General features: G+C 43.8%; 2 protein-coding genes across 2 annotated transcripts; both read left to right on the top strand.

The window, feature by feature from the left end:
- Positions 1–4447: 4447 nt before the first annotated feature.
- Znf449 (zinc finger protein 449) lies at positions 4448–26751 on the top strand. The gene is given in 6 exon segments (XM_028862384.2): positions 4448–4513; positions 6118–6563; positions 8262–8466; positions 23521–23634; positions 23797–23964; positions 23967–26751. Coding segments are annotated over 5 exon segments (1554 nt in total). The 5' UTR covers positions 4448–4513; positions 6118–6209; the 3' UTR covers positions 24680–26751.
- A 9939-nt stretch (positions 26752–36690) lies between these two features.
- Positions 36691–39858, top strand: Smim10l2a (small integral membrane protein 10 like 2A). The gene is made up of 2 exons (XM_028862385.2): positions 36691–37377; positions 38201–39858. Exon 1 carries the CDS (start codon positions 36800–36802, stop codon positions 37034–37036), a length of 237 nt encoding a protein of 78 aa, XP_028718218.1. The 5' UTR covers positions 36691–36799; the 3' UTR covers positions 37037–37377; positions 38201–39858.
- Positions 39859–72089: the final 32231 nt, after the last annotated feature.

A 72089-nucleotide genomic window follows, 5' to 3' on the forward strand; every position in this document is an offset into this window, starting at 1 on the left:
GGTTTTTTTCAATGTCATGGCCATGCATGGAATTATACATATGTGACTACAAGTGGAGGCTTTGGGGAGAGGGTCCCCATCAGCATTTATCTTTCCCCTTGGTTCTACCTTCTTCCAATAGAGTCAAGTCTATTCCTGACCACCAGAGAAGCTAACTGGAGTACCATGGGTACTGTTGTACCCAGAATCCCCTAAAGATCAACAAGAGACCTAATCTGATGCAAAAGCCAAGAGTCTTTGTATTGTTATGAGTTAACTTGAGATCCTCTGTCTGTCTGACGCAGCAGCAGAGCAGGAGAGACCCCGAGTAGCAATGGGGCAGGGTTTTTAAAGCAAGGGGGCTTAGGGTCTACAGACTTATAGGAACAGACTCAGGATTGGTTTATGTGAGTGGCAGTCATGTTAGTAACTTTTAATTGGCTAAGGCTAGTTGTCGGGGAGGTACAGTTATCCATTCGGGGGCAGGCCTGAACAAGTCCCAGGCTTTGTCCTTGAGCTGCTGTGGAGGCTGGCTGGCCTAGCATATAGTCACTGTGAGGGCTGACTCAGTGGCCCAAGCTTTCACAGTGACCCCATGCACGTAGCTCTAAGTTGGTGAGGGGTCCCAGACAGTAAACATCTGGCTGAACCTTGAGCAGTCAGAGTACGTGTAGAAAGGGAGCTACTGCAAGGACTCTGTCTTTTGATCATGGCCCTCCCAGAAACTGCTTGCTCAGTCTCAGGAAACTGAAATTGAGGCCTGATCTCTGAGAGAAGACTGAGCAGCCTGTTATGGTATCTGCTTGGTCCTTTCAGGTAGATTGACCTCAAAGCCTCACTGTAAATGATTTTTTTCAAGTTCATAATTTATTCTTCTTGGCCAACCCTGACTTTAGTAACTGATAGTTTAAGCATTAACTGTGCCAGCAGAGTGATCAAAATGTACACTTTGCCACCCATCCAAACAACCCCAGAAGATTTTGAGTATTTCATCACTTTAGTTTTACCTGTCAAGAAAGTGAGGCTCAGAGAAATGGTGCCTTGTGCTAACATCACGCAGATAGTTGGCAATAGGCAAAATTTGAAAGCACCTTTGATCTAAGGACATAGCTGATATTTTTATTGAAGTAACTCTGCCTTCCTATGGAAGCCAAAAGCAATACCACACTTATTTACTAGACTTGGGGTTTGGGGAGGAATGTTCCAGACTAAGCTAGAAAGCATCACAGTCTTCTTAGAGTAAGCCAGAAAATCTGAATTGACAATGGATGAGTGGATTTAAAAAAGTGATATATACATACAGGGATATTTTAGTCAACCATTAAGAATGAAATTAGCCAGGCAGTGGTGGCGCACGCCTTTAATCCCAGCACTCGGGAGGCAGAGCCAGGCAGATCTCTGTGAGTTCGAGGCCAGCCTGGGCTACCAAGTGAGTCCCAGAAAAGGCGCAAAGCTACAAAGAGAAACCCTGTCTTGAAAAACCAAAAAAAAAAAAAAAAGAATGAAATTAACTAGATGTTATGGTGCACACTTGTAATTCTACAATGTGGGAGGTCAAGACAAGAAGATCTTCTAAAAAGCAAAAGAAACAAAAAGATAGAAAATGGAATTCAGACATTTTCAGGAAAATTGATAGAACTGGAGATCATAACAAGTAAAATAAGCTATTCTCATATATGGTATCTAAGGAAAAAGAAAAAGAACATGAATGTAAAAGGGAGATTATTAGGGATGGGAGTGACTATGACCACAGTATATGACATGCATACATGAAAATGTCATAAGACAATCTTTACTTTGTACAGTTAGTATATGTTAATTAAAAATAGTAGATGGAACCTGTGGCCATGTTGGTATTCAAGGACCTCACTGCCATGGGGGCCATGCCAATCCAAGTGGCCTGTGCAGCCACATGGGGCTGGGCCCAGGCTGCTGCCGTGGACCATGTCTGGGTCCCTAGCCTAACAGCAGCCAGGGTCTGGGCTGATGTTCATGGCTTGTATTTATTACCACAGAGGTCATAGGAACCATGCATGTTGAAATCCAAGGGCAATGCTGAACCAGCCCTGTCCCTCACTGGTCCCGGGATAGCTGGCCTTGCCCCTCGCTGGACATTGCAGCAGGAGAGCTGGCACTGCCTCCCCCTACCCCTGTGGGAGAGATGGCCCCACCCCTACCACAGGTTTGGGAGAGCTGGCCACATCCAAGATGGCATGGGCCTAGGAGAGCTGGCTCTTTCCCTTGCCCCACAGGGTGGTCCCAGTGGCAAAAACCAACCAGCTCAGCTACCATCCAGATCCACATCCTGGGCCTTGGATTGCCCCACCCTACTAGCTGCCCCATCTATGGCCTGCTGTCGTTCCAACAGGGACTGGTCTTGCAGAATGATAATCGCAGGTTCTCCATGACTCAGGGCAACAACAGGCTATCAGAGAGGAGTTTCGGTGAGAGTCCAGTGATGATAGTGTACCAGAGGCCTTGAACCAGACCAATGTCTCATTGCAATGATCACTGGAGGGTGGGGCTGATTGGACCAAAGGGGTCTACTGTGTGACACACCCCAGCTCCCGATGCCACTAGGATGCATGAAGAGGTGCTGGAAAGATGGAGGAGCAAGGCGGGTTTTTTTGTTGTTTATTTTGTTGTATTTTGAATTAATTTGGGAGGGCATACTGCAGAGGTAAGGGGCAGATATGGAGGGACTGGGAGGCGAGCGGGATTGGGGTGCATGAAGTTAAATTTCCAAAGAATATGTTTAAAATGAAAAAAAAAAAGGAAATGGATAATGTGATATAAATACACTGTATATAAGGGTATGAAATTTTCAAAGAATATTTTTTTAAAAGAAAGAAAAGGGCTGGGAATGTAGCTCAGTGGTAGAGTGCTTACTTAGAATGCATGAGGTCCTAGGTTCAATTCCCAGCACCAATTCCCAGAAGAAACAAAAACCCAAACAAACAAAAAACATGAGTGCAGAAGCGAGACAACAAAGAGAACTGTCTCAGGCCTTGGGGTCAACTACGAAGCAGAGAAATCTTCCCTCTTAACCTATTCACCAAGCCTTCCAAGAGCTCTCTAAACAAACCACACATTAAAAAAAAGTTGTAACTTCTTCACAGCTCTTTGAGTGCAGCACCTGCGCTTTGGCGTGAATTTCCTAGAACAGGATGATCAGGAACTAACTGCTCTGGCATCAATGTCCCCAAGCCCTGCTCCTTGGTGCACATCTTAGGCTCAATTAACCCACGTAAGTGCTCCAGGAAATGCCTAAGGGTTTTTTGGAAAAAATAAAAATAAAAAGCCTCTTGGAAACAATTCTCAAAAGCATAGGCAGGCAGCCTCTAGGGGTGTATATTGGGTCCAGCAGGGACAGGTTGTGCCTCCACGCACAATTGCAGTTTTGCTATCACCCTTTCCATCTGGCTCTCAGACCAAAAGAATCATCAGGCTCCCATACCGCCTTGATCGAGATCAGCTACCCTTGCTGTCAAGAGAGTAATTAATGGTGGCTTCGCAGGACTCTGGAGTCAGGGGCTCCAGCCCTCAGCTAATGAGAACAACTGTGGCTTGGGTGGAGCTGTCTTCAGTGCTTGCCAACAACCCCACTCCTCACGTGTCTGTCGCGCTTCCCCACAGATCCTCAAGGAGGCACAAGAACAGGAAGCTTTTGCCTCGCTATTTTGGGCCCACTCAGGTCTAGATACAGATTCTCAGGCAGAAAAAAACGCCCTAGCACTGAAAATCTGGCATCCGCAGACCAATAGCCCCAGCTCGGTCCCAATAGAAGGACGGTTTTCCAGTTAACACCATTGTATCTAGTGGCCATTGGGCCAACCCTGAAAAAGTTTGTTTCCAGGGGTGGGAACAGCAGGGGACCAATTGGAGGATTTGAAGTAGTGCCAGTGGGCTAATCCTAAAACTCCAGAGACCACTGGTGGCTGTTGAAGGTGGAGAGGAATCGGAGGGTTTCGCTAGATGGAAGCTCCAAGTCTTCAAAAGAAAAAACTAAGAAGCATGCGCAAGGCCACTGTGACACACAGACAAGACAGATCAGAATCAGCATCCCAGAAAATCTTATTAAAATGCGAATCCTTAAGCTACAAGCTCTTTAGCTCTCCAGGGCTTCAGGGTGTCCAGAAATCTGAATTTTAAAAATGCTTTCCCAAGAACCTCCCCCTTGAGGCTTGAGACTCTGAGCGGGTCAAGGCTGTTTTAAACAAAGTTGCTCCCCCACCTGCACTGATTACTTTAAAGCTGTTGGGAAGATGTCCTTACTTAACTCAAGACTCGGGGCTCGTCCCACCCACTCCCCTAGGACCAAGAAGCTATAAGACCGGAAATAGGCGCTCTTCCAAAGCAGCTTGAAGCTAGGTGGAAGACTGGGAGAGTCCCAGCCATTCCCACGTCAGCATCTTTGTGGGCTATAAGAGCGGGCAGCGTGGAGCCTGCCGGGAGATGTAGTACTCAACGCTGCTCCGCGCCTGCGCCCTGAGCAGTTGCCGGTGAGCTTGGGAGAGCCGTGGGCGCAGAGGCGGTGAGTCCCGGAGCGGCCAGAGGGCGTGGCTGTCCCTGGGGCGCGGGCGCGGGTAGCGGGGCTCTTTTCGCAGGCTGGGGCCACACAAACTGGCAAATTTCGTATGTGCCCTGGGCGCCAGGTCCCAGGAGCAACGAGGAACGGCGGGCCCCTATTCGTTCAGGGACCCCGCCGCCGCTCCCTACGACCCGGCCAGGCCTTGCTGGGAGTCCTCCAGGACTGGGAGTGCCCATCTGGGTGGTCGGACATCGTCATCTAGAAGCTTGGGGGGACCCCATCCCTAACACTGGCATCGGATTTTAAAACCAGCTTTTAGATTTTGGGGGGACATGTCATGCTTGCTGTTTCCCTAAGTGCCCTCTTTTCTTACATCGCTTTATGGGTAGGCCTGTGAGCGTGGATTCACTGAGGGGAGGTTTGAGAGGGAAAAAAAAAACACTGTTTCTTAATGAAGTTTTCACTAGGTAGGGCCCAGGAAAGAAAACCTAGAGGGTCACTTCCCTGGTAGACGTGGTGGAAGGTTTTGGGTCAGCCAGGGGAAGGCTGGCCAGCTGTGAGGCTGGAGAAGATTAGCAGAGGGTCCACAGCCAAAAGACTGCAGATCCTTGGATGTTCTCCAGCAACGGTTACATGCTTGGGCTCAGGAAACTAGAAGCTTCCTAGGAAGGAGTCTTGACCAGCAATAAATTTCACATGAATCCTTACCTTGTGCCAGGCACGCTGCTATTCACGTTCTGTGCCATTTGGTCCTTGAAGGATATTTTTATGAAGTTGATGCTATCACCATGTCCATGTTGCAGACAGGGACATTTGGGTGCGAGATTTACACAGCAAATTATGCCTAAATCCTGGCACAGAAGTATAGGTTACTGTCACGGTAACGGGTGATACAAAGTCAGTTTGGTTCAGTTGACTGAATGGGAAGAGAATCAGGACTATTTTTTCTTGAATCTCTTTAAAAATCTTAAATAACACAGGTATATGCGGAACTGCGACAGCAAAGGCAGAGAGAGTGGAGATCCGTAGTATATCTGCATATGCAGATCCTGAGCCCTGATGAGGCATGTATATGACCAACCCCATGACCTCACAGACTGCAGTAAAAATATCTTGACACTTTTAGTTATTTTGGAAATGTTGCATTATCCCTCCTATGTTTCTTTTGAAATATCCATATAGGGAAAAAAAAGACTTGATAGTAGACTAGGGATAGGATTAAAAGCCAGCAGATCAGTGGGAGCTTATAAAAAGGCAGAGTTACCTTTGTCACTATAAGATATTAGAGAGGTGCTTTGACTAATGCTATTTACTGAGCACCTTAAATTTACCTGGCATAGCTGAGAAAGTAAGTTGAATTTTCTATTTCTAGAGGATATGTGGGTGAGCTCTTTGTAAATGTTTGAAATGTATGTACAGTTGATTGTGTCTATAAATGTTGTTCTGGGAAGTGAGTCCCCAGCTTTTATCTGAGTCGCAAAACCGCCTGAAAGACTGTGAAGTGCTCTTTTAAGCCTTTGTGGGAGAAAGCAAAGCTAAGTACAGACAGTGAGTATACCATCTTGTAACCATTGCTTTTTCTCCTTTTCATCTTTTCCTGTCTTCAGCTGTAGGTGGCTCCCCCAGATTATTACAGAGAGGAAAAACCTGCAATCTGAGACGTAGACCCCAGATAAACTGTAACATTCTAGAAGAGGTGATGGCTGTGGCCCTGGGTTGTGCAATCCAGGCCTCCTTGAATCAGGGCTCTGTGCTGCAGGAGTATGACACTGACTGTGAAGTCTTCCGACAACGTTTCAGGCAGTTCCAGTACACAGAAGCAGCTGGGCCTCATGAAGCCTTCAACAAACTCTGGGAGCTTTGCTGTCAGTGGCTGAAGCCAAAGATGCGTTCTAAGGAACAAATCCTGGAACTGCTTGTGCTAGAGCAATTCCTAACTATTCTGCCCACAGAAATAGAGACCTGGGTGCGGGAACACTGCCCAGACAATAGAGAAAGAGTTGTGTCACTCATTGAAGACTTACAGAGAGAGCTTGAGATACCAGAACCACAGGTGAGAAACAAAATGTGGAGTCTCTGTTCTTAAGGAAACAAAAAGAGTTACCCAGGCCATCGGGTCTGTATCCATCATTTTGACTCTGATTCCACAGCCCCAAGACTTCTCTCGAGACTTTGCAGTGTTCTCTTCGGCTGGAATCAGCATATGTGTGTGAGGTTCTCCACTGGATCTCTTTAGGACACACATATGGGAATGCCCCAGTTACTATTATTAAATGAAATTTGCAGACAGCCTAGCTTAGCTAGAAACACCAATTACAGTTACCAATACTTTCCTCTATGGCTTGCTAGCCAGCTCCTGCCATGGTATGATTGATTGTGACTTCTAAGTGTCTGGCGGTTTTTACTTTGTTAATGAATTTCTTTTCAAACCAGAAGGAGGAGAGGATAGGGTAAATGTGTGCCACACATTCTAAACTGTTTACTGTTTGTTTCTTTCCAGAATGATCTGGCTGACACTGAGTCAAGTAGAGTATAGAGAATGCAAAGAGAGGCAACCTAGCTTAGTGTCAACTACTAGGTATTTCTCCAGTGTATGTGTTCTTCAGTGCATGGGAAGACATCAGGAAGTGGTCCTATGCCAGCGCCTCTGCTTTCAATTACTGTGATGGGACAGTCAGGAATCTGACCAAGGTTCCAGCGCTCTGAGTAGTGTTGTCCCTGGTGATGGGATTTTACAAAGGGGCCAAAAAATTTCTCCGTAAAGGGCAATAAATGCTGTGGTTTTCTCTGGTTTGTGCAAAAGTGCTAAAAATAATACACAAAAGTTCTTTGGTTTCTACCTTATCAGTAGGATGTGGTTCTTGCTACGTTCTTTTCACCTACATGAAGGTTTGAAGAAGGAGTCCCAAGTTTGGGAGAGTGTAGGAAGAGCTCTGCCTTGTAAGTGATGTGCCCATATCTGGCCCATTGAATTCCAGTAGCAACTCCTACCCGCAAATTGCCTTGTGTTCAGAACCACCTCTCGTGACTTCCGTTCAGGGAAGGTGTAAGTGCACAGGGCAAGCTGAACACAGGGCACTCCTCTCAGAAGAAAATAGCAGGCGCTTCTACCTGACACTCGAAAGCTCTGGGGCTTGGGACTGGGGTTCCTAGAGCAGTTGGCTTCACTGCAAGTCGTGGCTTGCTTAGGAAGTCCCCGAGGTCCCAGCATCCCTAGGATAGCAGCGGGGAGTAGTTTCCCTTACTTTCCACAGCTTCCTGGTTTGCGTGAAAATAGAAGATTTCTTCTTTGGGAGGTCTGGGCATCCGTTGCACATGTTAGGAGTTGCAAACCACTCCTGGCACTTGATCACTCAAATGCACTTACAGTGTAGCTGGATCAGCTGTGAGTGTGAAATGCACACTCCCCACAGAGACTTTGTATGAAGAAAGGAGCAGGTGGAATAACTCACTAGTAATTATTTGTGTTGATTACTATTGAAATCCTGGTACTTTGTATATGTTGTAATAAGCACATCCTGGTTCAGTCAACTCTCCTGTTTTTGTTTGTTTAGTTGGTTGGTTGGTTGGTTGGTTGGTTGGTTGGTTGGTGTTTTTAATCCATTGCCTCCTGGAACTCCTGGAGACTTTAAAGCTACATGTGTGGCTCATGATACGGTTGGTGAGGAATGGCTGACTTAGAAAGAGGTAAAATGGCTTTACTTCCAGTGGAGTCTAGACTTTGGAGTGATGTTGTTGGCCTCTCTCTCAGATTGATATGGATGACATGCTCTTGGAAGAACTGGCACCAGTTGGAACAGTGCCCATGCCACCCAGCTTGCACCTGGAGGCACCTGCACTCCAAGTCATGGAACCTGTCCAGGAGCCCCCGGTGCCAGAGGCCTGGATCACACAAGCAGGGCCACAGGACCTAAACTACAGTGCTGATGCTGAATGCCAATCCTTTCTGGACCCGGGTAAGGCAAGGCTTTTATTTGAGTTCTGGGTTTCTGTTTGACAGCTAAAGAACTTGGAGGTTTCAGTTTGAGTTAGAAATAGGAATCCCCCAATAGCCCTGGACCACTGACATAAAGAAGTGGAGGGCTGAGAACAGGAGGAGGGAATCTCTTTCTAGGAACACCACCTTCCTAGGAACAATAGGGAGTGAGGCACATTGGCTAGAATGTCCTTGGGAGCTGGCTATAGTGATGGCCTTGCCCAAGGGGCTTTTCACCAAGAATGAATGCTATTTGGGAAAACCTCTTGTGGAAGTTCAGATCCTCTGGTGAGGACAGTTGTCCAACAAATTTTGAGCCTACAAGGTGAGATCCAAAGGGCCGGTTGCTTTTAGGGTCTAGAAAGCCCATTGGAGTAGAGTACTTTGCAACATTCTCTCTTCAGGTCTGTAAAAGAATGCAGTCATTCATAAGAGGCGAAAAAAAATGTCAATTTCTCCGGGCTGTGGTGGTGCATGCCTTTATTCCCAGCACTCAGGAGGCAGAGACAGGCAGATCTCGTGAGTTTGAGATCAGCCTGTTCTACAGAGTGAGTTCCAGGACAGTCAGGGCTACACAGGGAAACCCTGTCTCGAAAAACAAACTAAAAAAATGTCAATTTCATAAAATTCCAAACTAGGATAGTGTTTCTAGACCTCCTGCATGAGCCTAATCCAGAGAAGTGCTATACACACTAATGTTTGAAGCCCACCGGCTCTGGCATAACAGGGTGAGTCCTAAAGGAGCCAGGTCCAGTAGACAAAGGCAGCCGGGCCATGCAGCCTGCATGGCCTTGTGTTTCCCTTCCCTTTGGAGTTCTTTCACACCATTGTCCACGTTCTCTGCCCCATTTCTTCCCTTACTCCCATGAAAGATTTAGCTCAAGTGTGGCTGGAATCCTTGAACATGGACTAAACTGTGGATATCACTTGGACTAAACTATGATACTGAGACAACAAAAGAAAACAGCAAAGTGGAAATCAGTGAGAACAACCCAAGTTACAAAATAGAACTACCTGATGCATGAATAACTAGCAAAAGCTAAGGCGTGGAATTCCTTTTTACAGTTTCATATTAATTCAGCCAACATCAGGAGCACCTGTGAAGAGCCAGGCTAGACACTGGGGATTCATTGGTACACACAGCAGAAAAGCAGCCTTAGCCATCCTGGAGCTCCAAGTCTGGTGGTCCGTGGACACATTCCATGTATGATGTGATGGAAGCAATCCTAGAGGGCATAGGGTGATAATGAAGCACATAGGAGAGTCACCTTACCACCAGCTAAGCGGACTGACTCCGGGAGGAGGGGCTTAGGGGAAGCACCTATGGAAAGGAACCAGAATGGGCTTGCTGAGCAGGCAGTGCAGATGGAGATGGGGAGGAGGAGTACCAGTAGAAGAAGCACCGCCTGCAGAGGCTCTGGGGCAGAAAGAACATCTGCATTTGCACCGGGAGGGGCCGACAGAAGCAGACCAGCCAAGGTGGTAATCATGGAGAGGAAAAGGCAATTCCACAAATATTTAGTGTATGTGAAACATAGGGCTTGTCATTGACTGACTGGTTATTGGGTAATGAACAAGAAAGGTGAACGATGCCGCCTAGGTCTCTGGCCCACGACCTGGATAAATGGCAGTCTCACTCACTGGCATAGAGAACTCAGAGGAAAACTGGTTTTTCATAGGTCAAGATAAGCTTAAGGCATGACCACACCATGCCAGAATATTTTTAAATGATGGTAAGAAAGAAAAAAACAAAACACCCTAAAGTCCATAGTTAAACATACTGGTTGAAGCAGTACTATATAATATTATCATTTATATTATAGTGTTCATATTGCCTTCATTTCAGATTCTGTTAAGAAGTTTAAATTTAGCTGGGTGGTGGTGGCGGCGGCGGCGGCGGTGTACACCTTTAATCCCAGCACTCAGGAGGCAGAAGCAGGCAGATCCCTGAGTTCGAGGTCAGCCTGGTCTACAGAGTGAGTTCCAGGACAGCCAGAGCTACACAGAAAAACCCTGTCTCAAAAAAACCAAAATAAAGAAAACCCAGCAGTTTCCATTTTTTTTCATGTATGTTCACAATTAATTTTAGGACTTAGCCATCCTACTCAATTATAAATCTGTATATTCATTCTGTTTTTGCATGTGAATTCTTTCTTATCTCAATATTGCAGGTACATAATCATAGAGCAGTAGTATTAATCTTACTATTCATATTCATTTTCATACTTTCTAAAGCACATTGACATTCAGACATTCAGTGTATTTTTTTTTTTTTTTTTTTTTTTTTTTTTTTTGGTTTTTTGAGACAGGGTTTCTCTGCGTAGCTTTGCGCCTTTCCTGGAGCTCACTTGGTAGTCCAGGCTGGCCTCGAACTCACAGAGATCCGCCTGGCTCTGCCTCCCGAGTGCTGGGATTAAAGGCGTGCGCCACCACTGCCCAGCCATTCAGTGTATTTTTAAAAAGAGACATAATAATGAATCAAGTAAAAAGTAAAAATTGGAAGAAATTATCCTATTTAAAATGATGTAAAATGATGCAAAACTTATTGTCACATTATTTATTTAAAAGTTACTTAAAGTTTTATTTTTTTAAAAAATGAAAGCATTTCAATATTTTGCATGATATCATATTGGAGATTGAGTGAAAAATCATAAGATAATGGTTAATGGGGGGAAATGTAAAAGTCATACACGAAATCCATTGAGTTTATCTGAAAGTCTGGACCATATCCCCTGTCAGTAAAAACTGAAGTTTGGGAGGATATATGTAATATGTATATGCAGATTAGTCATTTAATTATAGTGATTTAACTACTACCACATTTTCTAATTGCAAAATTAAGAAAAGAACTTAAATGGAAACTGCAAATAGATCTAACAAAGACAAAAGCTTTAAGAATTCCCTCATTGCCGGGTGGCAGCAGCGGTGGCGCACGCCTTCACTCCCAGAACTTGAGAGGCAGAGGCAGGTGGATCGCTCTGAGTTCAAGGCCAGCCTGGTCTATAAATTGAGGTCTAGGACAGTCAGGACTGTTACACAGAGAAACCCTGTCTCAAGAAACCAAAAGATAAAGAGAAAAAAATCCCTTCATTTGGGGCTGGAGAGATGGCTGAGTGCTTAATCACTTACTGCTCTTGCAGAAAACCCAGGTTTGATTCCCAGCACCCACGTAGTGGCTCACACCTCTGTGAAACTCTAGTTCCATGGGATCCAGCACTCTCTTCTAGCCTCCACAGGTTCTTGCACACACGTGGTACACATTCATACACTCAGGTGTACACACATACACATAAACTAAATATTAAAAAAAAAATAAACAGTTCCCACCAGCACTCGGGAGGCAGAGCCAGGCGGATCTCTGTGAGTTCAAGGCCAGCCTGGTCTACAGAGTGAGCTCCAGGACAAGCACCAAAACTACACAATGAAACCCTCTCTCAAAAAACCAACAAAATGAAAAAACAGTTCCCTCACTTAACTTTATGCCTGACACCCTAGAACTTTGGGAGATTGTAGACTTTCTTCAATCAGAAAGAAAAAGGGTAAGGGGATGCTAGGCCTGAAAGCTTAAACTGTATTATATAAATTCGAACTTAGAAAATGTGGAGTCCAAATTTAGTGCCTCAGAACTAGAACACATGTGCCTAAGCTCTGGATTTTTCGACTCAGTTAATGAGATTTCACTTTGAGTACATGCAAGATGTCAAAGAACACACCCTTTTGGTGTGCTGAATGATAAGAGAGATGAACATTTAAAGTAAAATGTAAATACATGTCATCTGTAAACATCAGAAGATTCTTTTTTCTTTTGTTTTATTTTGTTTTGTTTTTTGAGACAGGGTTTCTCTGTGTAGCAGCTCTGGCTGTCCTGGAACTCACTCTGTAGACCAGGCTGGCCTCGAACTCACAGAGATTCACCTGCCTCTGACTCCCAAGTGTTGGGATTAAAGGCGTGCACACCACCGCCGCCACCACCACCCGGATTAATTTTTTTTTAAATATGTGTATTGAGTTTGTGTGTGAATATGTGCATGTGAGTGCAGGTTCTCATGGATGCCGAAGGAGGGTATTGTTTTCCCTGAAGCTGGAGTTACAGATGGTTGTAGACCCCTCAGGTGGGCGCTGGGAACTGAACCCAGGTCCTCTGCAAAAGCTGTGCATGCTCTTAACCGCTGAGCCATCTCTCTAGCCTGAGAAGATTTTTTAATTTGTATTTATTTATTTTTGTATGTGTGTATGTGTTCATGTACATTCATGTGTGAATATCAGAAGAGAATTTGCGGGAGTCAATTTTCTCCTACCATGTGAGCTCCTAGTGTCAAACTTAGATCTTCATACTTGTGGGAAACAGTCTTACCTGATGAGCCATCTCCCTAGCTGAGAAGGTTATTGTAACTTGAACTTCTTCAGAATTTCCTGTTATAGTAAATGCTAATATAAGTCATATCTAATGCCCAGTATAGTAATGACACCTCCAAGAACAGCCTTTGTGACATGATCTTTGCTAAGTGGAGCTTAGTAAAATGATTCACTGAACATTGGATGAGAATATTATTGAAGTACCTTTCTTAACCTCCAATTTTTTATCCCCTATATCACACTCCACTATATCATTTCTTTTGCACCATATTCCACAATTAGAAATCACCTCTGAAGTTCAGCAGCTTAAAGGAGAAAGTGAAAAGAGGGGGTGCTTTAAAACCACACACACACACACACACACACACACACACACACACACATTTCTATGAGCCAGGAATTTCCAGCAAGTTTACAGTGTTTTTTCTGGCTCAGTCTCTGCAAGCTAGCAGAACCCTCGCTTCCTTGCTAAGGGAAGGGGACTTCTCCATATGCATGTCCTCAGGACAGGCAGCAGGCTCTTCTCATAGCAGCTGATCGAAAAGAAAGCAATACATGTGCCACGACGTTGTTGGTAACCCAGTCACACACTATCACTTCTGCAATATTCTCATTAGAACAAAGTCACAGACCCAACCCACACTTAAAGGGGAAAGAGAAACTCTCGCTTGATGAAGGAAAGACTGTAAAATAATTCAAGGGCTTATTTTAAAACAGCCATTTACCCATTTTTTTCTTGCATCTAAAAATTGGATCCATTTTCAGCAATGATTTAATAGTGAGGGTGGGCACCATTTACTTGTGTGTAATTATCTAGATGTCACCATGTGCTCTCATGGAAAGCCTAAAAGTGAAAAGCCTGTTCGTTTTGCATTGAATGTCCTTGGAACTTTCCTATCAGTCCTTATGGACTGATATTGTTGGCCATCTATTCTTAAGAAAGGACCACATTTACATTGCGTTGATTATTGTTGTTTTTACTAAGTTTTAGAGTCAGTTGGCTCACTACGGAAGATTGTGTTAAGTCTGAAGACAGGTTGGAGAGTACTGCTATATTAATGATACTGCATTTTGTGATGCCTGAACCTGAAATGTGTTTCTATTTACTTGGACTTTCTCAGGTGTTTTCAACAGTGTTTTATAGTTTTCAAAGTATAAATTTTACACTGAGCTTATTAAATTTGTTCTTAAATTATTTTAGTCTTATTAATGTTATCATGAATGGAATTATCTTATTCAGTACATTTTGGATTGTCCTTTGAAAGTATATATTAAAATACTGTTGATTTTTGTGTATTGACCATGTAGCCTACAAACATACTTACCTTGTTTATCATGATAGACTCTTCAGGGTTTCATATATATATAATTATGTCACCTATGAACGGTAATAGTTATCTTTTGATTGTGTAGTTTCCCTTTAGAGCAGTATTAAATAGAGGTAGTGAAAGTGCACTCTTGTCTTATTCCATGTCTCAGGAGAATTTTATTTGCTCTTTCATCATTACTTTGATATTATCTGTGGGTCTTTCATAGATAGCATAGATCAAGTTGAGGAGATAATCTTTCCGTTCCTACTTTGAGTGGTTTTATTAATTTGAATAGCAATATTTTTGGATATATCTTATTAATAAATTGTTCTTTTACTCACTATAAAATGAGACCCTTTATAAATAGCAACTTTTGGTTTTAATATCTGAGTTGTCTAGCTGTCTTATGAATAATATTTATACAATATACCCTTTTCCATCTTGGAGGCAGAGGCAGGCGAATCTCTGTGAGTTAAAGGCCAGCCTAGTCTACAGAGAAAGTTCTAGGCCAGCCAGGTCTACATAGTGAGACCCTGTTTCAAAAAGCAAATGAAAACCAAACAAATAGGACCACAAAACTCTAGTCTGAACTTGACTTTCTTTCCATTGAACTGTTTAGTCCACTCAGATTTAGCCTGATTCGGATATAGTTAGAATTATATGTGCCATTTACTTCGTCTTCTATATGTCTCAGAACTCTTTTGCTCTTCTCTCCCACACTACTTTCTTTTCTGTTAAATGAGTATTTATAGTGTAGCATTTTACTTGCTTTAATGAATTTTCACAATTTCTAAGTTAATTCTTAAGTAGATGATTACAGTTTACAATTAATGCTCTAACTTATCATCAGTTCAGAGTTATATTGACAATGTCATTAAAATACAGAAACATTAGCCCTATATAGGTCTGTATTCTTCACTTCTGTATTATAATCATATTATTATATCAACCCTGGTAGAAGCCCCATAATACACTGCTATAATTATTACTACACATAGTTTTAAGGATTTTAAAAGAAACAAAAGGGATAAAGGAAAGCAAATACATTACAGCTTTTGTTTTTTAACATTATTTATCATTTATGGTTTTCTTCATTCCTTTAGGTAGATTTGAGCAGGCAACTCTAGTCATGTCTTAACCATGTACAGATTCTTCTCTCGCCTGCCTCATCTGTGCTGTTATTGACATATATATTGCCTTTCTACATGACATAGGACTTGTTTTCTTAAATGTTTTTGAGGCAAAAGAAGCAGACCTTTTGATTTATAATTATATGCTACTTTCATTTGTGCTATTTTTCATGTAGCTTCAAGTTATTATCTCAGAGTCGCTCACTTTCAGACCCAGGACTACACTTAGTATTTTCAATATTACATAACTGTTTTCAGGCAAGTCAGCTAGCAACGAATTCTGTTTTCTGTGCATTGATAGTTTGTCTACGTTTCTGTCTGTGTGAGGGTGTCAGATCCCCTGGAACTAGGATTACAGACAGTTGTAGGTGCTGGGAATTGAACCCGGGTCCTCTGGAAGAGCAGCCAGTGCTCTTAACCTCTGAGCCATCTATGAAGCTCGAACGTAGGATTCTTAGTTAACAGTTTCCATTTTTCTCTAACACTTTAACTCTGTCACCCCACTGCATTTCAGCCTCCCTGGCTCCTAATGAGAACTCAGTTTCATCTCAAACTAAATTGGTATCATTAAATCTCTAACTAATTTGGAGTTTTATGTCTTAGTAAATTGCTAGTAACTTTAAACTTTTATTACATTCATTTACTTATGTGTGTGTGTGTGTGTGTGTGTGTGTGTGTGTGTGTGTGTGTGTGTGTGTATAAATTCCTGGGTCTACCACATGTATTCCAGGAACTGAATTTAAGTCAGCAAGCTTGGCAGCAGGAGCCTTTGCCTGCTGAGCCCTTAGACTGGCCCCTCTACTAACTTGAATCTAATCAGATTGAATCTCTACCTAAATAGTTCACTTGTAATTGATGGGTCTTTTTTTTTTTTTTTAGTATTTCCTCTGCTGCCCTACAGAAATACCTGTTATTTTAGCGTGACCATGAAGAAGTTCTGTCAGATTAACTGCTTTATAATACTTAGCTTACAAGGGGGAAGAAATCAGCAAAATTACCCAGTCATTAATTTAACAAAGAATTAAATAGCAATAATGACTTTGTTGTGTGACAAGACTTTTTTGGGGGAGGTGCTACACACATATCTACTCACCTCAGACAGGGAGCCCATGACAGACTAAACTACAGATACCATAAAGTGCAATTTGGTGATCCAATGATTATTATAGGGGTTACTTACAGGAGCAGAAAAGTCTCAAAGCTGCATCACCAAAGTCCACCCAAGCACAGGTAACAGCTCACAAAGCTGGGAGCCTGGAGCACACTGCACAGTCTGCCAACAGCTCAACAGGCTGGAGAGTGTCCTTCCCTGGCGCCTCAGCTGGTCTAAACCTCTTCCAGGCAGCTCTGCTGGCTTCTGCTTCTTCCCGGCAGCTGGTCTCCTCTCAAAGTCTTCTTTGCAACTTGGCTTGTCTGAGAATCATCTTTGTAGCTTGGCTTGTTTACTCCTGGGAAGAAGGCGCCTAGTGAATCTGGTCAGTTTCAGGGACTTCCTAGAGCTGTCTTGAGTTGTTTGCCTTCTGTCTTAAAGGCTTCCCTGCAGAATGAAATGGCCAATTATAGCAGAAACTGTTATATAACAGCTACACATTTGAGTTAAAGTTATTACAGTATATTATCTAAAATGTCATTTCCTTAAAAAATATAAGCTATGCATTTGACCAGAAATATGCACACACTGGAATGTAGAATGTAGTCCAGGCTGACTGGAACTCACTATGTAGTACATATTGGCTTCTAACAGATGGCAGTCTTCCTGTCTCAGACTCCCAGGTGCTGCAATTACAGTCATGAGCCACCACCCTTGCTTGGTCATACTTTTGAAAGTATCTGTTCAGTTCACTTGTCCATTTACTGATTGCATTACTTATTCTTTGGCTCTTTTGTTCTTTCTTTCTTTCTTTTCTTCTTTCTTTCTTTCGTTCTTTCTACATATGCTGGATAGTAACCCTTGCAGATGAATAGCAAAGATTTATTTTTCCACATTCTCTAAGCTATTTCACTACCCTGTTAATTGTTTCCATTACTGTTCACAAGGTTTTTTTCACCAGACTGTTAGAGCTCATCCAAGGAGGTGATGCGATGGTGGCACAGATATCATCCCCCACATTTCACATACTCACTTTCTTACCTCACATGAGACTGTGGAGTCTAAAGGAAGCATAGTAAGGTTCCTAGAACTCATGTTTCTTGCCTAAGGTTGATAACAGCAACCAAAGTAAATCCAGGCTTCTGCCTTATGGAGCAGATTGTAATGCCAAACTTTGTGACCTCCCTCTGGCGTCAGCATCTTCTGGCCTGGGGCCCAGTTCTGCTGGTTAACTGTGGAAAGACCTTACTTTTTTTTTTCTCCCCCACCCCTCCCCTTCCCTCCCCTCTCGAAAGACCTTACTTTTAAGGTGGAGAAATGTGCCAACAAATAACAGCCAATTTGTCATCTGAAGATTCTTTTTTTTTTTTTTTTGGTTTTTCGAGACAGGGTTTCTCTGTGTAGCTTTGTGCCTTTCCTGGAACTCACTTGGTAGCCCAGGTTGGCCTTGAACTCACAGAGATCTGCCTGGCTCTGCCTCCCGAGTGCTGGGATTAAAGGCGTGCGCTACCAACGCCCAGCACTGAAGATTCTTTTTTTAATAATTTATTTATTTTATTTTATGTGCATTAGTGTTTTGCCTGCCTGTATGTCTGTGTGAGGGTGTCGGATCTCCTAGAACTGAAGTTACAGACAGTTGTGAGCTGCCATGTGGGTGCTGGGAATCAATAGGGTACCACTGACCAATTCTTACTATTATTTTCCAAGATATTGGAGTTCTTTTCAGAAAGGTTTACTGATAACTGTACCAGGACATGTTTACCATGTTTTCTTCTAGTAGTTTAAAAGTATCAGATCTAACATTAAGGTCTTCCATCTTTTCTTTCTTTTTGTTGAGACAGTGTTTCTTTCTTTTTTCTTTGTTTTTTTTTTTTTTTTTTTTTTTTTTTTTTTTTTTTTTTTTTTTTTGGTTTTTCGAGACAGGGTTTCTCTGTGTAGCTTTGTGCCTTTCCTGGAACTCACTTGGTAGCCCAGGCTGGCCTCGAACTCACAGAGATCCGCCTGGCTCTGCCTCCCGAGTGCTGGGATTAAAGGCGTGCGCCACCACTGCCCCGGCAAGACAGTGTTTCTTTGTGTAGTCCTAGCTATCCTGGAATCCTGTGATTAAATGCATATGACACCATTGCCTGGCTTCTTTGATCCACTTTAAATTAATTTTAATAGGATTAGAGATAGGAATAAAGTCTTAATTATTTATGTGTGTAAGCTGGGTGGTGGTAGTGCATGCCTTTAATCCTAGCACTTGGGAGGCAGAGGTAGGTGGATCTCTGTGAATTCGAGGCCAGCCTGGTCTACAGAGCAAGTTCCAGGACAGCCAGAGCTGCTACACAGAGAAACCCTGTCTCGAAAAACTAACAAAATGAAGAAGTAGCATTTATGTGTGGATATTCTGTTTTCCAGGTACCATTTGTTGAAGAGACTATTTTTTTTCCTCCAAGATATATCTTAGGCGGCTTTGTCGCTATGGTTCTGTTGGTGGCAGGTGTTATGAAAGCTCCAGCATTCTTCTTTTTATTATTCAGGATTGCTTTCACTGTTTGTACCTTCTGTGCTTCTATATGAACTTTAGGGTTGATTTCTAGTTCAGTGAAGAATGTAATTTGAATTTTGAAGATTGCACTTAACCAGCAGACCACTTTGGGTAACAGTGCCAATTTTACAACTTTAATTCTGCTAATTTATGAGCATGGGAATTTTCTCAATCTTCTAGTATATTCCTCAATTTCTTTCATACATGTTTTGTACTGTTCATTATAGAGGAATTTTGCTTTATTGATTAGGTTTATTCCTAGGTACTTAAAAATATTTTATTTTGGTTGTGAGCCTAGTCTTTAATGGCTAAGCCATCTCCACACATGCGTTTAATGCCAGCACTGAGGAGACAGAGCCAGAGTTCGAGGCCAGCCTGGTCTACAAAACTACACAGAGAAACCCTGTCTCAAAAAAAAAAAGCAAAAAAGAAATTTATTTTTAGTTGTGTGTGCATTGGGGTACAAGAATACAAGTGCCTGCAGAGGCCAGAAGAAGGCATCAGGTCCCCCAGAACTGCTGTTACAAATGGCTGATGCCTTCTTCTGATGTTAAGTGCAGAGTACTGCTTAAGCCATTGCTCCAGCCCCTATTCCTAGTAATTTTTGATGGTATATTAGATGACATTGGTTTTCTGATTTCATTCTCAAGGTCAGTACTGTTTTATTTTTAAAAAGCTACTGGATCTTCTCTGTTGTTTTGTATCTTGCCAGTTTGCTGAAATTGTATCAGGTCTTACATTCTTGTATCTTTAGGGTCTTAAATATAAGAATGTATCTGCAAATAGGGATAATCTGGCTTCATCCTTTTCTGTTTGTTTCACTTTTATTTCTTTCTCTTGCCTTGTTACTCTGGTTAAGATTTCCAGTGCTATATTTTCCGAGTAGTGAGAAAGGACATAGCATAGAGCGAATTTCAGTGGGTTTGGTTAACTCTTTTCCAGTAGCCAGATGATTGGCTGGCTAGTCCAACACTTTCTAGATAAGTTTGTGGGTTTTACTGTGGGTTTCTGGAGATTAAACAAAAATGTAGGTATCTTTGAATCCTGAAGTAGTTCAGATAAGACCTTAAGATGGCTTTCTTAATATACACCATTATATGGTGGGAAGTAGGGAAAACTTCCGCCAGTGCCGGGGTGCTATGCGAATTCCATGCTGCATGTCCAGGCTGTACTTTTGCATGCTGGTGAAGATTGCATTCTCTGAGTCTCTCCTTCCTTTGTTCCGGCCTGTGCTCTCCGCTGTGCTATTACCATGTGTGGGGTGCTCTTTCTTTCTTGTCCTCCGTTCTGCTCTCCAGAAGGATCTGCGTTTTCTCATTTCGCTGTCTTTTTACCGCTAACACCAGCTGCCTCCAAGGCTAGTTAGCTCCTCTCTGGCTGTTTCAATCCTGTCCCCAGGAGAACTGGGCAGTTGTTAGGTGGGTATAATCTGCCATCTTGGAGTGTTTTCTGAATCAGTAGTTTATATATCAGCTTGTAATCTCTTCCAAGTTTTAGTTTGTGCCCTTATTTTCTCACAGCAGCTTTCCTTCAAGCTGTGACCCTCAGCATTTTTATCCATCCCATATGGTCCCCTCTTCTCATCCCAACTTTGAAATCCAAACAAAAACCAAATAGTGAATTTTGAAGTATATTTTTCTTCTTTTTGAGGCAGAGTCACACGTTGTAGCCAAGGTTGGCCTGGAACTTGCAATTCTTCTATCTCAGCCTAGAATTATAGCATGCACCATCATACCCAGCACAGAAATCCATTTGAGTTCTCTCATTCATTTCTTAGTCTTAAAATTGAAACATATGGTCTTTTCTTGATAAAACAAACAAGTAATTTCTATCCATTTCTCATGTCATAATCTAAAATACAAACTTTCCTTTGGATTAGTATTTACTTGTGTGTGCCATTTTAATAGTTCTAACACTTAACCATCAGCCCATTTGTTAGCTTGTTTCCTACTATTGTTAGATCATTTCCATAGCAGATGTTACTGTAGAGCAGTAAATGTGGTCAGCAGTGAGGAGGAAGAAAAAGAGGCAGGAAAAATAGGGTGCCAGTGAAGGCTGAATGTGGCGGGAGAGCAAGTAGTACTTAAGATGTTCGACAGGAACACTACGTAGCAGTTCATTTGGGTTATTCGTTTTTTAAATGCCCTTTCTAGACTCCTGCTGACACATTACAACTACTTTTCGCTGCTTCCAATTCAGTTCAATAAAATGGAAATGTTTCTGTGAAGGTATCAAGTGAACTTATTCCAGTAAACAATTTCCTAACACCTAAGTTTACACCACTCTTCTCTGACGTGTGTGTTTAGACCACTGTTCTTTGACACGTATGTTTAGACTGCTCTTCTCTGACATGCATGTTTAGACTGCTCTTCTCTGACACGTATGTTTAGACTGCTCTTCTCTGACACGTATGTTTAGACTGCTCTTCTCTGACACGCATGTTTAGACTGCTCCTCTCTGACACGCATGTTTAGACTGCTCCTCTCTGACACGCATGTTTAGACTGCTCTTCTCTGACACGTATGTTTAGACTGCTCTTCTCTGACACGCATGTTTAGACTGCTCTTCTCTGACACGTATGTTTAGACTGCTCTTCTCTGACACGCATGTTTAGACTGCTCTTCTCTGACATGCATGTTTAGACTGCTCTTCTCTGACACGTATGTTTAGACTGCTCTTCTCTGACACGTATGTTTAGACTGCTCTTCTCTGACACGCATGTTTAGACTGCTCCTCTCTGACACGCATGTTTAGACTGCTCCTCTCTGACACGCATGTTTAGACTGCTCCTCTCTGACACGTATGTTTAGACTGCTCTTCTCTGACACGCATGTTTAGACTGCTCTTCTCTGACACGTATGTTTAGACTGCTCTTCTCTGACACGCATGTTTAGACTGCTCTTCTCTGACATGCATGTTTTAGACTGCTCTTCTCTGACACGTATGTTTAGACTGCTCTTCTCTGACATGCATGTTTAGACTGCTCTTCTCTGACACGTATGTTTAGACTGCTCTTCTCTGACATGCATGTTTAGACTGCTCTTCTCTGACACGTATGTTTAGACTGCTCTTCTCTGACACGTATGTTTAGACTGCTCTTCTCTGACACGCATGTTTAGACTGCTCCTCTCTGACACGTATGTTTAGACTGCTCTTCTCTGACACGCATGTTTAGACTGCTCTTCTCTGACATGCATGTTTAGACTGCTCTTCTCTGACACGTATGTTTAGACTGCTCTTCTCTGACATGCATGTTTAGACTGCTCTTCTCTGACACGTATGTTTAGACTGCTCTTCTCTGACACGCATGTTTAGACTGCTCTTCTCTGACACGCATGTTTAGACTGCTCTTCTCTGACACGTATGTTTAGACTGCTCTTCTCTGACATGCATGTTTAGACTGCTCTTCTCTGACACGTATGTTTAGACTGCTCTTCTCTGACATGCATGTTTAGACTGCTCTTCTCTGACATGCATGTTTAGACTGCTCCTCTCTGACACGTATGTTTAGACTGCTCTTCTCTGACACGCATGTTTAGACTGCTCTTCTCTGACACGTATGTTTAGACTGCTCTTCTCTGACACGTATGTTTAGACTGCTCTTCTCTGACATGCATGTTTAGACTGCTCTTCTCTGACACGTATGTTTAGACTGCTCTTCTCTGACACGCATGTTTAGACTGCTCTTCTCTGACACGTATGTTTAGACTGCTCTTCTCTGACATGCATGTTTAGACTGCTCTTCTCTGACACGTATGTTTAGACTGCTCTTCTCTGACACGCATGTTTAGACTGCTCTTCTCTGACACGCATGTTTAGACTGCTCTTCTCTGACACGTATGTTTTAGACTGCTCCTCTCTGACACGTATGTTTAGACTGCTCTTCTCTGACACGTATGTTTAGACTGCTCTTCTCTGACACGTATGTTTAGACTGCTCTTCTCTGACACGTATGTTTAGACTGCTCTTCTCTGACACGTATGTTTAGACTGCTCTTCTCTCTGACATGCATGTTTTAGACTGCTCTTCTCTTGACATGCATGTTTAGACTGCTCCTCTCTGAACTGACACGTATGTTTAGACTGCTCTTCTCTGACACGTATGTTTAGACTGCTCTTCTCTGACACGTATGTTTAGACTGCTCTTCTCTGACACGTATGTTTAGACTGCTCTTCTCTGACATGCATGTTTAGACTGCTCTTCTCTGACACGTATGTTTAGACTGCTCTTCTCTGACACGTATGTTTAGACTGCTCTTCTTTAAGCACTCAAAAGCAGTAATTCCCAGTTTTCACTATACCAACATTTTATAAAGATTTACTCCATATTTTAGCTCTAGCATAAATAAATGTATTATCAAAATAAATACAGAACTAACATAATACATTGCTTTTAGAGCATGATTCATTCACCTGAAAGCACAAAAGAATGGCCTTCTCAATTGTTATTTTGTTCTTATCTTTAAAAAGACTCTTACAAGTGGCTCCAGATGAAGGAACAGTAATTGGGGAGAAAATGGGTATTAAGACACCATGTATCCATGCACTCAGCCTATATTCCAGAAAAACCTTTGATGAACCACACTGTCATGCTTCTCCCTTTTTGCTTCTATGACCAGGTTATCAGTTGCCAAAGCTTGACATGAACTTCCCCCTGGATCATAGAGAAGAGCCATGGGTAAAAGAATTAGAGGATCCCAAAGAAATGAAACAATTGCTTGATTCCAAGATTGGTAAGTAATGGTTCCTTTACAGTCTCAGGAAGAAGGGAATCAGCAGTAATCAGGGTAAAGAACTTGGAGTGTGTCTAGGCATTTCTACGTTCACTATTGACTTTCCTTCACTTTTTCCTTTTGCCGAACACAATGAAACCTTCAGTTTCTATTTCTTCTCAGGTTTTGAGATGGGAATAGAAAATGAAGAAGATACTTCAAAAGAGAAAAAAATGGAAAATATGTACCCATTTGTTGTGACTTTAGAAGGGAATGCTCTCCATGGTCCCATTCTGCAAAAGGACTATGTACAGTTAGAAAATCAGTGGGAGCCACCCCCAGAGGAGTTACAGACGATTTAACAAAACTTGTAGATCCTCAGAACCCCATTCTAGGAGAAACACCTGAGAGCTCCAACTTGGAAGAACCTCTCAACCCGAAGCCTCCAAAGAAAAAGAGTCCTGGAGAGAAACCTCACCGCTGTCCTCAGTGTGGCAAATGTTTTGCTCGGAAGTCACAACTTACTGGGCACCAGAGAATTCATTCAGGAGAGGAACCTCACAAATGCCCTGAATGCGGAAAAAGGTTCCTGCGTAGCTCTGACCTCTATAGACATCAGCGACTCCACACAGGAGAGAGGCCCTATGAATGTAGTGTGTGTAAAAAGCGATTCACTCGGCGCTCACACCTGATTGGGCACCAGAGAACCCATTCTGAAGAAGAAACATATAAATGTCTTGAGTGTGGAAAAAGCTTTTGTCATGGATCAAGTCTTAAAAGACATCTGAAAACTCATACAGGTGAAAAACCTCATAGATGTCATAATTGTGGGAAAAGTTTCAGTCGCCTGACAGCACTTACTTTGCACCAGAGAACACACACAGAAGAGAGACCTTTTAAATGTAGTTATTGTGGGAAAAGCTTTAGACAGAGACCAAGCCTTGTAATTCATTTAAGAATCCACACAGGGGAAAAGCCATACAAGTGTACTCATTGTTCTAAAAGCTTCAGGCAGAGAGCAGGCCTTATCATGCACCAGGTCACACACTTCAGAGGACTTCTTTAAGAACTGTTAAGGGGAGCAGGTCCTATGACAGGTTAACATGGGAGCCTGCAGTAGCTGGCTGTCTTAGAAGTACAGCTTTGAGGGGTGCTATTTTTAAAAACCATCTTTCAAGGTATAGGAGTTCTAGAGTGTCTACCTATCCTTAACAGTTTTTCTGAATTTAATACCTTCTGTCTTTTTCTGTTGTTTAATTGCAATGGAAATTATTGGTTCCAAGGCAACCATATGATAAGCATAAGCACAAAGCATATAAACGGTGGCAGTCGTTTATAGGTAGGACCAATATAATGGAGCATAGGACCAATATAATGGAGCATTAACAGTGTCTGCTCTACACTACCACACTTGTTCTCCCCTATAATTATTAAAGGCGACTATGTGAAAGCAGCCATTTAGATAGACATGCTTCATGTGGCAAGAAATGAGGCAGTGAATTTTGACAAACAATAAAAACGTTTCAGGAGGATTAGGAGAAAGAGGATGTCATTGGCCTAAGGAACAGGCTTGTTTCCATTTACAGTTTTATGCTTAGAGTCGTGATGTTGTGTTTGGACTTTTGTGACGTTCGCTGCCCTGCTTAGTTGGCCGTCTGTGAGTATGGTGGTTACAGTGGAGTACTATGCTTCTAACTGTCTGCTAGCTCTAGCAGAAATAACTTGCAGTTGAAGTTGTACAAGTAGAATCTAACTTTATTTAGATGGACTGAAGAACAAGTATCCGTGGATTTTCAGTCATTGGTATTCTCTCATGTTTATTTCAGTGCTTTTGAAATTGTATCCATTCTCTAATTCAGTGTTTTCTAAGTATGTGTCGTAGTATACTTTGTTCTGCAAGATGTTCTGCAAAAATTTTTGGAATTGCTTCTAGCTGTGTGTCCTTCCTAGATTCATTATGCTCATGAGCATATGAGACTCTTGGAAGGGTCCTAGTTTAGGAAAGGAGGCTAAGGCGCCTCTTGTAGCGCAGTGCTTTCCAAACTTCCTTGACCCCAGAACCTTTTTCTTGTCCACATAGTAATAACTTGCAGTGATACTCTGCAAGTATCCCTTGGGACCCACTGCCTTAAACCAGTATGTCTGTTAGCTATCAGTGTGGTCCTGTAGCTCTAAACCTAGTTATTTCCAGTTTCAAGAATTTTATGAAAAAATGATTTGAAAATATACATCTTTTGTATTATACACACATCATTCAAGGACATTAAGATCACTAATTCACATAATTTGTGGGTTACTTAGTGATTTGCAGCCTCTGAATTTTAATTATACTTACATACACATCATTTTAAGAGGTGAAGGTCACTAATTCACATAAGTTATGAATTACCTAGTGATTCTTAACCTTTTTGAATTTTACTTATAATCACACACACACACATACATATACATACAGAATTGCTACTTATATAAATGTTCTCATGTAATCATAGTAACAACTCAATCTCATAGTAAGGGAGGAAGTCAATGAAAGCTGTTGATATGTGAAAATACTCCTTGAGCTTAGTCCTTGTTATTAGACACAAGCAATGGGACATTCAATTATATTCCCTTCGTGAAGATACACAGTCATCTTTAAAGTAGAACTAAGGAAAGTGGCTCTCTTCATTGCATTCAAGTTCTTTGAAGTAACATAGAAGTATTTGGCGGGTATGTATTATGTGCCTAACTTGTCCTGTTCTAGTCTTAATGGAAGCTAGTAACAAAACATAATTCATGTGTAAGGCTCATAAAGAGTTTCAAATATCTCTAGTTAAACAAGAGTTGGGAAACAAATGGAGAACAATACAAGAGAGCTTGTCATTAAGTGCCAAATCATATAAAGTGCCAGAGCCAGGATGTGTCTTTAATTCTTGGCATCCAGGTCCCTGTATGATGCTGCTAATAATTCTGGGATTAAAATTAGACCCCAGTAACATAGGAGGAGTCTGAATGTAGAGATTAAAAATACAGAATGTAATGGCTTCTCTTTCTCTCTTGTGGAATTGCATTCAAACCAGAACAGTGCCTTAGAATGGATGTGCCCAACTGCTCTGTATTTATACACTATTTTAATAAAGTGGAAATGTATATATGCTCTTTTTGATTCTCTTGAATTAAATAATCATTTGAACAACTTAGAGCTACTTCCCTAAGCAGGGGCAACAAGCACCCCAATACACTTCTCTATGCCCATCCCAAGTTGGAATCACTTTTCTGACTGCACCCTAGTGCTGTGGTTCGCTGGCCAGATTAGTGGCAGTCATAATATGAATTATGTCTCTTCCCTCATCTCTATCCTGAGCAGATTTGTACAGGGTGGAAAACATCCTGTATTCACCCTTTGTTACTTCCGTGCCCTGTATACAATAATAACCATTAATAACCATTCATGGCATTAGATACAGAAACATGTGAAGCAGTTCTTGGAAACAGGTTATAGTGTTAGTACATTGCATGCATGTGCCTAATTGGGGCACATACAGGACCTACCTCCTATCATAAAGGGTAATAAACAGGACTCACCTCGTAATTACTATGAAGACTAAATAAAATATATTTTGTTCAGGTCCTATACAGTATCAGCATTAATAAATATCAAACATATTGTACTTTCTTTTTTATGTAATAATAAAACATTTGAGATTGTGGATTTTCTCTTAAGTATGGCTTTGCTCACATTCTATAATTTTTATATATAATTTTCTTGATTATCAAATTGTTATAGTTTTCATCATGATTCCCCTTTTAGCCCAGGAGCTGTACAGTATTACCATTTTCGGTTTGGGTTTTGCTGTACAGCAGCTGAAAACTGGTTTCATTCCATTGCTGCTTTTCAACCTCATTTTTAAAAGACTTGAAGTTATAAAATTTGTTAAGCATCCTAAAACTATACAAGATAAGGGTTTCATTTGTGGACACAATACTTAGAGTCCTGACCTTTCCACTGCCTTAATATCATTTCCATCATTCTTGTGAAGGAACAGGAGCAATTCTGTCTCCCTGCACACCACCTTCCTTGGGTTAATTTTTTTAATGTCCTGTGAAATCATATGTTACAATTTGAGTAACAGTCTGAATAAACACAGATCAAACAAACTAGGCAGGCTCAGAACATTCACCCCACCCCCACCCCACCCCCCAAGATCCCATCCTTGCCTCTCCTGGGAGCAGACAGAACCCACAGGAGTCCCTTTAAGGTTTTCCACAGCCCTATCCTCCTAATCAGCAGGCTTGTTTCATTGCTTGCCAGGTTTGTTCACCCAAGGACTACAAATAGGGCAGTCAGTCCCCTGCTGACTCACCTTAAGGTGGCCCCGGGAGAGGCATTACACACTGCCCCTTACACCGGCAGTCCCCATAGCATTGAAGGAAACCAGTGTTGGGTTCTTCCCAGAAACTGCTCAAGCTGCATCCCTTTCCCCTCTGTCAGTGCTTGCCTCCTGGCCTGGACTAAAAATGCTAACAACTAACCAGAGCCCTCCTGCCCAGGCCTGCCCCTGCTTCCATAGTCATCTGTAGCACATGGGAAGAGAATTCAACTCTTGGCCTTTCAGCCTTGATCATCTGTTTTCTCAGTTCCCCAATTCAGGCACTTAGGCACTGCAGTTTCCATAAGGGACTGGATTCCTTTCTCCACCCAGCAATATAGGTTAGCTTTTATCAAGTCTTTTCCAGCTTACATTGTTAGGCAGGTCTTCTCAAAGATCTAGACAAAACTAAATTCACGTTCCCTAACTATAGTAAGACAATACAATAGTACAATTTTTATATTTTAAAATATGTATATTTAGTACATTTCTTCAAAGAATGTTTATTTTATGTGCGTGCCTAAGTGTATATGTACACCATGTTTGTTCATGAAATCGTAGATGTCAGGAGAGAGCATTGGATCTCCTGGAACTGGTGTCACAGGCAATTGTGAACTGCTGTATGGGTGCTGGGGACCAAACCTGGGTCCTTGGAAAGAGAAGCAGCCCCTCAACCCTGAGCCATATGACTTCTTTATGTCCTAATACAATAATATGAATGTATGAGTTACTGGAGATTGCTTCAAGATTTGAAGCTCTTTTTTATAGTCAAAACATACCTGTTGGCCCTAGAAGAAAGCTGTTTACCTTTATTTTTAAAATACATTCTTTTTTTTTCTTTTTTCTTTTTTTTTTTTTTTTTTTTTTTTTTTTTGTTTTTCAAGACAGGGTTTCTCTGCATAGCTTTGCGCCTTTCCTGGAGCTCACTTGGTAGCCCAGGCTGGCCTCGAACTCACAGAGATCCGCCTGGCTCTGCCTCCCGAGTGCTGGGATTAAAGGCGTGTGCCACCACCACCCGGCTATTTTTAAAATACATTCTATAGTCAGGCATTGGTGGCACACACCTTTAATCCCAGCATGAGGGAGGCAGAGGCAGGTGGATCTCGGAGTTCGAGGCCAACCTGGTCTACAGAGTGAGTTCCAGGACAGCCAAGGATACACAGAGAAACCCAATCTCAAAAAAAAAACAAAAAAAAAATTCTAAATATTTCTTTAGTTATATATTTCCCCCATTAGATTCCTTCCCCGTTTAACTGTAAAAGTAGAAGAACTCAAGCCTCCTCATCTTGATTTGGAGTGAAAGGAAACACTTGCACTGTCTCCAGAGACAACCCATCCCAGGAAAGTTGGAGTCTCTCATCTTAAGACGCTATTTACATGGTGCTACACACAACACACACGCACACACACACATGCATGCACGCATGCACACACGCATGCACGCATGCACACACGCATGCACCTGTGCGTGTGCCAGGGGAAAAGAAAAGGAAGTCTGTACTTCTTATCCCAATTCCTTCACTTTTCAAACAAAGAAGTGGTGTGATTAGTACTGAGAAGTTCTATTTTTGCCAAACAAATGACCTTGGCAAAGGCTCTAAGGCCTGATTTCTTAACCTGTTGTGACAGTTATAAAGCATTTCTGAAAACTATTAGCTGTGTTGACATCAACACGTCTGGTTTATGTCCCTTTCCTTTGAATTTGGGCATGTTTGAGATTGGTACAAAAGGAATGGACTGATGTGATGCTGCGTTCTGAGATGGGGCCATAAGAGACAGTATAGCTTTACCTGCTCGCTCACTAGAAACCTCTTGGATCCCAAGTTACAAGTCTTACTATTTGAAGATCACCATTATGAAGAAGGCACATATAGTTTCTCCGGGGGCTATAAAATAATAAAAATTTTATTATACTCCTGAAATTAGAATATAAATTAAACCAAATTGTTTTAAATTGAGACATTAATTGTAATCACCAGGGTACACATTGAGATACTGGCCTAAAACTACAGTTTTTAAAAACCTACATCTGGTCAAAATTCACAGAATAAGAGACAATCATGGGGAGCCCAAACCCAGTTAGTACATCTCCAATGCAACCACTAAGCCTAAGGTTCAGGGGACATCTCAGAAGAGGGGGTGGAAAGATTGTGAGAGCTAGAGAGGACCAGGGCACCTGCTGCTAGCATCTTCCAGACATGCCAGGGAGGCTGGACCAGTATGGAATCTCAACGGTATGGTTGCCTAAACAAAGACCTGCATAATGACACCAGTTGACACAGCAACACGGATGGCCGGAACTTCACAGGGTCTCATTCTTAGATGAGAGCTACAGGCGATCAGTGGCTGCTGGGAGAAATAAACACTTTTCTCCAGGGATGAGCTCTCTTAATAGGTGATCAACCCCAAAGTAGTCAACCCTAAACACATGTACATACAAGCAACACTAAATGGACTCAATAGGTAGGGGTGTGTGCATGTGTGTGTGCGCGCACATGTGTGTGTGCTCTGTATAGTGAGACCCTATCTAAAAAAATAATTAAAAAACACAAGAAAATACCATGGGACCAGGGAAATAGCTCATTTACTAAAGTGTTTGCTGCACAGGCATGAGACAATGAATCCCTAGAACCCACTGTAAAAAGCCTGACTCGGGTGCCAGTGCTGACTGGCAAGCCAGCCTGGCCTATTCGGTGAGCTTCTACAAGTGAAGTGACTCAGTTTCCAGAACATAAGGTGTGGGCTGTGGAGATGGCTGAGTGAGTAAAGTGCTGTACAAGCGTGAGGACGTGAGTTCAGATCCCCCAACACCCATGTAAAATGCTGGATGTGGTAGCAAAAGTGTAACCAGGCACCGGTGGGTAGGGTCGGGGTGGGTGGAGACAAGTGGATCCTGGAAGGGCCCTTAGCCCATAGCCGATCTAGCCAAGAAACAGCGAGCTCTAGATTTCGTGAGACCTTTTCTAAAAAAAAAAAAATTAGAGGGAAGGAAATAGAGGAAGATAGCCCATGTCAGTCTATGGCCTCCACATACACATATACAGGCAAGCACAGTCACCCATATACACACGCACACAACACACACACACACACACACACACACACACACACACACACACACACATACACGTAAATAAATAAGGTGGATGTCTCCTGAGGAATAACATTCAAGTTTGTTCTGTAGTCACATGTGCATGCACACACATACACACAAAATAAAGTGAAATTGTGTGCCAGAAAAACATCCATTTAAAATAAAAGACAATCAAATATTTAGGATATAAAACACGGAAGACATAAAATACAGAAAATAACAAAATGAACATTGTACATCCTATCTTATTAGTAGTCACATTAATTTATTTTTTTATTTGATGTGAATGACTACTTTGCCGTGTATATTCTGAGTTCCAAGTGCATACCTGTTGCCCAAGGAGGGCACCAGATCACCTGTGAGTCACCCTGGGGATACTGGAACTCAAACCTGGACCCTCTTGAAGGGCTTTTAACCATTGAGCCTTTCCCCAGACTCTAGCACTAAATTTGAATGGGCTAAATAGTTAATGAACATGTAAACACTGACTGAATTGATTTTTTTAAAGAATGTGTGTGTGTGTGTGTGTGTGTGTGTGTGTGTGTGTGTGTGTGTGTGTAGGTTTTTTGCCTGTACCACATGTGTGCAGTGGCCACAGAGGCCATAAAAGAGCATCAGATCTCTTTTAGGACTGGAGTTATAGACAGTTGTGAGCTGCCAAATGGGTGCTGGGAATTGAACCTGCGTCCTCTGGAAGAGCAGACAGTCTTTTAACTGCTGAGCCATCTCTCTAGCTCCCCTTAGTGGAATTCAGCTGAATAATGTCAACAAAAGACACACCTGAGATTTAAATACAAAATAATTCAGAAAGTAAAAGTGTGTAAAACAATAGGTTTTAAGTACACACACACACACACACACTGATATTAATTACAGAAAAGATCATGAACTTGAGAGGGAATTGTGGGAGGAAAATAAATGGAAATAATACAAATACAGTAGTGAATAATCATGTACGAAATTCTCAAAAAACTAAATTTAAAAAGTGTGGGAAAAGATTGAACTATCCCATGTATTCCTTACAATATATAATTATTATATGCTATTCAAAAATAAATAAGAAATTTCATTAAAATGTGCAAAACAGTACCCAAAAGAAAGTTGGAATTGCTATACTAATGTCAGGAACTATATATATATTAGTTTTTCTTTTCTTTTTGAAATAACATAATTACATCACTTCTCTCTTCCCTTGCACATCCTCCTTAACTCGTCCTTGCTCTCTTTCAAATTCATGACTTCTTTTTCATTGTTGTTACATGCATATATATATATATATATATACATATATATATATATATATATATAAAATCTTGGTCTGTATAATGTCACTTGTATGTTACTTTTCCAATATCATATATATCCAATACCCAATTGTATATAGTAATATACATATAATATACATATAATTTTCAATATCATATAATAATTACTAAATTGTTCTGACAAAGTAGTTACTCATTGTTGCTCAAAATTCTCCACATTACAAGGGAAACAACATTGATAAAAATAAGCCTAGCCAATTAACTCTAGAAATAATTAAGCAACAAGGACAATGAGTCCAGGAGGGATTGATATCTAAAATTACTACAGCATTATTTTAATTGTTCATTTTTTTCATCAAAACCTGACAAGCTAAAAATGGCAGAGTGAAAAACCACAAATAATTCTCTTCTCCAAAATATCAGTAAAATGACTGGCAACTCATTGCAATCAGTGAGCCATAAAAATAAGTCAAATGCTTATGTGTGTTCGGAACTAAATGGGAGAATCTGAGACAACAGGCAGAATTTGTGGCATTTATACTTGTCTTACTTCTAGCTCCCGCTCTCTACTTCCAGCATAGTCAGCGGAACTGACAGCCCATATTCCAGGTGAAAGCATTAGCCTGGCTGTCACCACAACTGTCAAATGGACGAGGAACATATGTAAAGCTTAAGTTTCTCAGGTAATTATTATCTGGTCTGTTCAGTGGCTTCCTGGAAGACCCCACTTATAAGGAGGGTTGTATTTGACCCAACTTGCAGTCACCCAGTATAAAACTTTATTTCAGTAGGGTTATAGGAAGGAAGTTTTGTAATAAAGGTACCGATCTAGCAGGAAGAACAATATACCTAAAACATTTCTATTTCAGTTAACTAACAGCATACCTCGAGAGTTGATTTCTAATACTCAAAAGAAACTAGCCTTGAAGAACTTAATAATTATCTTTATTAGTAAGCTAAATCTCAGATATTTAGGCAAGTTCTTGGTATGTGCTCCAGGCTGGATTTGAACTCACCATGCAGGCCATGCTGGGCTTCATTCTGCCTCAACCTCCCAAGTTCCGGAATGGTAAGCATGCACTATCATGCCTACTTTTTCTGCTTACTTACTCTAAAAATTATGGCTTGTTTGAATTTTTTTAAACTATAACCATGACACAAACTCATGTATATTCTGGCATTTTATATTTTCATGCCTAGGCACTAGTATCCCAATCTAACGTTGTAGACTGAAAAGTCTAAAACTGTAATGAGTGAACAGTTGGGGTTAAGTTGAAGTTCATAATCAAATACTACTTGAAAGAATTCTTTCACTAGGGACTGGAGAGCTGGCTTAGCAGTTAAGAGCACTTGATGTACAATCATGAAGACATCAATAATGAAAAATGGAGTTCAGATTCCAAGACTACATAATAAGTCAGGTATCTAGCAAACACCCATAAGTAACTCTAGTGCTAAAACAGACAACTTTTGGCCTCTGCATGTACAAGCATATGCATCTGCGCGCACACACACACACACACACACACACACACACACACACACACACACGTATGTGCCCTTGCAATTATGCATGTACATGCATACAATTTTGTTTGACATAAGAGCCATTGTTCATACAAAAATAATTACTAACACAAAAGTAAGGCCAGCCTAGGCTACATAGTGAGTTCCAGACAAGTATGGCTACAGATTGAGACTGAATCAAATAGTTAGATATATGAAAGTTTATAATAATACTTTTTTTGATTTTTTTGAGACAGGGTTTCTCTGTGCAACAGCTTTGGCTATCTTGGAACTCTCTTTGGTTTTTTGGGGTTTTTTTTTTTTTTGGTTTTTTTCCTTTTATTTTATTTTGCAATACCATTCAGTTCTACATAACAGTCACAGATTCCCTTGTTCTCCCCCTTCCTTCCCCCCTCCCCTTCCCCCCAGCCCACCACCCCATTCCCACCATTCCTCCAGGGCAAAGCCTCCCACGAGGACTGAGATCGACCTGGTAGACTCAGTCCAGGCAGGTCCAGTCCCCTCCTCCCAGATTGAGCCAAGCATCCCTGCATAAGTCCCAGGTTTCAAATAGCTAACTCATGCAATGAGCACAGGACCTGGTACCACTGCCTAGATGCCTCCCAAACAGATCAAGCCAATCAACTGTCTCACCTATTCAGAGGGCCTGATCCAGTTGGGGGCTTGGAACTCTCTTTGTAAACCAGGCTGGCCTCAAACCCAGAGATCTGCCTGCCTCTGCCTTCCAAGTGCTGGGATTAAAGGTGTGTGCCACCTTGCCCAGCATTATAATAATACTTTTAAAAGATAATCAGCATCAATGATTTAGAAAATGCATTTGGCAATACACAGCCATGAGGGTAGCTAACTTATCATTCAGCCTAGCACTGTGAATCCTATCCACTGCAATCAAACAAGGAATGGATATAAAGACTGGAAAGAACAAATAAAGAACTGCACCAATTTGTATACAATATTATATTCTAGTTACAAAGTTTCACGGTATTAACAAAAAAGATCCCTAGAAACAAGCTAAGAGTTTAACTTCTTCACTGGACACAGATGAATGTCCAAAAGTTTTTATTTCAAGGGTAGGAGGATGGCTCAGAAAGTAGAGCACGAAGTTTACATCCCCAGAACACATGTAAAAAGCCAGGTATGGAGGCACAGGGGAGGCTGTTGGTTTGCTTATTTTGGGTTTGTTTGTTGGGGTTTATTTTTTTTCGTACATAGTCTCACCATGTAGACCTGACTGGCCTGCAACTTGTTATGTAGACCAGGCTAGCCCCAGACTTGCAGAGGTCTGTCTGCCTCTGCCTCCTGAGTGCTTGAAATCAAAGACATGTGTGGTCATACCTGGTAGTGGCACATGTTTTGAATCCCAGATCTTGGGAAGGTAGAGACAGGCAGAGTCCTGGGGCTCATCAGCCCTTCTGGTCTACTTGGAGGGCTCTTAGCCATTAAGAGACAATCCAAAAACTAAAGTGGATGTGTTCCTCAGGTTGTCCTCCCACCTCTACACACAAAAATGCATGAACACCTACACATGCATGTGTATCCACACAGGAATACATACACATGCATACACATATACATACACACAAAGATACATTTCTATATACTAATAATGAATAAGCGTATGGAAGCTGAGATCAGAAGTCCAAAATCATTTATAATGCCTTCAAAGAAAATTGTTCTTTAGATAACCTATAAAAATGTATAAAGGATCTCAATGCCAAACCATACAAATTTCAATAAAAGAAATAAAAAACATTTTGATGAACGAAGACAGACTTTGTTCATGACTTAAAACAACCAGCATAGAAATGGTGTCAGTTCTCCCTCAAAATTGGTCTATTTAACACAATTTCAAGCAATGCCTTTTGTACTGACAATTTGATTCCTAAATTATGTGGATATGCACAGCCCCTAGAATAACTAAAGATGTGCTATAAAATAAAAAATTGAAGATGGAGGGATCACTCTACTCTATATTAATATATACAGATGATCTTTGATTTACATTGAGGTTACATCTGGATAAATCAATTTGAAGTTGAAAATATCCTAAGACGAATATGCACTTACTGCACCTACTCCACTGATCACAGTAGCTGAGCTGCTATGCGGAATCTTGACTGTTTTCCCTCACCATTGCATAGTGACTGAACACTGCCCTCCATCGCCAGAGACGATCTGGCTTTGGTTTGGATTTGATTTAACTTGTTGATATAAAGATTAGATGTTAACATGAAAGGGCGACCATCAAATACAACAGAAAAGGAACAAAATGCATGCACCACTGATTTGATGGCACTGCGTGGGATAGTTAAGTACAGTATGCAAATAATGAGAAGTACAAAGAGTCCTTTGGCCTGGCTTCCTGGGAGACAGTGGAAGAAGGGTGTTAGCGTGCATAGGAGAGAACTTCTGGATATAGTTTCCTATAGAATTAGCAAAAGTGGTCCACACGAGCTAGCCTTCAAACTCCTCCATTCTAGAGTATTCCCCAAGAACGAATCCTAGCAGCACATCATTCATGCCACTCAGTGTTTGTGCACTCTGGGAAGACTAACAGGCTGAACAGGTGGGACAGGCACTTGAGAGGTGTGAGACTTCGTGGAGAGAGGGCTCCCATCCGTGGGACTGTGGCAGTGAGACAAAGCAAGCCTGGCCCAAGCACTGCAGCCACTCTCCAGCAGCAGGACTCAGGATGAGACAAAGATACCTGCTGAACTCGGGGGGGGGAAGGCTTCTGCCCAGAGTCTGCAGCGAGGGGGCGGAGCTGAGCAGTCGCAGGTCTGGCGGGAGGGCGGAGAGCAACTGAGGCGGTGGGGTGGTGGGGTGGTGGGTGGAGCACTGGAGGCTGCAGGGACCCGGGAGCCCGAGGGCGGGGCTGCCGGGCAGCGTGGGGCGGCGTGGCGCAGCGCACTTAGCTGGCTTTGCAGCCGGTGAGACAGTGAGCCAGGCCGATGGCGGTGACTACAGCCCTGTCTGCTGCAGCGGCGGCTGCGGCCCTATCAGGCCTGGCAATGCGACTGTCGCGTTGGGCGGCGACACGCGGCTCCTACAGCGCCTTCTGCAAGGGGCTCACGCGCACGCTGCTCACCTTCTTCGACCTGGCCTGGCGGCTGCGCGTGAACTTCCCTTACTTCTACATGGTGGCCTCGGTGATGCTCAATGTCCGCCTGCAGGTGCGGATCGAGTGAGCCATCGCCCGGCACCACGGCGGCCCCTCGGGCGGAGGGCGCCACCCGCGCCACCCGCGCCAGGCGGCCGCGGGAAGGACCGTGGGGCCGCGCAGTGCCCAGAGACCGCGGCGGGGGGCGCTGGCGGGACGGCCCGGGCCCCTCCATTTTAGGCCTCCTCCGCGGAGGGCCCAAGGTACCATATCCCATACCGCAAAAAAACCTTCACAGCCGAGTCCTTTTCCACTGCATCCAGAGAATCACCAGAGTCTGGCAAACCTGTTGCCTCCCATTGGCCAGAAAGGGGGAACACTCGAAAGAGGGGATGCTACGGCAGGATTTACCAGGCCCTGTGCGGGAAGGTAGGTGCAGACAGGTTGGAATGGAGGCTGTGGGTATGACTTGTTTGTGGGAATAGGGAATACACCATGGCACACATGCTGCTTAGCCAAGCTTGGAAACTGAAAAGGTAGGCGAGGCTGTTCCCTGCTGGTGGTTCCATGATTGGGTATTGGGCGGCCATAGCATCTTGGAGGGCCAGCTCATCACCAACACACAGACAGGAAGCCCCTCCCACCCACCTTCCAGGTCTCAAGTCCCTTTTTTTTTTTTTAAAAAAAGTCTCCTGAGATGTAACCTGAACCCTGAATGGGACAGGATTGGGCCAGTGAGCCACCAGGAAGGTCCCATGAGGAGTAAAGATTTGTCCATTGATCCTTACCTGTTGGGTGGTCAGATAAAAAGGACAGTTCTTTTCTGAACCAAACCTCAGGTCTGTCCCTTCTTTGCATGGAGACCCAAGGATAGTCTCTGCAGCTCTGCACAGCCCTCCTCCAAACTGCTCCTGCACTGTTGGGGATTGGGCAGGGTCTGGCCTCTGCCTGCTCCTCCTGCCCTCCCTCTTGGTCTCCTAACCCGGTCTGGGGGCATTCCTCAGGCTCTGCATCTGCAGACAGGAAAGAACAGGAACTATTCCTCCCTGTCTGCCCGGCTCCCTGCAGCCCCTGCGATGACACTCTCCAGACCCAGAAGCCCATCTACCAGCCATGGGCAGCCTGGCAGCTGTGTACCACAGGATCTGGGGAAGGGGAAGGACTCCAGGAGCAGGCAGCTGCTGTCAGAATAAGGTAGAGAAGGAGAGTGCACAGGAGGCCAGTTCTGAAGTCTCCCTCTTTTTTATTTCAGGTCTTGCTCTTCTAGGTGATGGCTCACCACTTCTGAGATCATTTCAAGATGGATCCCTACATGGAGATGCCTGCTGCTGTTCCTGTAGCAGCCCGGGGAGCAGCTGAGTGAAGAGCCTACCTAGAAGAGGAAAGGCCCTTCTGGTAGAGGCCTAGAGGGGTGGCGTGGCTCGGGTCTTCTGGCCCTTCCATAGAAAATATGCCAGTGTACCTTGGGCACTGATATCTCCTAGCAACACTGTGAGGGAGATGTCTTCTCCCACCTCATGAACTCAGTGGGGCTCAATGAAAGGCGTGGGATTTGCCCTTGTTACACACAGGATAGTGGGGAGCTCAGCCTGCCCTAGACCTCCATTCCCCCACCTCCTCTGCAGTCTTCTTTGGGGTTGGGAGGGAGTAGAGAGCTGCCAGGGGACCTAGGGGGAAAGAGAGACCATGGGGTAGGGAAGCTGGGCATCTCCCTTTCCTTGGAGTGGTCTGGAAGACAGGCCCGTAGTTGAGTTCATGAACAGAGAGGAAGGTTCGAGAACTTCCTGAAATGTCTAGTCCTCCCTACCTCTCTGGTGCTTGACCAAGGGGCTCCTGAGCAGGTGTGTTCTAGTGGACTGCAAATGTGGTTCATGGGAGGTTGAGGAACTACGGGCTGAAACCCATGGTCTGTATGGCCCTGTTTCTCTGTTCCCAGGCTTGCAGCCCCATTCCTAGCATCACATGGGAAAAATCTCCTCCAGATAGGGTGAGGATAGTCTGTCAGGAGGCCCTGCATAGGCTAGAGTCTCCAAATGCCCAAGGACAGCCCAAGGGATACTTTTACTACTTATCCAACACTCCCCCAGCTTTTCTATGCTGGTGTCTCAAGGTCCGTGCATTCCATTCCTGATGCAGAAACCTTCAGCATGCCAGCCAGCCCCAGGGACAGAGACCCAAATGAAGATCTGTCTTAGCTGAAGGCACAAGCTGAAAGGTGGCTGCCACATGCTCTCTGCTGTTTGCCACAGCCCAGAACCCGATGGCTTCCTTCTGCCAAGTCTTGCTGAGTAGTCCATATATGTATGTTTGAATGCATGTGTGCACACCTGTGTGTAAACATGTGTGATGTAGATAGAGCTCCTGGGAATCTCCTGTTTTCTGTGTACAGGAGAGATCATGGACTACTTGGAGAAATGGGTATGGAGTCTGAGGCCCTGCCTTCTTAGACCTCCCAGTCCAGGGAAGCCCCTCCCTGCTCATGCTCAGGCATGGACTGTGGTGTGAGGTCAGAGGCACTGGCATTGGACTGGATTCTGGGCCCAGTGGCGTCAGTCAGGAGACGGGGATAGAAGGAGGACTCAGCTTTGTGTTCGAGTCCCGTTGTGGCCCTGAGTAGTCTGAGCTTCTGCGTCGTCGTCCCCCCCGCCCCCGCCGGGCTACTTTTGTTCCTCCATGGTGCCCTCGCTGTGTGATGGGGTGGTGATGCACTTTATTTCCTTGCAGTCTGCATTGCAGGCAGCGGAGCATCAATCAGTTCAGAGACTTGGCCTGGATGAGCACGCATTTCCTTGTGTGATGAACTCTGCATTGCCAGTGTTGTCTGGTCAGAAATGGAGTTCCGATGCTGTCACTTGTTGTTGTCTCCCAAAGTGAGAAGAAAATCCTTGGGTTCAGTACACCAAATACCGTCTGCACGCCTCCTGTTTTTCTTGGGTGCCATACCGTACCCGGGTGGGGAAGTGGCGGGGTATGGGACAGCAAGCCCAGAGGGTCATCCAGAGCTGAGCAGGGAAAGGGCAGCTTCAGAGCCTCCTTCTAGACTGTCCTTGACAGGACCACCACCCTCCGCTCCCCCTGCACCAAGGGGGGGAACAGTCGAGCTGGCCCGGAATGTTGCAGTTTGTCAAGAAGCATAGGTCTTTTGGCTTCTAAAGACTGGTGTCAAAAAATGCTTAACTGAAGTTGAACTTCAAGGGTAAAGGGAAGTGTAACTGTGGTCTTCTACAGGTCAGAGATTCCTGAAAAGGTAAACCACCCATTAGGCAATGTTTTGCCTATTTTCTCTTGGCCTTAGGATCCAAAGTCTATCCACTCAGAGTAGCCCTCCCCCGGGCTCCCCCAGAGAAACAAGGAACTGATAAGGTTGAGGTGAGAAGGTGGTTGGCAACCAAAAAACTAGGTGAGCCAGACAGCAGTGGTGGCACACGCCTTAAATCTCAACACTCTGGAGGCAGAGGCAGATGAATCTCTGAGTTTGAGGCCAGCCTGGGCTACAGAGCGAGATCCAGGACAGGCACCAAACTACACAGAGAAACCCTGTCTTGAAAAAACAAACAAAAAACCAACAACAACTAGATGAGCCGCCCAGTGGTGGCACGCCTTTTATCATGACACTCAGAAGGCAGAGAGGCAAGGAGATCTCTGAGTTCGAGGCCAACCTGAACGACAGAGTGAGTTCCAGGTCTACACAGGGAAATCCTGTCTTGAACCCCACCCCCAGAAAGAGAATTTAGGGAAGACAGAAGAAAGAGGGGAGGGGAAGGCTCAAGGCAAGGGTGAGAAAGGAATATAGGAGAGTGAAGGATAAGCTCAAGGCTGGTGTCCCTCTGGAAGAGGCCAGAGGCCTGTGCAGGAAGACACTGGAGCATCGTGGGAGAAACGCCCACCACACACTAAAAAGGCATGCTCCAGCTGAGGAGTACAGCCCGGGTTTAGGGGCTCAGGTTCTATTCATTTCGTGTATGTCTCCAAGGGTCCCCAGGGGTCAGAAGACCATAATGCCAGCACTGGGTGTGAGTCCACGTGGCATCTGCCGGTATAAGCACAGATCTGCGTCCCGCTTAGTTTTCATCTCATTAGGTTGCACTCTCAGGTCACATGGTCCAGCAAACCAAGAAGTGAAATACCCAACCCAGAGCCAGGCCCCCCGGGTATGGTAATGAGAGCACGCCCCCCACTGCTACAGAGGATTTAGGCAGACTTGGCGTGCCATGGTGATAGGTGGTGGCTGGAAAGCCCTGCGCCAGAGCTGCTTCTGTCTGGTCCCTGGCACAGTGGTCCAGTCCAGCACACCACACACACTGTGCATTGGTTTGTTAAGTGACCTTCTCATGCTTGTGGGCATTCAGTGGTGTAAAGGCTGTTTGCCAATTGTCATGGGGCAGCCTAGTTGCTGGTAGGAAAAGGAAGCAGGTGATGAGAACTGACATCCAAGGAGATCTTGCAAGGTAATTGCACTACCACATGCTCTGCATTCTGAATCTCAGCGTAGTCCCACCACCCATAGTCCCACCTCCTTGTCCTGTGTCCAAAAAAAGAGGCAGGATCTAAAATAGACCATGATGCAGAAGCACCATTGCCTGGACCCTTGTCCTTGTGTAGCAATAGAAAGGTAGGCTGGAAAATGGTGGAATAGCAAAGGCAAGAAGTCCATTCTGTGTGGGGTCCAGGACTCAGATAAGAAAACCTGGGCTTTGGGGAACAGGCCTGCTCCAAAAGGAGCTCCCTATGGGGAGCAGCTGGAGCCATGCAGAGATGGACCACCTTCTCTCCATACCACCTCCAGAAACTTCCAATCTAGGTGACTGAGTCAGGGGAGAGCAAGTTGGCAGTAATCAGGCAGTTCTAGGATAAGCAGAGCTTCTGGAGAAAGCTAGAAGGAGGAAGAGCAAGCCAAGTCTCCCGCCCCTAATACCCTACTGCAAAGGCTGCTGAGTCTTGGATGAATGGGGGAGCAGGAGAGTAGAATGTGAAATTGAACTGTGTCAAATAATGTTCCTCGTCCCTCCCACTTCCTGCTTATCACTCCATATTATTGATTTTTTCTGCATTCAAAGGTGTCTCGGCCCCTTACATGAAGGCATTTTACATTTCCCGGTGTTTTGTCATCCCCTTGGTTGCTGTTCACATGTTTTTCTGTTTTCTGGCATTTGGGGGAGGGGTATCGTTTTTTATTTGTTGTTATACAGTTTTATAGGTGATGAAATGGCAACTGTCATTGAGGACTGACATGTGGCATACTCATGATCTGTTTCTAAATACACGCTTTTAGATATGGACGGAAGGGTAGGCATGGTTTGGGGCCTTTGTTTAGTTCCAGCACCGTGATACCAGGTTACTTTCCTCAGCTCAGCCAGGGATGAGTCTTTTTTGAGGAAAGGGTCCTCATTCTGGGTCACAACAGCTTTTTAAGAAGCTACAGCCTTTCATTGCCTGAGCTGGGTGTAGTTCTCTCTCCAAGACCAGTATATCAACTCGAACCCATTACTTTCCTAAAACGTTTATCTCCTCCCCATTCATGGCCAAGTCTGCTTTCTTAGTCTCTGTGGACATAGAAGTTGATCTATTGTCTATAAGACGTTCATTAGGTTTAGAACTTTTTCAGTTCGATACATTAGCATGGCTTATTAAAAGCATTCGTTTTAGATTCCTTTGAATACATGTAAGGGCAGTATGTGTTTCATATGCCTAGTGGCCAGTTGTAATTCTCTTTTCAAACAGAAGCAGTAAGTTTTTAAAAAGAGGAAATGGGGTGTTCTTTTCTATCGTTGATTAATAGGAAATAATTTCGAGCCAGGATGTCAGCTTGAATGTGCCCCGTAGACCAGTCTAGCTCATTCTGTCCTCCACCCTCTCTTCTAACACATGGCGAGAATGCATGTCATCGTTTAGAAACACTAGCTGCTCTCAAAGGCGAAACAGAAAAAACAGCGGGCATAGAGAGTGATGAGTGGAGCCGAAAGCAACGCAGCCCTTGGAAGCTAGGCCTGAAAGCAGGTCCGGGAGGCCAGGAAAGCCAGCCAGCAACAAACAGGCACCCTGTGCAGGGGGAGGGTGGGGAGGGGCCTGGGGGCTGGAACTCTGTGATTTATATGGACTTCTGAGGCACCAATGTACCTTGATGTCTGCCGTGAACGGGAACCAGGATATCTTGACTTGCTCACTTGTGACTCAGAAAAGTTAATTCTCATGTCCAAACCACGGCTTGAAACAGACTCACCATCAAGACTCAATCCCCAAGAGAAACTTTCTGTTGACATAGGGTTCATGCATGGCTTTGGAATGAACACCTGACAAATAAATATAAGGGCTTGGGAATTTTCTATCCATTGAATCTTAATGAAAGACTCCTCAAGGGTGTGTGTTAGCAGTAAGAACAAGAACCCCAACAGGAAGAGTTACAAAAACAGCAGGTAAATACTCATTAAAAACTGGTTTAGATGGAGCCAGAACAGTGGATTAGATGCAAGCAGAACTTCTCAGTTTCTTCATGGCTCAGCATCAAAACAGGCAAAGAAAACCTCAGTGAGGTAGGTGACTGAGAGACTGCACTGAACATCAGTGGTGGATGGACCGATTTGGAGGGACCTGGAGACTGGTGATAGGACCAGAGACCAAGAGAGACCATGGAGCCCGCAGCGGTGTGGAAGTCTGGCAAATGAAGGGCTAAGAAAGAGGAGAGTGTGACGTGGTAAGCCAAACCAACCCAGATATGAATGTAGAACACAGAGGCAGTGGGAACTTAGCTGACCCTGGACCTTCAGAGCAGGCCAGTGCCTGAGACGCGCTCTGTGCTTCTCAACTCTGAACTGTGATGCCAAGAGGAGGGGCATTCTGAAAAGGTTGTACTCAAACTCTGCGTTGGGAAGCATGAATTCTTTGCATTTTTCGTGTCCGTGGGACTCCCAGCAAGCTTTGCCAGACTGTACTCAACTGCATATAGCTGTGGTTCAATATGGACCTAAGAGTATTCCACTGCAGCAAGTTCACTGAAAATTATATGCTGTGGGGTTTGGGTCAGAAGCACAGACAGGAATGGAGCTCACTTCCCTCCATACCAGCGGTGCTCGCAGGAGACTGAATAAGCATGTGCAATCCTGTGCCGTTACTTGGGTTCGGAAGTCTCTAGTGACAGGTGGTGGACGTGCAGGGCCTGCTGTGTCTATACCTAGACCACTTTGTTACCTCACCCTCAATGCGGGCTTGGGCGGGGATGCCCGAGATCCAGATGTGCAGCACGGCTGACAGACAAACTCTATGGCATCAGGGAGCTAATCTGGTTGCAGTTAACTTGCAGCCGGGGGAACTTTGATTCCATGCTGCCTTGTACTAACAAGCAGGAAAACCAAAACCGTTTGAATGAGCTTTCATCCCCAAACACTCCTCCTGCCAATTGCTCTCTCCTCTCTGCAAGGGGTACACAGCCCAAGGAGACACAGACAGAAATGAAGAGTGTCAGGGGCAGTGAGTACCCAGTGTTACACAAACACTACAATGGAGACAGTATTTTCTCATCAGGATTGTCTTTTCTCAGCCGGGCGGTGGTGGCGCACGCCTTTAGTCCCAGCGCTCGGGAGGCAGAGGCAGGCGGATCTCTGTGAGTTCGAGGCCAGCCTGGTCTACAGAGTGAGATCCAGGACAGACAAGGCTACACAGAGAAACCCTGTGTCGAAACACACACACACACACACACACACACACACACACAACACACACACACAATTTCTTTCTCACTGACAAGCTATTCAAGAGTTCTGGCCATGACTAAAAAGACCGAAGTTAAGGAGTAGGGGAGAAGGCTCAGTAGTTAAGAGTGCATACTGCTCTTGCAGAGGACCCAAGTCTTGTTTCCAGCACTCATAAAGAGCATCCCACAACTGCCTGTAATTCTAGAGCCACCGAATCCAAGGTCCTCTTTTGGCTTCTGTGGGTATCTTCACTCATGGGTATATTACCCTTCACCTCTGTCCCCATAATTAAAAATAAAAGAATCGTTTTTTTTTTTTTTAAAGACAAAACCTTGGAAGGGAGTGTCTCGTGAGGAGCCATTCACAATCGATGGCTTCTAGGAGAGGGAGAGGAGCTAGTTAAAGGGTACAACCCTGGCAGGTCACCAGTGTTCCAGTGGAAGGTTGCCAAACCTGGGAGTATCCAGTAGCACAGATCAGACAGGGTGGGTTTTCTTTCTTTCTTTTTTAAAGATGCAAAGGTGGGAGTGGGTAAGGAAGTGGGCGTGGATCTGAGAGGCACTGGGGGAGGAGTGGAAGATGACTGTGGCCAACATACATTATATGAAATTCTCAAAGAATTAGTAAATATACTATAGTTAAAAATAGGGAAAGGTGCTTGTAAGAATGTCTTTCAATATTAAATGTTCAATAAACATTAGTTGTTATTCTTAGAAAAAAAAGACCAAAATTAAGTGTTCAGGTATAGAAGGTACTGGGGGTATAGATCAAAGTCACAGAAAACCTAAACCAGTTAAATAACAGCGAACTTCTGTTGGGAAATTCATGGGCACAGATATCTGAATACAAGATGCTTTTAACAGTCTGGGCTACAGAGTGAGTTCCAGGAGAGGCTCCAAAGCTACACAGAGAAACCCAGTCTCAAAAAACAAACAAACAAAAAAGAAACAAAAACAAAAAACAAGATGCTTTTAAAATTCAATAAACAAAACAAAAAGGACTTTTCCCTATGTCATTCTATAGCTTATTTTTGTGTGTTTTTGAAACAAGATCCCACTCTATAGCCAAGGCTAGTCTGGAACTCACATGTATCCTCCTGCCTCAGCCTCCCAAGTGCAAGGGTTACAAGTGTGAGATGATATCCATGTCCATAGTGCAAATGCTAAGAACGAAGTAAAGAGAACAGTAAAAACTCAGAAGTACCAACTTACCATGAAAAGAACAGTTCATTAAAATAACCACACATGATGCAGGGTGGTGGTGGTGCATGCTTTCGATCCCAGCACTCTGGAGGCAGAGGCAGGCAGATCTCTGTGAGTTGGAGGCCAGCATGGTCTACAGAGCTCTACATGGTCTACAGTTCCAGGTCAGCCAGGGCTACACAGAGAAACTCTGTATTGAAAACCCAAAACAAAACAACCACATATGTCTCAATAGCAACTCCAAAGACCAAGGGAGCATGTGTAATATAATTCAAACTCTCACACAAAATACCTGCTAATCAGTTTACTATAGCCAGCAAAGTTAGCATTCAGAATCAAGAACCACTAGACCTTCCCAAGATAAGCTTCAACTTACAGAATTCATGACCGCTAAATCAGCACTGCAGGAGACACTTAAAGGAATCCTGCACCCGAGGAACTAGAAGACAAACACAAGCAGAGGAGGGTAATACATTGCATGGCAAAAGTAGGTCAGCAAATGAGAACTAGGAAAGAAAAGCATTAGGAAAACAAGGAAATGAGGCAAATTCTCCAATTAAAAAGCAAAGACCAGCTGACTAGATGAAAAATTATATTTAGCTGTTTGCTTCCTTCCTTCCACAAATACACGTGTGTAGGAAGTCATACAGAGTCAAAACATGGAGACAAACAACACCAGAACCCTGGATGTCTTTAGCCATTAGGGAAATGCCAGTCAAGACTCTATTGCGATTCCATTCCTCCTGAATCAGAATGGCTATTATCAAGAAAATGAGACAGGTTCAAACGCTGTTGAGAATGTGGCAGGAAAAACCTTATGCACTGATGCCGGGAATATAAAATAGAACGGCAGCTGTGGAAACCGGTGCGGATTTCCCTCCAAAGACTGAAAGCAGGACTGTCTCATGTTCCAGCTCTACTATGCCTAGGTATATTCTCCAAACAACCGAGAAGAGCATACAATAGATAGACCTGAACACCTACCCCTGCTCACCACAGTGCTATTCACAACAGCCAAGCTATAGAACCGGCCTGGGTACCTACCCATCAGTGGATGAGCGAATAAAGAAAATGTACAGTACATGAACAACAAAGGCGTTATTTAACCATAAAGAATAAGATTGTGGCCGGGCGGTGGTGGCGCACGCCTTTAATCCCAGCACTCGGGAGGCAGAGCCAGGTGGATCTCTGTGAGTTCAAGGCCAGCCTGGGCTACCAAGTGAGTCCCAGGAAAGGAGCAAAGCTATACAGAAAAACCCTGTCTCAGAAAACGAAATAAATAAATAAATAAATAAATAAATAAATAAATAAATAAATAAATAAATAAAAGAATAAGATTGTGTCATTTTCAGGAAAATAGATAGAACTGGAGATCATGCTAAATGAAATAAGCCAGATGGGCACGGTGACACACACACATTTGGTTCTACACCCTGGAGTCAGAGGCAGGAGGATATAGTTCCAGGCTAGTCTGGGCTGTAAGCAAAATTAAGTAAAGCAGACTCAGAGAGACCAGCTTCATGTGTTTTCTCTCACATATGTAGAGTCTAGGGAAAAACGTCACAAAAGTACAATGATTGGGACTTACAGAGCAAAAAGGAATCTGATCAGATAAACGTGGACAGGCAGATGATAGAGTAGTTGAGAGAGTGAATATGACCAAAGCATCTTCTATGTACGCGTGAAAACGTTACAATTTATCTGTACAATTAAAATATACTAATACCAAGTTTTTAAAAGGGTTTAAAATAATCAGCACATGTTAGTACACAAAGAGGGTGAAGACTAATGCTTAACAGTTTTCAGAACTTAGTTTCGTCAGACACTGCTCCAAACCCCTCACATAGACTAGACAGTACAACAGTCAGGAGGCTTCCAAAAGGGGCCTTGCAGAATCCCTCTGTGGAGATAAAGTAACTGAGCCTCAGAAAAGTAGAGCAACATGCTGGAGGCCAGACATGTGGTAGATAGACTTTGTGAGCCCAGGTAGTTTTACTCATGGTTTTGGAGGTCCAAAAGCCTGGTGCCAAAAAAAAAGAAAGAAAGAAAAATAATTTGTCTGAGGTTAAATTGAGAAGTAACAGACTAATTTCTTTGGCGGGATATTGGGAGCACAGCACGAAGGTCCTTGTGCCCACAGATGTCTGGGGAAACCAGGAATGTTAAGCATGCAGGATTGTCTTTCCAATGGGAAAAAAATGTAAAAACCCTGTTCTTCCATCCAGAAAGCTTGGAACGGGATGTGATTAATAGACTAGTGATCTGCCTTATCTTTTGGGCCAATCCATATCAAGCTCCCACAACCAGGACTAGAGATACTTAATAGTCTAAATGACCCTTAAATTGTCCGTATAGCCAGAGTCTTCCACACGCTCCTACAAGCTCTCACAAAGCTCCCACAGCCAGAACAAGAGGTGGATAATAGCCCAAATGACCTCTGTGCTATCTGTATGACCAAGACCAGATCAGAGCCTTCCCTAGGCCCTTAAGCTAGTACAGGTAGCCTATCTCTAGAATCCATCTTCTTGGAAGAAACTGCATGTACCCTGAGTTGAGTTGTGATGTGATTATGCTTCCTCGTGCACCGGAGGTTGTATTACACCAGGAAACTTTTTTCCAAATTGTACTGTCTTTAAATTTAATGAGTTTTTCATCTCTCCATAGCTGCTTCCCTACCTGGATACCTGCGGAGCCCCTCAGTGGAGGAGATTTAAAGGCAGCCTGCTCTTGATTCTGTTGCATGGTTATTTGTAGTCCCTCTTATGCAGGTCTACAGTGAAAAAGAGCAAGTGGGGCACATTAGAAATGCAAAATGTATAGTTTGAAGAGAAAAAGAGCACCAGGAAATTTAATGTTGGAGCAAGGCTTGTGCTGAAAGAGATAAGGAGATTAAGAAAAGCCAAATCTTCATTGGAACAAAGAAAAGGGTACCCTTGGGAAAAGATCTCAACTAAGCCTCAATTTGTAAAAGGAAAATGCCTAAGAATTTTTGTTTGTTTGTTTGTTAAAAGCAACAAGCTGGTTTTGGTGGAGTACACTGGTAGAAGGCAGGAGAATCAAGAGTTCCAGGACAGCCTGAGCTACACATTTTGAGCCAGGCAGAGTGGCACATGCCCTTAATCCCAACACTTAGGAGGCAGAGGCATCTATATCTCTGTGAGTTCAAGGCCAGCCTAGGTATACATAGTGAATTCCAGGACAAGCCAGGACTATGTAGAGAGATCTTGCCTCAAAACAAAACAAACAAGAGCAACAATAAATAACCAACAAAAGCTGGTAGAACTCTGATTCAAGGGGATCAGACTCCTTTCTAAGTGGGCAGCCAAACTTAGAAGTATTCTCTGTATGGTTCTGGCTTTAGAATCATGAATGATCCAAGAGCAATGGGGTTGTGAAATCTTGCTCATCAGTTAAGGAGAGCCATTGAGGCTAGGTAATATGTGGCAAAGCAGTCCCGGCCTGAAGGCTCTGAGAAGCCATTGCTAGAAGCTGGGAAAGTGAAGCTTGATTTTGATGGAGACCACAAGATGTTAGAGGTACCAGAGCTATGGAATATTTGCCAAGGACAGCTTCATACAAAGGGTGGAGCCATCACAATTGAAAGACCTTAAGGAGCCATCTAAGCCCTCTGACATCAGACATAGAGATACGGGATTTGATGTTTGCCCTGCTGAGTTTCTGTCTCGCTTTGGTCCAGTTTTTCATGATGCCCAAATTCCTCCTTTTGTGAGCACTCAGCCAATGCTCCTTACCATAATAGACTGGAAACCCTCTGGAATCAAAACTTCAAGAAATCACCTGCGCCTTATATCTGAGGCTTCACTACCAAGCTTGGTGGAAGCATGGTGAAATAGTTACTCACCAAATTGGCTACCATTCTTATTTGGAAGATTGTTTGGGAGATGTTTCCAAACTTTGAGTCTCTCTCAAAAGCCAAGACTTTGGCAGTCAGGAAGAATGGAGGTGATAACCTGAAGGCTAGTACAAGCTGCCCAGAAAATGCTGACAGGCAAATGTTGCAATTCCAGCTCGGTATTTGCTCTTGTTTTGTCTTAAGCTGGTAATAGGATGTCCATCTGCTTCCTTTCCTTCATCTCAGAAGGCGTACATTAAAATCTTTTAGCACATCATGTCTTCTACTGCCTGCTCCTGAATTTCCTCCAATTTTTACTTTCTTTTGAAAATGCAATAAAAATATAATTACATCATTTCTCCCCCTTCTCCTTCCTCCAACCCCCCCATGCCTCTTCCCAGTCCCTCTCAAATTCATGCTCTCTTTCTTATTGTTACATATGTGTATGGATGTGGAGAAATACACAAATGCAAAAAAAGAGCCTGGTGCTAGCATAGATGCTGCTGAGGACTCAGAATGGATAGCATTACATGTTAGGAGCACGTAGAAAACATACAATCTGCATGCAAGAGATCTGGGAAGGGAAAGCACTCACAATTTCTTTTATTTTTTTGAAAATTTAACTTCTTGATTCGTTGGGAGTTTCACATCATGCACCCCAATTCCACTCACCTCCCAGTCCCCCAATATCCTCCCTTTGTCCCTGCAGCAGCCCACACACAAAAGAAAATGTAAAAAATTAAACCAAACCAAAACAAAGCAAGCAAGCAAACAAAAACAGGAACAAAACAAAACAAAAACACCTCTTTGCTTCTCCATCTTTCCTGCCTCTCCAACACCTCTTCATTTGTCCTGATGGCCTTGGGAGCCTCGTGTGTTACACAGTATATAGCCTTTTGTCCAATCAGCTTTACTTGCCAATGTTCATTGCAATCAGTCTCTGGTCTGGTTCAAGATCTCTGGTTTCTGGCACACCATCATCACTGGATCCTCACCATCAAACTCCTGGGATATTCCACAGCTTAGAGATCCTGTAGGCATTGTTCCACAGGACCAGTGCCCTCACAAGCTCCAGCAGGTCCTAGATGGGGGAGATATTAGTGTGGGCCTGGGTGGTAGCTGGTCAGTCCAGGCCACCAGGGCCATCTGCCTCAGGTGAGCGGGCAGAGCAAGCTCCCCTACATCCATGCCATCAGGGTCAATTCACCCTTGACTATGGTTAGGGGTGGGGCCATCTCTCCTGAGTGCAGGGGCCAGCTCTCTTGCTGCAGTGTCCAGAAAAGGCATTCCAGCTTTCCCTGGGCCATCAAAGGCTGGGGCCACTCAGCATGGCCTTCTGATTTCATCTTGCATGGTTCCTATGGCCCCCTGAGGTGACATGGACCACAGATATCAACACAGACCACAGCTGCAGCTGGACCACTGGCTCAGACATGGTCCTGGGCAGCGGCTTGGGCCCAAATGACATCCTGGCTCTGGGTGGAAGGAAGCACTGGCCACTCAAGCTGGGATGGTTCTGGTGGCAGCATGGCCCTAGGACACCACCAAGGCCTCAGGTTGCAGCTCCGACCCTGGACTTCTAGGTGACCTTTGGTGACAATACAGGACTCGGACTCCAGCACAGACCCTAGCTTCATTAGGACCACGGACCCAGACACAGTCCCCAACAGCAGCCGGGTCTGGATGTCACCATTGCCCCAGATGGCAATGCGGACCTCTCAGATCAGGCCCCGGTGGTAGCGTGGCCCTCACACACCAATATGGCCGCAGACCTCAGGCGTTTTGCACAGCCTTTGATAGTAACAGGAGCCTCGGACATCAACATAGACCCTGGCCACAGTAGGGCCATGCACAAATTTTTTTTAAATTTTCGGTCTTTTGAGACAGGATTTCTCCATGTAGCTCTGGCTGTCCTGGAACTAGCTATGTAGACCAAGCTGGCCTCGAACTCAAGAGATCTCTGCCTGGCTCTGCCTTCGGAGTGCTGGGATTAAAGGCATGCGGCACCACCACCTGGCCACAATTTCTTAAAACTTATTTTTTCATGGGAACTAATCCCTTCCTGAGATCATCATCAATCCCTTCAGGAGGCTGGTCTTGATCCAATCACCTCCCACTAGGTGATATCCCAAACCAAATAGTCCTACTACCTCTAAATCAATGGCATTAGGCATCAGCTTTTTGAGGCAAGATTTTGGAGAGCAACTGTGACGGCTATTCTTGGTTGTCAACTTGTCTACATCTGGAATGAACTACAATCTAGAAATGGAGGGCACACCTGGGAGAGAGATTTTTGCTTGAAGTGGGTGAATTCATTTCTAGTCCAGACCTTTGAGGTGGGGAGACACACATTTGATTTTGAGACACGCCTTTAACCTGGGCCTCACCTTCTTCTGGAAGCCAATATAAGGACAAGGCAAGAAGGAAGCTCTTGCTCTTCTCCTGCTTGCCCTCACCTTGCAGCACATCCATCCCTTCACTGGCATTGGAGCCTACTTCTTCGGATCCCAGCATACACTGAAGATCACCTGAGACACCCAGCCTCGTGGACTGAGCAACTACTGGATTCTTGGACTTTCCGTTCATAGCCAACCATTGTCCGGTGTTGAAGGAAACTCTTTAAATAGCACTTCCCCCAGGGCAGTCACCCCGTGTCCTGTTGTGCTCTTGTAAGTGAGCAGTCTCAAGAACTAGACCCCTGGAATGAGTGGGCCTTCCCCATGTGTAAACACTGCCCCCTGGTGGCATGGAACTCTAGGGTTGCCTGGGGATTCATATTTGCAAATAGGCTGCATTTGCTTTCCAAATGGGTCATATTTCCATTTACAAAAAAAAAAAAAAAAAAAAAAAAAAAACTGAGAAATACCTTTAATCCCACCACTCGGGAGGCAGAGACAAGCAGCTCTGAGGCCAGCTTCATCTACAGAGTGAGTTCCAAGACAGCCAGGGCTACACAGAGAAACTGTCTCAGAAAACAAAAGAATTATCGCTGCTTGATGATCTATCTTAATAATATGTAATGTGGATCTAGTATTGACAATTGCTCTAAGTGTTTGCTGATGGTTAAAGAATAACCCCCCCCCCTGCCCCCTCAAATCCAGCAGTCACCGTCTCCAATCCTTACCAAGGATATATTCTTACAGAAGACAAGTCACGGATAAACAAGATATTTGGCAATTAAGCCTCAAAATAGGAAATGAAAGATTCCGTGAACAAATAAATCTTGGCTCTAGCATGAGGAGGTTGAAAACTTGAAGGTACCCTGTTACTTCCCTCCGTACCTTTTCACCTACTGACTGCGAGGCAGTCTTGAGGTAAACATTTGTCTTTGCAGGCTCCCTGAGAGTAATCAGGTTGCTGGCATGACGGAACCGGCTGGTGACCAGGAAAAAGAAGAAGGAACTTAACCAAATGGCAATGGTGCTTCTTTGCCACAACCAGGAGCCAGTGTTAGCACCATTGTTTGAAGGCCCTTTCTTTTCTTTTTTTTTTTTTTTTTGTTTTTTGTTTTTTGTTTTTTGTTTTTTTGTTTTTCGAGACAGGGTTTCTCTGTGTAGCTTTGCGCCTTTCCTGGAACTCACTTGGTAGACCAGGCTGGCCTCGAACTCACAGAGATCCTCCTGGCTCTGCCTCCCGAGTGCTGGGATTAAAGGCGTGCGCCACCACCGCCCGGCTGAAGGCCCTTTCTTAATGTGGGCTGATGGCTGGGCGTGGAGATGCAGATGTGTGTCAAAGTCACTCAGGGCAACAGACTGTTCTCAAAAGGGAAAGTAACGAAAAAAAGGCAAAGATTTTGTTCAATGATGGAGTATTTGTCCAGTAAACACATGACCCTGGGTTTTGACTCATGGTCCAAAAAGAATGGCTTAATGGGATTTTTTTTTAAATTTTAGGGGGACAAGTTCTATATGGTTCATGCTGGTCTCAAATTCTCAAGCCTATTCTTTTGCAAGTGTTAGGATAATACATGTGTGCTACCATGCCTGTCCTTATGTAGTATCTCAGTAGAATTTACCTGAGGATGTCAAAATAGTGTTTAAATGTTTCCATTAAAACATTTGCCCACACATACAAAACACGATGTGAGCTGGGGATATAGTCTGCTGGCATAGCATTTACCTAACATGTGTAAAGCTCTGGCTTCCCTCTCCACCACTTCATAAATCTGGCCTGGTGGCACATGTTTATAATCTCAGCACTGGACAGGTGAAGGGAAAGAGGACCAGAAGTTGAAAGTCACCCTCAGCCACATGGGGAGCTTGAGGCTAGCCTTGACTCAAGGAGATTCTGTCTCAAATAAGATAAAATTAAATGGGAAATGAAACAAAAGAGAAAGCCAAGGGGGAAACATGGAACGAAGAATAGGAATCTTTTCTTAATACTTAATAATGTGGTACATTACTCGGCAGTAGCAATCAATGACATCATGAAATTTGCAGGTAAATGGATGGACTAGAAAAAAATCATCCTGAGATAACCCACACCTAGAAAGACAAACATGGTATGTACTCACTCTTAAGTGGATATTAGATGTAAGGCATAGGATAACCAGGCTACAATCCACAGCCCAAGAGATGCTAGGTAATAAGGAGGACCCTGAGAGGGACGCATGGATCGCCCTGGGAAGGGGAGACAGATGAGATCTCTTGGGTAAACTGGGGGCAGGGGTGGGGAGAGGGGGAGAAGAGGGAATGGGAATATGAGGGATCCAGTTGGTCAAGTTGGGGGTGGGACAGAGAGAGAGTGTAACAAAAAATACATCTTGATAGAGGGAGCCATTTCTGGGGATAGGGAGAAACCTGGTGCTAGGGAAATCCCCAGGAATCCACAAGGATGACCCAGCTAAGACAACTAGCAACAGTGGAGAGGGTGCCTGAACTGGCCTTCTCCTGTAATCAGATTAGTGAATACCCTATCTGTCAGCATAGACCCTTCATCCAGTAACTGACAGAAGCAGATGCAGAGATCCATAGCCAAGCACTGGACTGAGCTCCAGGAGTCCAGCTGAAGAGAGGGAGGAGGGATTATAGGAGCAAAGGAGGTCAAAATCATAATGGTGAAACCCACAGAGACAGCTGACTGAGCTCATGGGAGCTCAGACTCTAGACCGACAGCTAGAGAGCCTGCATGGGACTGACCTAGGCCCTCTGCATGTGGGTGACAGTTGTGTAGCTTGGTCTGTTTGTGGGACCCCTAGCAGTGGGACCAGGTGCATGAGCTGGCTTTTTGGAGCCTATGCAGGGATGTCCTGCCCAGCCTTCATTCAGCGGGAGGAGCGTAGTTCTGTCTCAAGTTCATGTGCCATGCTATGTTGACGCCCATGGGAGGCCTGCCCCTTTCTGAACAGAGGAGTGGGTGGGGGGATAGAAGGGAGATAGGGAGAGGGAACAGGAAGAGAGGGGGGAGGGGGAACTAAGCGGTTGGTATGTAAAATAAATGAAAAAAATTAATAAGAAGTGCATTCTTTTAACTTAAACAAAAAGTAGTAGCACAAGCCTTTAATCCCAGCACTCGGGAGACAGAGCCAGGTGGATCTCTGTGAGTTCGAGGCCAGCCTGGACTACCAAGTGAGTTCCAGGACAGCCAGGACTGTTACATAGAGAAACCCTCGAAAAACCAAAAAAGAAAAAAGAAAAAAAAAGAAAAGAAAAGAAAAAAGAAATATTTTCTTATGATCTTTCCACTGGGCTCATAGAAATTGCTCTCCAAACAGAGAAAAGGTGAACACTTTCCACTACGGTCACGTTCACAACATCACCCACTTTAGGCTCATATCCAGGAGGAAGCTTCAGTGAATCCAAGGTGAAAAAGATGGCGTATTCTATCATTCCATGTCTTCCCTCCAGGAAAGTAATGTAGACCTGCAAACACGTATGACAGAACAGTTTATGGAGAAAGGTAGTCTGCACTTGTAGGCTCTAACCAGCAGATTGCTACTCCCTCCCATCCCTGGTACCCATCCTGTCTGGAACACTGACAGTACCTGGGTGCTGTACAAGCCACCCCACCCCACTGAATCCCACCCTCACACCAATGAGAAGAATGTGCTCTGTGGCTCTGAATATTAATCCAAGTGGTCGTTAACCCTTCATAATCCAAGTTAAGAGGTCAGAAAGAATTGACTGAGAAAGGATTAAGGTGGGTAAGATGACGATTATTTTCCCCACTCACCTGTCACGTTCCAAGATTGTGTGTGTGTTGGGGGGTGGTCAGGTGTTTATGTATTTCACGCGTACCCATCTACAGGTGTATGGGATCATGAGTATGTGTGTGCATGCATCAAGAAGCCTGAGAGCAATCTTAGATGATGCCCCTCACAAATCAGTGACCTTCTTGAGACAGGGTCTCTCATGGAACCTGGTGCTTGCCAAATAGCTAGAATGGCTGGCTAGCAAGCCCCGTGGATCTTCCTCTCTGTCTCCACAGCCACGGGATTCCAAGTGTAGGCTGCCATGTCAGTTTTGTTGTTTTTATATAGGTGATTGGAATTGCGCTCAGGTCCCCATGCTTGCCCAGGATGCATTTCACTGACTGAGCGACCCCTCGGTCCCCTATACATATTATTCCATCTGCTTCATTATTGAACTCATGGTCTGTCTCCATTCTCTAAACAATAGCTAGCTATTCCTGGCAAGCTCTGACCCCACAAGCTACTCCCTCCTCTCTTCATAACTAGTTTCAGTAGGATGACGGTTTTCTTCTGATCAGCTAAGAATATGACTGATTAATGTTCCAAAACATACTGTGTAACGAGGAGCTCAATTTTATGTCTGTCTTCTGTATTATTTCCAAACCATTTCCTTTGGGAAGTGTTGCCATTCTATAAGAAATTCTTGGTAAAGAAGACATGGTTTCCGGCACTCCAGAGAGATTTTCTGGCCACAAGACTCATCCCATAGACTCTCGGAAACTAAGGTCAAGTGCAACATGCAAACAGATCACCTCTTGCAAGTGCTTGACTTTGCTGGGCTTTGCTGACAGTACATGGAGTTTTGAGGTCCACCGAAGCTGGATATACTCGACTTCTAGCCAGTCACCTCTGTAAGGCATAAAACCTAAGGGAGCATTGGGAAAATGTGAATGGAGTTCTTTCCCCTTTTGCAGCAGTTACTGTGACTTGCAATTCCCCCTGGTGGTTTGTATTCGATGTAAATTATCTCTTGCACACCTCTTAACAGATGCCCTTTATCAGTCTTCTGCCAGAAGGGAATTTATAATCCTCTAGGGTCAAAAGCTTAGATTTTGTCTCCCCTCCTTCATAGTCAAATGGGAAGTGTCAACTGCCCACAGAGTTAATTTCACACTTGTTCCCGATCCTGAGAGATCCTGAGAGACCTGTAAGAGTACATGTTTCAACCTGCTACCTGTATTCAAAGTTTGTTAAAGAGACTTTGAAACCTCAGAGAAGGGACTTGCCATTTCAGAGCCTGGGCTCCCTTACCTGAGAAGAGTCACAGTCCTTAGACTCACACCTGTAGTGGCAACTATGGATACATCTAGAAAGATGCTTGCCATATGGTGACCACCTCCACATGAATGCTGATCATATTGATTCCTACTTAGGTATGTTAATTGTGCTAGGAAACAGTGTCAAGGTCATAATTAATATTCCCAAAAGTGTCTGAGTCAGCTGAAGAACTCTTAAATATGTGTTATATTTTCTAGTTATATAAAACATAAATATAAAAGCAAGATGACTAGGACTATAAATGCAACATATAAAATATATATTGTATGCAGAATACACACACACACACTATTTTATGGTTGTGAATATGTAGTTTTCAATAGGATTTTATGCTGAGTAAAAAGTCCCAGGATAATCAGAGAAACTTCCTTCTGCAGCAGATAGGAACAAATACAGAGAGCCACAGTTAGACATTACAGAGTGAGAGACCTTGGCACACTCTGCCTAAGGGATGTAGGGCACCAAGAAAACAAAATCCTCAGCATCAACACACATATTAATTCAGAGACTGAGGCAGCATGTACAGGGCCTGCATGGATCCACACAAGATGGGGTCCCAGCACTGAGAGGGGAAATGGACACGTGCCCCCATCCTTAATCCAGATCATTCTCTGATTGATAATCACTTGCAAATGAAATTCAATTTTCTCCAAGGGAGTCTCACTAGGGATACTAACTACTCTTCAAGCTTGGATGCATGCCTAGCTGTAGCTGGGCAACAGAAAACAAGCCCAATGGCATCTGTGGAGGTTCCTTGTCTCATAATGTTGCACCAGGGCTTTCCCTGTCTTTTTAAACTTGTCTTATTTACACACACACACACACACACACACACACACACACACACACACACACACGCACGCACGCACGCACACACTTCTGTCTCTTTTACCTGATAGGTCCTTTGTGTCTACATTATGGCTTCCAGTTTCAGTTTAGCGGTTTAATGGGATTCCTGAGTGTGAGAGCGAGTGGGTCTCTGCATCTGCATCTGCTCTTGGGCTCTTGCCTTCTGTTTTGTCCTATTCTGATGTCTGATTCTACTCTATTCTATTCTATTTGAATCCTTTAGAAGCCTGTTTGTTTCCTAATGAGACAAAAAGGGGGTGGATCCAGATAGGAGGGGAGGTGGGGGGAACTGGGAGTGGGGGAACTGTAATAATGATCTATTATGTGAGAAATAAAAATGTTTTCAAAAAAGGTTTAAACATAAGAGGACCTGGAAAGATGGCTCAGTGGTTGAGAGCACTGGCTGCTCTTCCAGAGGACACGGGTTCAATTCCCAGCACCTACATGGCAGCTCGCAATTGTCTGTAACACCAGTTCCAGGGGATCCAATACCCTCACATAGACATACATGAAGGCAAAACAGCAATGCACATGAGATAAAAGTAAAATTTAAAAAGTCCAGGATAACAAGGTATCTACAGTAACTGGAAATCCCAAATCCTGCAGCTGAGATTGTTGTCTAGCCACCCACTTAAGTTAACATGCACTACTGAATTAGTCCAATACTTGATTACCACATAACCAGAAATGTGGACTTGACAGAGCTTTCTCACTCATTTTTTCTCTCATCTGAATTCATTTCTTTGCTGTGTGTGGCTTTATGTATTACCTGTTGGGATGACAGTTTCCAAACGTACGTGCCTCCAGGTCTAACCAAAGCCACACTCTGCTATCCGAGGGCCTGTTCAAACTCAACTGTGTAAAGCCCCACCCGCTGTTTCTCTTCTCGCCCAACTTGCCATGAGTCTTCCTTCGACAGCTCAGACCGTGGCTCCATCCTTACTCTGACTCAAGTGAAAACCTGCAGTCACAGGTGGCAAAGAGGACCAATGCGGGACTCCACAGTAGACCTCAGCTTTCTGGCCTCCCACAGGCACCTAGTGTACAGACAGCCAGTAGCAGAACCAGCTGTGAAGTGAAAGCGTGTGGGAGTTCACGTAAAAAAGCTGCAGCAGCGCAGCAGCAGGAGAAAAAACAAACAAACGTGTGCCCAAAGTAGAAATTATAGCATCCTTTTGCCTAATCCCACCCTCCAAGCAGACACTTCTCGGTGTGCAGAGGCAATTCCCTAAGTCCTAGGTTCCCCTCTAAAGGAAAGGAGAGAAGAGTGAATATTAGTATCCCTAGCTATTGGGAAACCCTGCTTAAATGACTGCTTCTGTTTCACCGTGTAGGATTCTGGGAAAAGACCAGCTGAGGTGCTGGAAATGGAATGGGAACAAAGAGAGCGGGTGGGACCATCAGTCTCTGGCACATAGCAGGAGCTACTGTGTTCCCATTGGCAAGCTCTGCACAGGGCTCCAGAAGCCCCCTGACAAGGACCAGACATCCCCAAGACAATCGCCAAGTCCAGAAACTTACAGACATAGGTAAGTACTGAAGCAAATTAGAAGCATGGCGACTATTGTTAACAGTAATGGTTTAAATTGACTGAAGACATGGCTCTCATGTGTTCCCACCACACACAAAATAACTAACTACTTTAGGCTGAGGCTATACAGACAGCTGGAGTCTGTTAGTTATTTCACGATGTATGTACAGCTCCAAATGCCACATGGAAAATGCTAAGTACTTACAATTGTCAAGAATACCCCAGTAAAGCTATAAGGAGACACATTTAAAAGTTCTAGAGTTACCCGGGACTCCTCCTTTACACAAAGTTCCAAATCTATCCAATATTTATTACTAACTTCAAAATATGTCCAGCATCGCGAGTCCTCAAGGGTTTTTGGCCAGGAGTGTTACATCATTTCCTGACTCTACCTTTGTCGAATACAGTGCATCATCCACAAAGAAGAGTCAACATTTCACAACAACATTTACACCCACAGTAGGAAAACTTGCAAGTTGCTTGGTTGGGGCTACGCTGATTCTGCTGCTTCTTTTATTCCAGCTACATGTCAACTGCATTAGAGTGAAAACACACAAACTATAGTTCTGGATATAAACAAAATCTCAGAAAATCTGCTAATTACAAATCGAATTCAACAGTAGACACACAGTACACACAGAAAACCCTAAGCCCATTCCCTCATCTTATTTTGAAGCATTTTCACTACTTAAAGGTGTTTTTCATTGTGTGTTTAATAGGGCTGCCATGCTGCCATGCAGGTGTGAAAGTCAGAGGTCTGTAGAGTGTTTCTCCCCTTCCACATTTATGTGGGTCCCAGGGATGTAACTCAGGTCATTGGGCTTGCGAGGTCAGGCATATCGTAGCCCACTACAGCATCTTACCTATCCTCATTGTAAGTCTATTTTAGAATGGTCTCTCTAGTCACATATATCAAATACAGTATCTTTTATTATAGGCAATTATATACATGAATGGCAGAATGGTTGACTTTGAGAGACTGAGCAGACGTTATTGACCACAGTTGACTGATGGGTATGTAATGAACGATAGCATGAACTTGACAAATACTTGCTCTCTCATCTCTGTATTGCACCTTCCCTTCCAAAGTCCAGCTCAGATAGCAAAGAGCCACTGAATGGTACCAAAGGTAGAAACAATTCCAGTGCTAAAATATTACCAAAATATTAAGCATTGTGTCCTTTGACATATAAACCATACCTTCAATCACACGACTGATAGAGAAAGAAATTTCGTTTTCAACATACACCATAGTTTTCTTTACACAGGTAACATGACCAACTAAAGCTCTGGATTCATGGGATGATAGACTGGTGGTCGCAGATTTATCAGGGACAACATCCACCTATAGAACAAGGAAACAAGCGCTGAAAATAGGACCAAAATAGTAAACTCATGGCCTTAACACAGTGCTTCTTAGCCTTTCTAATGCTGCGACCCTTTATTACAGTTCCCCATGCTGTGCTGGCCCTAACCATACAATTCTTTCATTGCTACTTCATAACTGTAACTTTGCCACTGCTATGAATCGTAATGCAAATATCTGATATGTACCCCAAAGGGGTTCTTCAAGAAATGCTTCAAACCAGGTGTTTTTCTTCATGTTCAATGAAATCCTGAGGTCCCAGGTACTAGGAGGCTGAGGCTGGAGGATCACTTGAACTAGTTAGTTCAAGGGTAGCTTGGACAACAGAGCAAGAGCTTGTCTTGCCGGGTGGCAGTGGCACACGCCTTTAATCCCAGCACTCGGAAGGCAGAGCCAGGGGGATCTCTGTGAGTTCGAGGCCAGCCTGGTATACAGAACAAGATCCAGGACAGGCACCAAAACTACATAGAGAAACCTTGTCTCGAAAAAAAAAATTGTCTTTAAAAAAAAAAAAACATTTAAACATGTATCCTATGGGAGAATGAGCATGCATCACACCGCAAGATCCTACTTATGCATGACGTGATGGTTTACAAAGCACTGTGGTTCAAGCACTGACAAAATTCATTTAAAGATTTCACTGGCCACCCAACTTTCTAAACTGCCATCCAGCTTAGTGGCGAGGCAAAGGCCCTAGCAACAGGTCTCCATCCACCTTGGAGAGCAGCTCACAATAAAATCACAAAGATCTGCCCTGGGTCACAGCCCACCACGGAACCATCACAGAAAACTCCTGGGAAACTAGATCTCTCTGTACTCTGAGGATCTCTTATTCAGGCCGTGTGATTGTGAGGTGCTGTCTCCAGCTGCATGCTGGGACTCTTCCTTACACTTTTTACCCCAGGCACATGCCTATAATCCCAGCACTCTGGAGGCAGAGGTCAAAAAATCATGACCTCAAAGCTAGGAAGTGAATTAATTTCAAGTGTGCCTGAGCTACAATGTGAGACCCTGTCTTTCTTGCATTTTTTTTGATACAGAGATCACTACAAGTATTAAAAAAGAGGTCGCAGATTTTTCATTTATTGCAGAATTCCACTAATGTACATGTGGAGTGGGGGGAATAACACCCCAGAATCCTTTCTTGTCACTGCCACAACCTACATGTTGTGTCCTGGCTTTAGCTAGGCATCTATTTGAAGGTACAGATGTGGTGGTATGTGGCTTTAATCCTAGCACTTGGGGAGGCGGGAGGATCTCTTGTTAGTTCATTGTCTCAAAATACATAAGAAAAGTGGGGGCGGACCTAAAATTTCAAGGGTGAAGAACTTCAAAACCCTGGAGGTACACTATAGAGCTCACATTTAAATGGTTGAATTAAAAATAGAAATAATACTGAAATGCGCTAAGAAAGGAAAGTATCATGCAGTATCAAATTCGTGCAGATCTTACTTTAGTAGCTTTCAATCCACCGGTGTTTTGAAATTCCACATGGGTAGTAACTGTTTGCTGAACTCTCAGGGGCACATCACCAGTCAAGACCTCAGCATCAGAGGATATAAGTGATTCAATCCAGCCATAATTACCAGAGTAACTTGTCACAACACCCTGCACAGATTTGAAGTTGCCCTCACCTATAAGAGAGGCAAACAACAGGTTCGTTTAGTAATCTGAAAAGCCAGTAACACTTTAGCAAACAGTCCTTACTAGAGAAACACGTGGTATACAATTATCTCCTAGAAACAGAATGGCTCTGATTTTTGAACCACAAGATAGACAGTTGGGCACAATGGCGATCTGTGTGGGATTCTGGAGGTAGAGTAAACAAGTTCAAATCCTGCTTGTGCCCTTCTTTTCTATAGAGCACAGTCCCCCCAAAACCACACACAGTAGAAGGCCGTGGTCAAGAGCATGAAGCTGGGATCCAGATTGCTTAGGTTATAAGCGCTTCTGGGAAGCTAGATCCCTCTGTACTCTGAGGATCTCTTATTCAGGCTGTGTGACTGTGCGGTGCTGCATCAGATCACAGATCAACCGTGTAGCACACTTCTAAACCTTCCTGTGCTCACAGTATCTGCTTCTTTCCACTGCGCACACTAACTGATGAATACATGTCCACTCCCTGGAAATGTGCATGCCTTGCACAGGTTAAATGGTATTATTTTGTTTGTGTATGGGGAGTCCCTAAGGGACAACTGCTACTGACCAAAGAGGAGGCTGTTCTCATCACCCTCCATGCCCTCTGTAAGGGACAATGTCCCCAGAATGGCCATTCCAGATGGTAACAACAGTCTTTCCCAGCCATTCTGGTCTCCTTAAGCTTTTTGAGTAGTGGATAAGGAGATAAAAAGGAATACCTTGACGGTGAGCTCGCTCATTTTCCTGGGAGTCTATCTTCCTCCTCCTGAAGAAGGCAAAAATCTGACTCATAATCCTGAGCATGGTGCTGACACCCCAGGTCAGCTTAGGTCTGCAGATCCCCAAGAGGCAGGTGAGTTTCCTTGTGAAAGGGAGCCTGATAGCAAACTTGTGACTAGCATGTAGGGTGAGTCCCCTTTAAGCTCTGGGAACTGAAAGGTTTCAGTGTTGAGGTTATGAAGCCACACTCCTATGGCTAATAAAATATGCTAAATAGGGAAAGATGGCTCTTCCCACCCATTGTGTGCTACCCAGTAGGAAAGACTCACTCAGTAAAACACTTGGGAACTGATGCCCAAGGGTGCTCAGCATGGTGGGGGTGGGGAGGGGAGAGTGGGTTTCTTTTGTGTTCCCCTAAGAAGTCCAAAGATTTGACTTGAGAAGTGTGACAAAACAAACAAGCCCACAATAGGAAAACAGTCCTCATTCTGTAAAAATAAAAATTCCATCCTGATGCCCAGTCTAAGGACTGGGGCACAGTGAGTGATCTTCATCAAGGATCCTGGAGCGTGCCACATTCTTGAGACATTCAATAGCTCCACGTATTTGTGCTGGAATTCCATTAACGTGCATGTGGAGTGGGGGGAATAACACCCCAGAACCCTTTCTTGTCACTGCCACAAGTATACATGTTGTGTCCTGGCTTTAGCTAGGCATCTATTTGAAGGTACAGTATCACGGGTAGAAGGGGCAACCTGTGGAGAGATAGCACCTCAAAAGTGTGCCTGCTGTGCTCGAGCAAAGGCTAAGGGGGGGGGGCGGACAACAGTGTAAATATAGAGACAGAAATTTTAAGGGGTCAGGTTGATGTAGGACCTCAAAGGGCACCGTAAGTTTTTGGTTTTTCCTATGCATGCTGGATGAAGTTCCTGAATAGTTTGGACACCTAGAAGGATCGCTCTAGCTACTATATTCCTTAATGATCTTTATGAAAATCTCCCTTTTGTGATGAGATTAGGAGAGGCCCTATCTCAGACATAGAATAACATTCTGGATGTGGGTAGGATTTTATATTATTCTATATGTAATAGATAAAGGACTATGCTATTAGATCTTTGAAGGGTTTACAACACGGTCGCATTTACCAGGCGGACACTTCCGCCTAGCCATTTCCGGATCGAGGCGTCTCTCGTAGCTAGGATACCCGGTGGACCCGGATATCTCCGCCTAGCAAGTTCCGGGGCCAAGGGGTCTCGCGTGATCAGGGTCCGTGATTTACATGGTCACGTAAGCGTGCAACGTGACCATGTGATCTACGCACACGCGTGGAGTAGTGACGTGACCTGGCCACGCCCCCCAGCCGGTTTTAAAAGTGGAGCACCATGTTTCCCAGTCCTTCTTCATGCACGTGTCTCTCCCACAGGCCTGCGCACTCTCTATCCCTTTCTTTCTAATAAACTCTTATAAGCAGATTCTGTCGTGTTTCGTGATGTTTCCTTGCAGGGTAAGAACACAACGCAGCTAAATAACTAACAATCTTAAGAAGAGATAGATAGTATATTACACTTAAAAGGGGATTCAATTGCTAAATATGATCTAGGTAAATACTGCTTTATGCTAGGTGTACTTAAAATGTAAATTTAAAAGGTCAAAATAATTTAAAGAGCTGACCTGTGTGTGAAGAGACTTTTATATGGTTCCTGGACTCTGTTCTGTATGAATTATACATATATTTTGTAATGTTGAGATGGGCTGTTCTGTCGTTTTTGCTGCCGTTCCTACTAGATAATATAACTCATTATAATGTTATAGATTGGATGTTTTAAATATAAATGTATATTGGTATTTTACACATTATAAAGTTATCAAAATCGAAATAATATTGTTCACCAAAAGGTGATATTAGAGAGAGGAGTTGTGACCATGGCCTTGGTAGTGCAACCACCCTGGCGGGAATAAAGATGTTTGCAAGAGACACTTGTACCAGCTCTTCACTAGGCGGCTATTGAAATAATGGACCCTGAGAACTGAAATCTCCTCAGGAGTCTCATGATGAGAAAAGGACAAAGGACTGACCCACAGTGTCAGTCATAGAGGGAGTTTGTCTCCTGGAAAGAGATTTCACACCCTTCTGACAACTTGCAAGGCCACCTTGCAGGAAACAGTGACAGATCATGATGGGTGGGACAAAGCCCTGACCAGGCTGTTTAGTTCTGTATGACTGCAGGCCTCTACTTAAACCTGAACCTTGTGTCAAGACCTAGAAAATAGCCTGGGTGTTGGGAGAGAAGATGGTCGCTAGACCCCTTTTGTGCTCCCAGTGTGACAGCACGCAATACATTCTTTCCATCTGTTTTTCCGGAGTTTGTTTACTTAGATAATTAGCTTGCTGGGGATGGGTGGCCAAACCTAAGCTGTTTGATCTGAAAGTGTCCCAGCCTCTAATCCTGATAAAGGCAGTCATGGCAAAAAAAAGGACCTATTTTAAAGAGAGGCACCTTGTCCTCCCTTCAGTTAGCAGCCTACTGAAACAGTGGCCTGCAAAGAGTGGAAATGTATTCATGCATATTTGGTGGATTTTCCTTCATCTTCCCCATAAAATTGTAACACTATCACATAAAAGAGAGACTGTCTCCCCACCCCACCCTCCAGTTTTGCCAAACTATAAACCATTTCATTTTCCTTTAGCAATTTGTTTGCTACTTTTTTTTAATTCATGAAAGCCATGAGGTACCAGGATGGGAGGAACACCTGTGCCCTCGCATTCCTTCACAATGCCAGTGTGGATAACACACACACACACACACACACACACACACACACACACACACACACATGCACTCTGCTGTTATTTTACAAATTGACTCCTTACTTGGAGTCCCAGCAAGTAACAAAAAGCAAGAAGCAGCCTGCTATCTCTGGCCTTAGTCTGCATTTCTCACCGCCCCTCACCTGTTTACCTTTTCCTGCAGCTGCATACTCACTGAAGTGCAGACACCCCTGACACCTAATTTAACTCTTTCAGCTTCTCCTTCCCCTGAAGGCACAGAGATAAGTCATTGTCCTAAGCCCAAAGTCACCTTCAAGTCCAGAGCAAAGCTGCAGCCTGGAGGCCACCCAAGAACAATCACCTGTGATGGAGAGGCTCCATCTAGGAGCAGATCATCTGGTAGCTAACAGAGTGATGCCATCTAGTTAAACAGTGAATTAACAATTTCAGGAGGCAAACAATTTATTGAGGCTGAAAGAAAGAGAAAGAGAGAGAGGAGAAAGAAAAAAGAAAGGAAGGAAGGAAGAAAAGAGGGAGGGAGGGAGGGAGGGAGAGAGGGAGGGAGGAAGGAAGGAAGGAAGGAAGGAAGGAAGGAAGGAAGGAAGGAAGGAAGGAAAGAGGGAGGGAAGAAGGAAGGAAGAAAAGAGGGAGGGAGGAAGGAAAGAAGGAAGGAAGGAAAAGTAATGCTGAGTGCTTGCTGCATGTTTAGCATAATCACATACCGGGCAGAGGAGCCCCTAAGGTGAGCTCCTTGGCTGTTCCTAGTAGCCCAGCCATGGATAGAATCCCCTCCATGTGAGTCAGATGTCTTTTGCATATGTTAATGGCCTTTCTGGCTGATTTTAAGAACAAAATTGTGTCTCTGAAGCATGCATCACAAGAGTGGGCAGTCCACACAACAAATTAAAGCAGGCTCACAAAAAAAATGTTCCTGCCTGGTACCTGTGGTGTTCAGAAAAGGGTGTCAGATCCCTCAAATTTGAATTATGGATGGTTATGAGCCGCCGTGGGTGCTGGGAACTGAGCTGAGTAAGTGCTTTTAACCGCCAAGCCTTGACTCCGGCACCCATGTATGGTTTATTAACCTTTGTCATGAATCAGATGGCTGTAGGGATTTACTTCTGGATTTCTCTGTCATTGTCATTGTTCTGTATACCTGTTTCTATGCCAGTACCATGTGATTGTGTTTCTATGACTCTATAATGTAATTTGAAATTAGCTAGTATGATATTGCATTGCTATTGTTTTTTCAGGGTTGCTCAAGGGTCCTTTGTTCTTCCTCATGATGTTTTAAAATTGTTTTATGGGACCAAGAGGTGAGTGTCTCTTGTCCCAGCTGGAGAGTCCTGTCTCTAGGACCTGGGTCCTGAGGCACAAATGTGCACCTTTCCCCCAACCCATTGCTGCCCAGTTGCCAGCCAGTAGGGAACACTCCAGGGGGCAGACCTCCCTACCAACACCCCCAGGGGACCCTGCAATATACAAGACCCACTCCCTCCCCCAAACCCACCTATCCACCTGCGACCTCAGTGGCGCCCAAGACACAGAATCCGCCAGTTCTGATTGGAGCAAGAGCAGCTCCCTGAGACAAAGAATCCTCCAGCTCCCACTGGACCAAGAGCTCTGATTGGACCAAGAATGGCCCCCGAAACACAGATACCTCTTGCATCAATTGGTGGAAGAGATGGGTAGACACCAGTGCAAGAATACATTCAACAACAATAAAGAGCAGTATGGAACCACCAGAACCTAGCAGTTCTACAGCAGCAAGACCTGAACATCATAACAGAAGAAGCAGAAGAAAACGACCTTAAAAATAACTTTATGAAGATGATACAGTTTTTAAAAAAGGAAATGAAAAATTCCTTTAAAGGAATTGAGGAAAAGACAAACAAAAAATTGGAAGAAATCAATAAATCCCTTAAAGAAAGCCGAGAAATAGCAATCAAACAGGTGAAGGAAGCAGTCCAAGATCTGAAAACTGAAATAGAAGCAATGAAGAAGACACAAACTGAGGGAATGCTGGAAATGGAAAATCTGAGTAAATGAACAGGAGCTACAGATGCAAGCATAACCAACAGAATGCAAGAGATGGAAGAGAGGATCTCTGGCATGGAGGACACAATAGAGGAAATAGATTCATCAGTCAAAGAAAACACCAAAGCCAAAAAAGTCATAACACAAAACATCCAGGAAATCTGGGATACCACAAAAAGGCCAAACCTAAGAATAATAAGGATAGAAGAAGGAGAAGAATACCAAGCAAAGGCACAGAGAATATATTCAACAAAATCTAAGAAGAAAACTTTCCCAACCTATAGAATGAAATGCCTATGAAGATACAAGAAGCTTACAGAACACTGAATAGACTAGACCCAAAAAAAGTCCCCTTGCAAAGAGATACCATGATAAATGAAGACACCATGGGACTAGGAAGAGGCAGGGTACAGGGTGCTGGGGAAGTTCCCAGGAATCCACAAGGATAACCCCACCTTGGACTACTGGCAATGATTGAGAGGGTGCCTGGAGTAGAAAATAACCTAACTGTCATCATAGAGCCTTCACTCAGTAACTGATGGAAGCCGATGCAGAGATACATGGCCAAGCGCCAGGCCAAGCTCCAGGAATCCAATCAATGAGAGAGAGGAGGGATTCTGTGGGCAGGGTAGGTCGTGATCATGATGGGAAAATGTGCAGAGATGACCAGCCACACTAGTGGAAACTGTAGACTAATAGCTGTAGAACCTCCATAGGACTGAACTAGACCCTCTGGATAAGGGAGACAGTTGTTTAGCTTGAACTGTTTGCCCCCCCCCCCCCCCGCAGAGGAATTGAGATCTGTCCCTGGTGCGGGCTTTTTGCAGCCCAGTGCCTAGGGTGTGGCACCTTGTGATGCCTTGGTGCAGGGGGGAGGGGCTTGGACCTGTCTCAGCTGAGTGTGCCAGGCACTGCTGACTCCGCATGGGAGACCTTAACTTGGGAAATGTGGGGATGGGGGGTGGGTTGTGGGGGAATGCTGGGAAGCAGGAAGAGGGAAGGGGGGATCTGGGGTTGGTAAGTGAATAGAAAATTTCTTAATAATAAAAAAGGGGGGGAAGTCCCCTTGCCACATAATAATCAAACCACTAAACATACAGAATAAAGAAAGAATATTAAGAGCTGCAAAGGAAAAAGGCCAAGTGACTTATAAAGGCAAACCCATCAGAATAACACCTGACTTTTCAATGCAGACTCTGAAACCAGAAGGTCCTGGAAAGATGTTATGCAGACACTAAGAGACCATGGATGCCAGTCCAACAAAACTTCCCCAGCAAAACTATACCCAGCAAAACTTTCAGTCACCATAGATGGAGTGAACAAGACATTCCAAGACAAAACCAGATTTAAACAATACCTGTTCACAAATATAGCTCCACAGAAAGCACTAGAAGGAAAACTCCAACCCCAGAAAGTTAGGTGCACCCACAAAAACAGAGGCAATAGTCAATCCCACAGCAGCAAATCCCAAAAAAGGGGAACACACACACACACACACACACACACACACACACACACACACACACACAACTACCACCAAAAAATAACAGGAATGAACAATCACTGGTCATTAATATCCCTTAATATCAATAGGCTTAATTCACCTATAAAAAGACAGAGGCTAATAGAATGGATATGAAAACAGGATCCATCCTTCTGCTGCATACAACAAACACACCTGAACTTCAAAGACAGACACTACCTCAGAGTGAAAGCCTGGGAAAAGACTTTCCAATCAAATGGACTTAAGAAGCAAGCTAGTGTAGCTATCCTAATATCTAACAAAATAGACTTCAAACTAAAATCAATCAAAAGAGATCAAGAAGGGCATTACATACTCATCACAGGAAAGATCCACCAAGATGAAGTTTCAATTATGAACATTTATGCCCCAAACACAAGGGCACCCACATATGTAAAAGAAACATTACTAAAGCTTAAACCACATATAAAACCACACACATTAATAGTGGGAGTCTTCAACACCCCACTTTCACCACTGGACAGATCTCTCAAATCAAAACTTAACAGAGAAATAAAGGACTTAACTGATGTTATGAGTCAAATGGACTTAATCGATATCTACAGAACATTCCACCCTAACAAAAAATAATATAGCTTCTTCTCAGCACTCCGTGGAACCTTCTCTAAAATTGACCACAAACTCATCTATCTCCCTGGCCCTACACCCTTTAAAAAATTAGTATTTGCTGGGTGGAAGTTCCAGGGACAAGCAAAGTTTCATATTCACCTTCCTCTAATAGGATGGTATGGTGGTATTTTATTTGTACTGAAATGTGATTTTAATTGTATGTTAATAAATAAAGTTGCCTGGGGGTCAGAGCTATTAGAGCCATAGGAAGAGTGTGACGGTGGTGGCGTACACTTATAATCCCAGCACTTGGTAGGCAGAGCTAGGTAAGTCTCTGTGTGTTCAGGGATACAACCAGCATTGGAGACACATGCCATTAAGACCTGGAGGGCTGTACATACAGGCAGTGATGAGGCAGTCGTGTGTTTGGGTTTACAACCAATGAGAAGGCGGAACAGAAAGACTATATTAAAGACAAACACACAGGAAGTAGGACCACCGCAGGAGGAAGGGTAAGGTTTTAGCTCTGAGCTCTGACCTCTTGGCTTTCTTCTTTACATTGGTTCTGTGTTTCTTATTTAATAAGATGGTTGGTTACATCTACAGGATGGGACTGGTTTGGAATCTTTATGATAATATTAAGTTCACTAGAGAAGTTGATGGTTCCAAATTAGCAAACATACTAATAGGACAGTTTCATTTTTAAGCTTTTTACTGTGTGGGCCATTGGAAAACACTGGAGTCTCTGAAAAGGACAATTGGGACAGAGTCACAGCTTTTGATTGTAAACTCAGAAGTTGACTACAGTGAATTCTTTTAAAAATATTATTCCAAATGTTACAGTGACGATACAAAAATCACATAAAATAATGAAATCATTATCCTTTTGACATAGTCTGAGGAATAGATTTAACAGGAAAGATGTAAAGCTTGTGCTCTAAAAGTACATTGTGTATAAATTATCTTATAAATATACATTAAGTATAAAGAGATTAAACACCTAAACCTCGGGAGGCAGAGATAAGTGGCGGCGCACGCCTTTAATCCCAGCACTTGAGAGACAGAGGCAGGCGGATCTCTGTGAGTTCAAGGCCATCCTGGTCTACAGAGTGAGTTCCAGGACAGCTAGGGCTGTAACACAGAGAAACCTTGTCTCGGAAAACCAATTAAGAAAGAAAGAAAGAAAGAAAGAAAGAAAGAAAGAAAGAAAGAAAGAAAGAAAGAAGGGAGGGAGGGAGGGAGGGAGGGAGGGAGGGAGGAGGGAGGGGGGAGGGGGGAGGGAGGGAGGGAGGGAGGGAGGAGAGAGAGAGAGAGAGAGAGAAAGAAAGAAAGAAAGAAAGAAAGAAAGAAAGAAAGAAAGAAAGAAAGAAAGAAAGAAAGAAAGAAAGAAAGAAAGAAAAATAACTTAAACCGATGCAAAGGCATCTGAGTTCAAAGTGCAAAAGATTTACTAGTGTTAAGATGGGAACAGCTTCTGAACTGACCTACAATTCAATGCAACCTCCAGCAAAATGTCTAAACCTTCTTCTGCAGGCATGCAGAGCTAGTCCTCAATATAGACAGAATTGCAACTGCTGTCTGAGGTACCAAGAGCAGCTGTATTCATAAAGAGTGTAGAACGACGGTTGTCAGGGGATGGAGGAGGGACATTTGTCTATTGAGTACAGTGTCAGTTTGGCATGATGAAAGGAATCCTGGAGACGTGTTCTGATTGCTGCACAGTGATGTTAATGCACCACTGAACTGGACCCTTGGAATGGTTCCAATGATAACCTTTACTTTCTGGATATTTTATTCTAGAAATAGTTTTGATTAGCAAAGGAACCGAATAGATAATTCTCCAAAGATGATAAGCAAAAGGCCAATACGCACATGAGAAGATGTTCAACATCACCAGTTACTGAGGAAACATTAAAAACATGAAACT

Source organism: Peromyscus leucopus, chromosome X (assembly GCF_004664715.2).
Source record: "Peromyscus leucopus breed LL Stock chromosome X, UCI_PerLeu_2.1, whole genome shotgun sequence".
Classification (NCBI taxonomy): domain Eukaryota; kingdom Metazoa; phylum Chordata; class Mammalia; order Rodentia; family Cricetidae; genus Peromyscus; species Peromyscus leucopus.

Excerpts from the sequence above, each read along its gene's own strand:
- Smim10l2a (XM_028862385.2), top strand. The coding sequence starts at position 36,800 with ATGGCGGTGACTACAGCCCTGTCTGCTGCAGCGGCGGCTGCGGCCCTA.